At 51.2% G+C, this 69,807-nt stretch overlaps 3 protein-coding genes across 7 annotated transcripts in view; all 3 read left to right on the top strand.

Annotated features, from left to right (window-relative positions):
• The first annotated feature begins 20,689 nt into the window (after nt 1-20,689).
• On the top strand, nt 20,690-41,038 carry Ace (angiotensin I converting enzyme). 2 transcript variants are annotated; one of them, XM_046461039.2, is made up of 25 exons: nt 20,690-20,984; nt 21,656-21,823; nt 22,463-22,556; nt 23,157-23,300; nt 23,769-23,960; nt 24,573-24,670; nt 24,974-25,146; nt 25,503-25,726; nt 26,019-26,163; nt 26,422-26,520; nt 26,809-26,931; nt 27,231-27,442; nt 28,087-28,223; nt 28,993-29,151; nt 29,382-29,469; nt 31,334-31,477; nt 31,610-31,801; nt 33,908-34,005; nt 34,197-34,369; nt 36,359-36,582; nt 36,878-37,022; nt 37,291-37,389; nt 38,965-39,087; nt 39,429-39,616; nt 39,802-41,038. In XM_046461039.2, exons 1-25 carry the CDS (start codon nt 20,730-20,732, stop codon nt 40,029-40,031), a joined length of 3,927 nt encoding a protein of 1,308 aa, XP_046316995.1. In that variant the 5' UTR covers nt 20,690-20,729; the 3' UTR covers nt 40,032-41,038. The 2 variants fall into 2 exon arrangements, with proteins under 2 accessions (XP_046316995.1, XP_046317003.1); XM_046461047.2 differs by lacking the exons at nt 20,690-20,984; nt 21,656-21,823; nt 22,463-22,556; ... (7 more) ...; nt 26,809-26,931; nt 27,231-27,442 and adding an exon at nt 27,664-27,949.
• Nucleotides 41,039-47,122: 6,084 nt separating this feature from the next.
• Nucleotides 47,123-58,233, top strand: LOC124104257 (angiotensin-converting enzyme-like protein Ace3). The gene is given in 14 exon segments (XM_046461072.2): nt 47,123-47,210; nt 47,307-47,443; nt 47,839-47,997; nt 48,229-48,316; nt 48,452-48,595; nt 49,303-49,494; nt 49,583-49,680; nt 49,764-49,936; nt 50,280-50,503; nt 50,629-50,773; nt 51,851-51,949; nt 52,380-52,502; nt 57,189-57,373; nt 57,869-58,233. Coding segments are annotated over 14 exon segments (2,220 nt in total).
• A 2,909-nt stretch (nt 58,234-61,142) lies between these two features.
• Nucleotides 61,143-69,807, top strand: part of Kcnh6 (potassium voltage-gated channel subfamily H member 6) — a 21,300-nt gene continuing 12,635 nt past the window's right edge. For all 4 annotated transcript variants that reach the window (XM_058584944.1, XM_046461060.2, XM_058584943.1 and 1 more), the window contains exons 1-4: nt 61,143-61,287; nt 62,004-62,234; nt 67,644-67,805; nt 67,908-68,113. In XM_058584944.1, coding sequence (XP_058440927.1) covers nt 61,212-61,287; nt 62,004-62,234; nt 67,644-67,805; nt 67,908-68,113 — 675 coding nt within the window. In that variant the 5' untranslated portion in view covers nt 61,143-61,211. The remainder of the gene's footprint in view (nt 61,288-62,003; nt 62,235-67,643; nt 67,806-67,907; nt 68,114-69,807) is intronic.

Below are 69,807 nucleotides of genomic sequence, written 5' to 3' on the forward strand. Positions count from 1 at the left end.
GATGACCAGGTATTAACTTGGCAACAAGACAGGCAGAAGAAACATAGAAGACCAGGTGAAGTCCTGACCTGTCACCCTGGGACTCCCGGGCTTATTTGCATGAAGATCCCCTGGAACCCAGACTGTACAGGGGGCATGGGCCACCGGCTGCAGGAATTCACCTGCATAGGCCAAAGACTGCATCAGCTCTGAGAGGCGGGCCCTTCCCTCAGATGTCCCTGATGAGTAAGCAGCCTTCAACCCAGGTGGCATCATCCTCAGGCCGGCTCCCAAGGCACTTGGCTACTTTGTAAATTAGGACTATGAATCACCCAGGGAGAAAAACCTATCTTCCAACTTTGGGAACAGTGGAGGTGACCAGAAAAGCAGCTGACTCTGGCAGGAGCAGCCCAAGCATCCACTGGAAAAGCAACCATGGTGGCAGGAGTGGAGCAAGGAAGGGCACCAGCTCAAAAGCTCCCAGATCCATCAGGGAAGGCAGTGAGCCATCTAGGACCTTGGTATGTGAGGGGATTGGAGCTAAGGAATGTCAAACCCACCCCTGTTTGATCCCAAGGCTGGTCCAGCCTGAGAAAACAAGACTTAGATAAAAGACAATAACAAAGCTGACTCTACAGAACCAAGACCCAGGAGAAGCCACAGGGTCAGGACATTCAGGCCAACCTCCTCTCTACTGGGCCCTGAGTTGTGAATGGATAAGCAGGGCTGGGGACCAGCCTAGTGCGGGAGGTGGTGAGGCCGCGCCAGGTAGGCCCCTGAGACAGAAGGCAGCGGAGTAGGGGACTTTCCCAGCCTCAGTTTGTTTCTGTGTCACTTCTGGGGAGGGAGGAACCAGGAGGGCATCCTTACTCTTCTCCGTCACCCTCCCTCCCCTCTCTTCATTCCTCACTTCCTTCCTTCCTTTCTTTCAAGGAGGGTTTATTGGGCACCTGCTGTGTGCCATGCATTGTTCTAGGCTCTGGAGAGACAGTAATAGAGAAAACAGACACGGACCCTGCTTCCCTTGCCTGCATGAAGAGAAGACTGGGAATTAAAACAGCAAACTAACAAACAATTTTATTCAGTGATATGTACATCTGCCACCCCCCAACACACACACACATACACACACACACACACACACACAGCCCTAACTGCATGAGGCTCAATTGTCAGGTTTCAACACAATAAGTGCTATGAGAAAATAATAAAACAGGAGCAGGTTATAGAAGAGGGGAGGTGGGAAAATGTTGAGGGGTTCTGAGGAAGCCTGTGTGAGGGAGAGGACCTAGGGAAGGTAATTCCAGTAGAGGGCAGTGGAGGGCAAAGGCCTGGAAGCAGGAATGTGCACATCTGTCTCCTTGCTGCCCTGCCTGTGGCCACTCCTCTCCACCCAGCAGAGAAGCCAGTTGAGTGAACAGAGAGGAGGCAGAAATGTAAACATGACATTAAAGGGTAGAGGGGCAGGTGCCAGGTGTGTGGCAGGGACCCCACCTGTGATTCTTGGGATGTTCAAGACGTCCCCACAGACCCATAGTTGTAGTTGCGTCTGACCACAGCCACTATCTGCTAGAGAAGCCACACATTGGGCCACCATCAGTAGGGCGCAGCTAGGCTCCCTTTATCCAGCCCAGATATGCCCTGTGGCTGGGGACGGCTGAGCAGGATGCCCTGGAGCCCTGGCACCACACTCAGCCTGCTGTCTAGGAAGGGAACCATGAGAGCTGTGTGTGCCAGTGGAGTCCTCAGTCCCCACCTCCCCACCTCTCCCTGAGTTGTGGTCAGTGGGTCGATTAATGTTGAAGACCTGTTGTGAGCGCTGGGGACATTATGAAGAGCAGACAAGCCTCTAAGCCAACACAGCAAGGGTGTGAGGATGCAGCTCTGCTCAGGATGACCATAGCCTTCGGTGGTGTCAGCAGATGCATGGAGGGAGGGGAGGGAAGGAGCAACTGATAATGACCACTATTTGATCAACTCCACCAACCAGCCTTAAACAGCAGGGCTGGACTCCTGCGCTTTGTCCAAAGCCTGGGACAGCTTGAGCATTCATCTTGGCTGCAGGAGCCATCCCAGCCCTGGCTGCACACCCCTGGTTCTCCGCCAAGCTCCCCATTCCAGGATGGAGTGAGGAAGATGTGGTGGCCTCTCTGAGCCCAAAGTTCAGAGTGACCGAACAACCTGGAGGATGCCCTGACCACACTGTGGGCGAAAACACAGGTGGCATTTCCTACTAGCTCTGTAGCCCCCTCTTCCCAGTCAGAACCACAGCTGTACCCGGAAGAGCAAAAAGATGGGACTGCGACATGAGGCCCTGCCTCCAGTGTGCTCACCTGGCCTGCTGACTTCCAAGGCCACACAAGTCAGCAGCAGATTGTCCCGAGTCAGAGGACCTTTCCCTGCTCTGCTCCCTCCCCCACCTCCATCCTTTATGCTTTTCTTGACCTTGACCCTGGCCATTGCCTCCAGTAAGCCTAGCTGGTCAGGTGGTCCTTGTTGAGAGGTTAGATTCAAGGGCACCTTGACCTTATCCCACAGTCTTCCTCACCCAGGAAGCCACACTCAATCCCTCTAGCCCGTGGGAGAACCTAAGGTGGGCTTGAGCCAGGGGCCATCACAGCCCTCAGCCTCAGTCCCACCCAGTCGAGGTATCTCCTCTGGCTTCATCACCCTTGTGAAGTTGTCCTTGCATCAGGCTGTAAGGACACAGCAGCTGTTCCTGGAGCAGGATCTCGGGAAGACTGGGTGGGTGTGGTTCAAGGCCTCGCCTCAAAGCCTCACGGCCATGTAAATTTCTCTAGGTCTGGTTCTTAGGTTGGGGCCCAAGGCTGTTGGAAGGCCAGGGTACTACTGAAGACTCTTCAAATCAGGATCCATTCCAACTCTGTGAGTTCTGTTTCACAGCTTGGGGGGATAGAGCACGTTCAAAAGCACATGACTGAGTGCTCTCCTCCACCCTAGGGAGTTCTTCTTCCATGATCCCCCTTCCCCTGATCAATCCTGGCTACTTCAGGTCATCATGGAGTAAACCCAGATGGACTTCTCCCCTGCACACCACCAGTGCAGCAGCCCCTTGCCCTTCCTCTGCTATTTGGAGCCCAGGTGGCTATATCAGCATTGGCCACATGCAGTGGCCTCCCCTAGCCCAAGCCCATCTAGTTACTCCCTGGGAGGTTCCTCTGAGAAGCTCTCAGCCCTTTCTGCCAGCAGACCATCCAAAAGGTCTAAGAAAGGAGGGGTCTCATCTTAGACACCTTTCTTCTCCTGGTGCATGTGTCAGTCACTCCACCTCACTCTAGGGAGTGACATGCCTGACCTCTGCCAGGCCACAGAAGTCGGCTGACATCCCCTTGGCATGAACTTTTTGCCTGGCATCTATCTATGCAAAAGGCCCTCTCAAGATGTGCTTCTCGGACAACGCAAACGACTCCAAGTGAACCAAAACCATGATGTCACCTTCTCCCACCAGCATCTCCTTTCACCCACCATGGACGCCTGCTGGTAAATGTGGTTATTGAGAGTGTGAGGAACAGGGTTGGGCAGGCCAGGCTGGGGGCAGAGCTGGCAGTAGGGATGGAGGCCCTGTGAGAGCTGAGGTGTGGGCCCCAGAGATGGATTTGCATCCTCTGCTCTGGGTCTCCTGATGAAGTCAACAGGAGGTATCCTCCCCAGCCCAGCAGGAAGGGGAGCCAGCCTGACCCTCAACTCTGATGGTGGCTGTCCCTCTCTCCTCTCCCTTCTCTGTGGGTCCCCTGTTTCTGTCTGGCTTGCCACACCTCTATTCTGTCTCTTTCAGTGTCTCTCTTTCAGTCTCCTCTACCTCTCTTCCTTGCTGAGCTGAAATTCCCCGGGGGATTCTGGGAAGCAGATTATAATCTCTGCCCTTCAGCCTGTGAGCACTTACTTCATCACCCTTGTGAAGTTGTCACAAGTTTCTGGTCCCTGTCTGGGAACAATGAGTAAGATGCACACGACCAGAGTGAGATGGCTGTGCTAGGCTGGAGCCACTGGGCATTCCAGAAGGAGAAGGATGGGGGGGATCACGGGCCCCTTTACACAGGCCTTCAGTGGGCAGCCTCCTGTGTGAAGACCACTGAACTGTTGGTATGAAAATGGAAACTGGCTAGAGCTCAAACGTGTTTTAGCAAGTAAGGACATTTTAAAATTGTATTTATTCTCACTACCATGTGTAAAAATCACACACACACACACACACACACACCAGGGATCTAACCTAGGGGTGTTTTACCACTGAATCACATTCCCAGCCCTTTTTATTTTGAGACAGGGTCTTGCTAAGGTACTTAGGGCCTCAATAAGTTGCTGAGGCTGATCTCGAACTTGGGATCCTCCTGCCTCAGCCTCCCAGTTCACTGGGATTATAGGCATATGCTACCATGCCCAGCTAAAAATAATATTTTAACTACAAAAGAATAACTATTGCAATAAGAAAGATCAGTTGGCAACTCTGCTGATCTCTGCTTATTTGTTTCACATATACCCAGTATTCTTGTTTTCCTCCCTTTATTGCTGACTGTGGAAACTATTATCAGCCACCTGTGGAAAGCAATGATAGAGGTCCCTGGGCAATAGGGCAAGCCCTGGGCTATGGGGAGGGCAGGGCCACACCAGGAAGGACTTTCTACCTCATGCTCTGGAGAGTGGATTTTATCCTGGAGGTGATGAGGAGCTGGGGAGAGGATTTTGGTGAATGGTTTCTGTGATCAGATTGTTACTTAGAACAAGTGTTCTCACAGCCAAGTGGAAATGGCCAGAGAAGGGATCCCAGGAGGGGGACCTGGAGGAGCTAGGTATTGGGTAAAAGGTGGGGAGGAGGAGCCACGCAGAGCAGGGCAGAGCATAGCATGTCACATAAGAGGGGACTTGGACTTCACTAGAGCTAAAGCCAGGAGGGGGGGCTGAAATGTGAGACCCTCAGAAAGTGACAGGCAGTGCTGACTGCTGGGCATGACCAGCCCCCTCAGTCTGTGGGAAGGAGAGAGTAGATGGTGCCACGGCCAGACTGTGTGTGGCCTTGGTCAACTTACTACCTCTCTGAGCTGTAGTTTCCTCATCTGTAAAATGGGAGCCAAAAGGCATCTAGCACAGAGTGCTTCTAGGAGGTTTAAATTAGTGAAACTTCATAAAGCACTTACAGGCTCAGCTCAACAGACGCGGCCTCCTAACATTACATGCTGCTGCGTCCCTGCACCACGCAGCACCCCTCCAAGGAGGGGCGGCTCATGTTGGTGGAATGGAGGAGGCAAATACCAGTCCATGGCCAATCTCGGGCCTGGCTTCAAAGAAGGACCTGGTAGCTGCCTTCTGGACTTTCTTGGGCCATATTTTGAATCCTCTTGGGTCCTCAGCCAGGAATGTCACTCCTCCTGGAGAGTTTTATGGGATGGACGCCTGGTCCAGCAGCATCTCAGGAGGCAAGGACAGGCAGAGAAAAGGGGCAAAGGATCTTTGTGGCTATAGGAAGGAGACCAGAGCAAATCAGAAGGGCCCTCCCATGGCTTCAGGGTGAAAAGCGAGCTGGCAGGCACAGTGGCCCCCACCTCACAGCACCCAGAGGTCCAACACTTGCACCCCCAGAAACAAATCTTCATCACCTGCCTTCCATCCTCAGCCCACCACCCACGCCTCCTCTAGTGTGCTGCCCCTCTCCCCACCGTGAGAGGCACCACTGGGTCCTCTTCTTCCTCTACCTGTATCAGGTCAGTTGGTTGCCTCCCACACAGCCCTGTACCACTGCTTCCCTCTCCCACTGGCCTCTGAGCCTCTGCACTTGCTGGCCCTTTCTCTTCGATGCCACAGGAAGATGGCTGTGAAGCCTCAGGAGGAGGTCACCGGCCCTCTCCAGCCTGCAGCTCTGCCTGCCTTTCCTGCCGTCCTTGTCACTACAGGTCACCTCGGCTTTACACTCAGCACTTCCTTCTCTTCCTTCTTGAAATGCAAGTCCCCCAACAGCTGGCCTGAACTCCCAGACACCTCCCAGGGCTCAGCCCCAGACCCCTCTAGGGGTATTTAAAGATGGGGGCGGGGTGGGGGCCATCTGTGGAGGTGGGTCCAGGAGGCTTCTGCTCACTGCTGTCACTGCTGACCGTGGCACAAGCACAGAACCTGTCTTCCTGGGTCTCAGTGGAAGTGTGTGGAGGAACCAGGGAATGAGAGAAAGGGAGACAGACATTTCCAGTGAAGACCAGGCCAGATGAGGCAATAGGGGAAAGGAGAGATATGAGTCAAAGATTACTCAGATGTTTCTGGCCTGGGAAGCAGAGATGGACTGTCACTGCCCACAGCCATGGCGGAGCTGGGCTGCATCCTGAGTCTGGAAAAGAAACCCACCTCCCCTTCCCCTGCTTCCTGGGAATGGGGGACCCCCGACATCCCTCAGATCGACTGAGGGGTGGAAGAATGCTTGGTTGCCCAGGGCCTTGTCTTTGGCATGTCAATATGTTTTTTTTTTATTTTTTTTATATTTTTAAAATTAATTTTAATATTTATTTTTTTAGTTTAGGGTGATACAATATGTATTTTATCTTTATGTGGTGCTGAGGATGGAACCCAGTGCCTCATACCTGCTAGGCGAGCACTCTACCAAGTACTTGAGCCACAACCCCAGCCCCTCAATATTTTTTAAAAAACTATTTTGTTTTAATTGTGGCAAAATACATATAAGATAAAATTTACCATCTTAGCCATCTCTAAGTGTACTGTGCAGTGGTTTTAAATATTCATAATGTGCAACCATCACCAGCAACCGTCCATAGAACTCTTTTGGTATAAAACAGAAACTCTGCACTCATTAAACAGTACCTCCCCTCCCCTTTCCCAAGTATGTCAACGATTTTTTAAAAAAATGTTTTACTTATTAAGTTTGTGCTTGACCTAAAAGCTGGAGGGAAGAACTCAAATGAAATATGAGAGAAAGTGTCTCAAAGATAGGATTGCTAGGGCTGGAGGTGTAGCTCAATGGTGCAGCACGTGCCTAGCATGCTTGAGGCCCTATGTTCTACCCTCAGCACTGCACAAATTAAAAGTAAATTGAGACTGTAATCCCAGAAGCTAGGGAGACTGAGGCAGGAGGATCACAAGTTCAAAGCCAGCCTCAGCAACTTAGTGAGGCCTTAAGCAACTTACGGAGACCCTATCTCAAATTAAAAAATAAAAAAGGATGGGGCCGTGGCTCAGTGGTTAAGGGTTCAATCCCCAGTACTAAAATAAATTAATTAATTAATAAAAAGACAGGATTGCAGATCAAATCTACTTTATAAAATCTTATTTATAAAATCTTATTACTTTATAAGATTTTTCTCACTAGATATTCTGCTTATAGAGGGGGAAATCAGATGGATATGAACACACTATTTACTTTCTGTGGTACTGTGCATCAAACCGCCCAGCACTCTATCACCGAGCTCCACCCCCGGCCCAAACTGGTAATTTTTCACAAAGAAACAAGTTGAGGGTTTTCATCAACTCTCAGGAGCCACAGGGCAACAAGGCTGCCAAAATCACCACTCCCCTTCTTGGCTACACCCACGTCATCACCTCTCTCACCTCTCTCCAAATTCTGTAGACCAGCCCTGGGGCTTTCCTCAAATACCAGAGGGGGTTAGGATTCAGAGACTCCCTGGGAAGCACCAGAAGCAAGGAACGTGCTTTCCCTGGAGAAAAGACTACATGCACAGGCTTGGCTGACATCTCTCAGTGGAGGGTGGTGGTCACATCAGAGAAAAGACCCACCCGCAGTTTCTCTGGAGAGCAGAAACAATGACTAGCAAGGACGCTGAGGCCTAGGCACATGGGGCATAGGAAAGCAGTTTAACCACCCAGAACTTCTGTTCTTGGGTGCATTCAGATGGGGACAGGATGATGTCGAGGACATCCTGGACATCACTGGCAAGAGTACAATGGTTTCCAACTTTTTTTAAGCATCCTGTTATTAAGGAATCCTATGTTTTAAATAAATTCTACTTATTCAAAGTAATTATTAACCCATCTTGCTGAAGTTTAGTCAGATGGGTCCCTCAGGGCATGTGTTTGGGTATATTTTTTGTTCTTGTTGAGCAAAGTCAGCGCCTCTCCCTCCCCCTCCCCCTTTCTCTTTCTCTCTTCCTCGCCCCCCCCCCCCATCTCCTTCCTGGTGCCAAGTCCTGCCTGACCCCGGGCCCTGGGGAACGCAGTCAGCCAGCCATCTATGGACTGAGACCTCTGAAACCATGAGCCCCCAAATAAACTTTTCCTCCTTTAATTGTTTTTGTCAAGTCTTTTGGTCACAGCAGCAAAAGGCTGACTAAAGCATATCCAGAATATATAAATAACTCTCATTAATGATCAATAAGAAAAAAATTTAAAAATGGGCAATAGAAACAAACAAGAACTACAGTGGGGCCCACTGCAAGGAAGAATGACTCAGCCTTGAGGATCCAGAAGAGCTTCTGCAGAGTGGAGACTGGTCTGAGGCCACACAGTCCTGCGTGCCTACACGCAGACGCCCATCTCCTCTGGGAAGCAGAGTCTGTGCCAGGCCTGGGGTACAAGGAATGACTTGCACTCTGCAAGCAGACAAAGGGAGTCTTTGCAGCAGAGAAAGACTCAGAGGTGAAAATTTCAGGTCTGAAATATATATACTGAGTATAAAGTGGGACTGAGATGAAGCTGGAGGCAAGAGGGAACAGATTGGGAAGGGAACTCTCATTAATGATCAATAAGAAAAAGAAAAAATGGGTAATAGAAACAAACAGGAATCATGGGAAGGGAAGCACAAATGCCCCATAAACATGTGAAAAGATGCTTAGCCTCATGTAGCAGCCAGGTAATCAATACCCCCAAAATTGACTAAAGTTTTAAAATAGGATAATAGTAAATGTTGGTGAAGATGTAGCCCCAGGAGTACAAATCAATACAACTATTTTTTTAAATTTACTTATTTATTTATGTTTTGGTGCTAGGAATGGAACCCAGAGCCTTGCATATGCTAAGCACACATTCTACCCCTGCACTGTATCCCTAGTCTCCAAATCAGTACAAATATTTTAGAAAGCAAAATGACATTTGGATACCCTTCAGTTTTTACATACCTTTGACTATCAGCATACCCGAGACCCAGCAATGTTATTTCCAGTATATTCCCTAGAGCAGTATTTCTCAAATTGTGGTGAAGGACCAGTTTTTTGTCTTTGCTTTAATTTCAAATCTGATGGGAGAATAATTCTCTTGTAAGATATAATAAAAATGATTATATCAATTTTTAAAATATATTTTTTAGTTGTAGATGGACACAATACCTGTATATTATTTATTCATTTGTATGTGTTGCTGAGTTTCAAACCCAGTGCCTCACATGTGCTAGGCAAGTGCCCTACCACTGAATCACAACCCCAGACCCTGATTATATCAATTTTTAATAAAAAAGTGAACCCATAGTGAACCCAGAAATTAATTCACTAAATGATTTTCAACACAAAACAAGAACGCAAATTGGAGAAGGGACCATCTTTTAGTAAATGGTAGTGAGGGACATGGATATACATATGCATAAGAATGAAACTCGACCCCCATCTCTCATTCACAAAAATGAACCCAAATGGATCGAAGACCTAAATGTAAGATCAAAACTATGAAAGTGGGGCTGGGGATATAGCTCCTTTTGTAGAGCACTTGCCTCGCATGCACAAGGCCCTCGGTTCAATCCCCAGCACCACACCCATACACACACACACAAAAATAAATAAATAAATAAATAAGGAAGAAGGGAAAAACAACTATGAAAGTGGGAATAGAAAACATAGCAGAAGTACTTTAAGACATTAGTGTGAGGGGTTTTGTTTTTGTTGTTGTTATTGTTTTTGGTAGAACCCAAAGCATAGGTAAAGAAGTAAAAAATAGACAAATGGGATTATATCAAACTAAGACGTTTTTGCACCACAGAAGAAACAATCAGCAGAGTGAAGAGACCTGAAGAATGGGAGAAAATATTTGCAAACTACTCATCTGATAGGGGATTAATACCCAAAATACATAAGGCATTCAACCTCAACACCATACAAACAAGTAATCTGACTAAAATTGGCAAGGGGCCAAGGGTATAGCCCAGCAGTAGAGTACTTGCTTAGCACGCTCCAGGACCTGGGTTCAATCCCCAGTACTGCAAAAAGAAGGGATGGAGGGCATAAGTGATCTGAATAGACATTTCTCAAAAGAAGACATATTAATGGCAAAAATGTATATGAAAAAAAAGGTTCGATATTACTAGGAACTACAAATCATCAGGGAACTACAAATCAAAATCATAATGAGAAATCATCTCACCCCAGTTAGGATAGCTATTACCAAAAGTAAATAAATAAATAATAACAGACTGGTGGAGATTCCGAGAAAAGGGAACACTTATTCACTCTTGATGGAAACATAAATTGGTACACTCACTATGAAAAACAATACGGAGAGTCCTCAAAAAACTAAAAGTAGAACTACCATATGATGCAACCATCCACTACCAGGTACATATCCAAAAGAAATGAAACCACTATATCAAAGAGATACCTGCATTCCCATGTTTATTGTAGCACTATTAACAATGTCAAAATAAGGAATCAACCAGGTGCCCATCAACAGATGAATAGATAAAGGAAATGTGGTGTATATGCACAATGGACTATTAACCATAAAAAGAATGAAATCCTGTCGCTTATGATGAAGTGGATAGAACTCCAGACCGTGATGTTAAGTAAATAAACCAGACACAGGAAGACAATGCTTCATGGTCTTAATCATTTGTAGAAGTTAAAAACAACAACAAAATACCTCATAGAAGAAAAAGGTGGAATGGCAGTCTCTACAGGCTAAGAAAGGGGGGAACAGGGCCAGATGAACTAAATGAAATAAAAAAGACAAACCATACAGAACCATGATATTTTATTACTATAGTCAACAGACAGAAAATTATATTCTGTATACCAAGGAGATGTGTACAAAATATTCTCAGCAAATTGTTCTGTAATAGTGAAAAACAAGAAGTAACTCAAATGTCCCATGACTAGGAGATGGGAGAAATAATTCATGGCATTATCACATGATAATCTCAGAGTTGTGAAAGTAAGTGAAGTACAACTCTGTGTAACACAAAACAGACAGTCTCAGAAACAATTGTGTGTGAGAGAGGAAAGCCTCAGAAAACTCTAATATACCTTTTTTTAAAAAAAAAAAAAGCTTTAAATAAAGGATAATTTACATAAAATTCACCCATTTTAAGTGTACAATCCCATTGTTAGATTGCTTAAAGAGTTGAGCAACTGGGCTGGGGTTGTGGCTCAAAGGCAGAGCACCCACCTAGCATGTGTGAGATACTGGGTTTGATCCTCAGCACCACATAAAAATAAAGGCATTGTGTTGTGTCCATCTCCACCTTAAAAAATAAATATTAAAAAAAATAAAATAAAATGAATATAATGTGTCCACTTATAACTAAAAAATAAATATTTTTAAAGAGTTGAGCAACTACTATTACCACTACCTAATTTTAGTAATTTCTGTCATCCACACCCCTCTATTTTAGTCACTTCCGATTCCCACACCACACCAACCCCAGGCAACCACTAAACTTTTCTGTATCTTTAGATTTTACTTTTCTGGACATTTCATATAAGTAGAAGCAAACAATACATAGTCTTTTGTGTCTGACTTCATTACTCAGCAACATGTTTTTGAGGTTCACTGACGTGTAGGGGCGAAAGAAAAGTTGGAACAGAATTGACAACAGCTTAAATTCACAGAGGAAATCACATAGTGTTAATTACCACTAGCCCAACATAGCCTTTTTAGACAACCTCTCTGCCTTGGCCATGAATTCAGAAACTGGTGAGGGGCAATGGGGGATTGAGAAAAAGCAAACACACACACACATAGAGAGAGAGAAAGCTGGTACCAGGTAGGACACTGTCCTCTGATGAAGGACCAGTGACCCAGAGCTAACTCAGCACATTTATCAATAGGTTTATCATCAAAGGGTTATTTGTGAGAAAGTTTCTGCAAAACAGACAGACTGAAAAAAAGTAGCACTGGTGAGACATTAGGGTTATCTTGTTATGCTTAGAATTCTCTATCCCCAGGGGCAGAAGCCTAAGCTCAAGGTCCAGACTGATATAATTCTGTGCCTTTGCACAGTTTCCTCAGGACGGGTGTCATCATAGCAACTGGGCAATCTTGACCTATACCTTTGCACAGGAAGTTCCCAGTGCAAACAACCACAAGGCAATCAGGGATCATGATCCAAGTCACTGCTCTCCACAGCCTTTTTCCAAAGGGAAGGGAGAGATTGAGGAATGTAGATCACTTTGAGGGGTAATAAGTTTTATAGGGAAAATAAATGGACCTGAGAGGCAGACATTATCTTGGCTTTTGTGGGGTGGGGTGGTGCTAGGGATCAAACCCAGAGCCTTGCACATGCTAGGCAGGTGCTCTGCCACTAGGGCACATCCCCAGCTACAAACATTAGCTTGTAAATAAGTCCATAAGACAGTGACAAAGTCTGTCCAGGGGTGCTTACCTTGCTTAGTCTTCTTTTCTGAGATAATAAGAATTCAGAATGAGAAAGCAAGGCAATTATACTCCCATTTCCAGCCCTTCCTGCTTCTTTGGAGCCAGCGGACAAGACAAAGTTAGAGGGCCCTCCATTCTGGGGCAGCTTCTAAGGCTCTCAGCATGTAAAAAGTCTTTGGGGGTATGGTTTGTCTGAGCCCTAACATATGCTCTAGAATGTATCATAATTTTATCCTTTTTAGTACCAAATAATATTCCATTGTGTGCATATACCACATTTTGTTTATCCATCCAACAATTGATGGATGTTTGGGTTGTTTCCACTATCCAGCTACTTTGATGCTGCTTTGTGTGCAAGTCTTTGCACTGACACATGTTTTCATTTCTCTTTGGTTCATGCCTTGGCAATATCATTGTTATAAAGCCTCAAATAAGCAAACTAGTGCAGGTGGTGTTAAGATATACCAAGTGCTAAAAACTATCTTTAAAAGAGAAGAGAATAATAATATAGCACTCGGTGTAGTCGATGTGATGCATGTGGGGTGGGGGATGGGAAAGGGAAGTCCGCAGCTGGACACAGGGTAATGCTGGGCTGGTGCGTTTATAGGTATTCACTTTCTATTACACTTTATAACTTACATATTAAGATACAGATATATAGAGATAGATGTGGATAGGCATACATACACACATGCTACATAATAAAAAGACATTTTTAAAAATGAAAGCCTGTCTCCAGTGCCCTAACAGTCCCACTACGTTCCCACATCAAGCTGCCTGGTGCTGCCGGCTACCTCCCTACGCAGGCCAGGCGCACTGACCCCGGGGGCTGGGGCGCCTCAGCAGGCGCAGGAACCCCACCCCCACCCCAGGTGCCTGTGAGCTCCTCCCCAAGTCCTGCGACACGCCCCTGCCCTCCCCTCACACACCGGCCACCGTCCTCGGGGACAATCCAGCTGCGCACCCGCCTCCCTTCCTTCCCTAATCCCTCGGCCTCCCGCACGGTCGACAGAGCATCCTCACCCTGCGTGGGCATCAGTTTTGCCTGTCGCCCCCACAGACGCGCGCAGAACGTCGGCCTCAGGCAGCCGGGCTGGGTTAGCTCACTGCCGAATGCCCAGGGCGAGGGGCCTGGCCCAGAACCCAGCCCACACATATTTATTGAATCAATTAAAGCAGCCAAACTCGCGATCCGACGGAGCTGGTGCTATCAGCCGAGCTGCTCTCATGTCCTCTGCAACCACAGACCTGAGGCTGTAGCTAAGCGGTCAGATGCGCCTCGGTAGACACATGATCTCGGGTAGATATTTTAAGATACCTAAAATAGTTATCAGACCCTCTTAACCACCTCCAAGGACACCTAGTCCCAGAGGGACTAGGAGGGACTAGGCTAGATGAGGTTTAAAGTACAAAAGGGCCTTCATCATGGTCATCACTATCGTAATCCAGACCCACAGAGTCCCGAGGGCCCTTGGACTGGAGGTGCAGTCGGGAAGCCGTCTCGGTTTCAGGCTGACTGTCCAGCTAGTGCATGTGCTATTAATCGTGGGACACAAGGAGGCCACTGCTACTAAAGAACTGGATTTTAATTTTACTTAATTTTAACTTACATAAGTTTTTTAAAAATTGCTTTTATATCTTAAATACATGATAGCGGAATGCATCACAATTCTTATTACACATACAGAACACAAGTTTTCATATTTCTGTTTGTATATAAAGTATGTTCACACCAATTCATGTCTTCATACATGTACTTTGGATAATGATGTCCATCATATTCTTCCATCATTGCTTAACTTACATAAGTTTTAAAACGGAAGTGGTGTAAATTTTTTTCCCATTAAACCTAATTTATCTCCTTGGTGGAACTACATTAAAATTAAGCATCTGCGGCTGGGTGCAGTGTCGCCCGTCTGTAATCCCAGTCTTAAGAGGCTGAGGTAGGAGGATCACAAGTTCAAGATAGCCTGGGCAACTTAGCAAGACCCTGTCTCAAAATAAAAAGTAAAAAGGGGTGGGGGCATAGCTCAACGGTGGTAGAGTGCCCCTGGATTCAATCCTCAGAACAGTGGGAAGAAGAGGAAGAGGAAGAAGAAGAAAGGAAATTTAGCACCTGAATTGAGACATATAAAAAATGCACCAGGGGCTGGGGGTGTGACTCAACGGTAGAGCGCTCGCCTAGCATGTGCGACACCTTGGGTTTGATCCTCAGCAACACATAAAAATAAATAAATAAAATAAAGGTATTGTGTCCAACTACAACTAAAAAATAAATATTAATTTTTTAGTTAAAGGGGCTGGGGTTGTCGCTCAGTGGTAGAGCGCTTGCCTAGCACGTGTGAGGCACTGGGTTTGATTCTCAGCACCATATATAAGTGAATAAATAAAATAATGTTTCATTAACAGCTAAAAAAACTATTTTTTAAAAATGCATCAGATTTTTAAGATATAACACACCAAAAAGATGAAGCCTTTCATTAATACTTTTGATATTGAAAGCTGGGGATTCAGCTCAGTAGTAAAGCAAGCACTTCCTTAGCATGCCTGAGGCCTTAGGTTTGATCCTCAGCATGATAAAAAAAAAAAAGAAAAAATTGAGGGGCTGGGATTGTGGCTCAGCGGTAGAGCGCTCATCTAGCACATAAAGGCCCTGGGTTCGATCCTCAGCACCACATAAAAATAAATAAATAAAATAAAGGTATTGTTTCCAATTACTTCCAAAAAATTTTTTAAAAAAATGTTTTTAAAAAAATTGACATTGGGGCTGGGGATGTGGCTCAAGCGGTGGCACGCTCGCCTGGCATGCCTGCGGACCGGGTTCGATCCTCAGCACCACATACAAAGATGTTGTGTCCACCGAAAACTAAAAAAAATAAATAAATATTTTAAAAAAATTTGACATTGATTGCATATTGAAATGGTATTATTTTTTATTTGGTTTATTGGGATAAACATTGAAATGAATGTCACCTGTTTCTCTTAACTTTTTTCTACTGTGGATATTAGAAAATATTAAATTATATACGTGGCCCTTGATGTGTGTATATCTTTTTTTTTCCAGGAATGAAACTCAGGGCCTCATGCCAGTCTAGGTTATTTTTTAAATAATAGCTTTATCAAGATATAATTCACATACAATAAAATGCTCCTTCTTAAAGTATATATAACTGAGTGGGGTTTTAGTGTATTCATAGAGTTGCGCAACCATCACGACTAATTTCACAACAGTTTCATCACCCCTAAAAGTACCCTAGGCCCATTGGTAGTCACTCCCTATCCCTACCCACCTACCAGCCCCTGGAAACCACTAACCAACTTTCTCTCTCTATGGATTTGTTTATTTTGGGCATTTCATATAAATGGTTTGTACAATATGTAGCTTTTTGTGACTTAGCTTTTTTCATTTAGCATGATTTTGTTTGTTTGTTTTGGTTTTTATTTTTGGTACTGGGGACTGAGCTCAGGGGCACTTAACCAAGGAGCCACTTCCCTAGCCCTTTTTATTTTTTTTATTATGAGACAAGGTCTTGGTAGGTTGATGAGGCCGGCTTTGAACTTGTAATTCTCCTGCCTCAGCCTCCAGAGTTGCTGGGATTCCAGGCATGCAACATCATGCCTGGCTTATGCTAAGCCAGCATAAGCCACCCGTGTTGTGTTGTAGATGTATGAGTACTTCATTCCTTTTCATGGATGAATACATTATTCCACTGTATGAATATACCACATTTTGTTTATCTATTCGTCAGTTGATGGATGTTGGGATTGTATCCAATTTGGGGCTAGTATGAATAATGTTATGCTACAATGAACATTCCTGTTCAGGTTTTTGTATAGACATGTTCTCATTTCTCCTGGGTATATACACACACCTGGGAGTGGAACTGTAGGGTCACAGGTCCACATTCTATGTTGAACTGTCAGGGTGTTTTCCAAAGTGTACCATTTATAATCTCTTCAGTAATACGTAAGGATTCTAATTTCCCTGTATCCTTGCCAAAATTTTATTATTTCTGCTGTCTTAGTGGGCATGAGGTGGTATCTCATTGTGGTTCAATTTGCCTTTCTCTAGTGGCTAATGAAGTTAGGCATCTTTTTATGTACTCATTGACCTTTTTTTTTTTTTTTTTTTTTTTTAGTAGTAGTCTTCTTGTTGAGTTGTGTCTTTTAGACATCCTGGAAAGAAATTTCTTTCTATGTACATGTTTTGTAAATATTTTCCCCCATTCCATGGATTGTCTTTTCATTTTCTTAATGATGTCCTTTAAAGCATAAAAGTTATAAATTTTTATGAAGTCCTATTAATTTTTTTCTTTTATTTCTTGTGCTTTTGGTGTGATATCTAATAAATCATTGATTAATTCAAGATCACAAAGATTTATATTTGTTTGTTTGCAGTACTGGGGATTGAACCCAGGGGCATTCTTTGGATCTTTACCACTGAGCTACATCCCCACCACACCTGACTTATGTTTTTTTCTAAGAGTTTTATGGTTTTAGCTTTGATGCCAAGTATGATCCATTTTGAACTGGGTAAAGAGGCACATGCCTATAATCCCAGCTACTCATGAGGCTGAGGCAGGAGGATCAAAGTTGGAGACTAACTTGGTCAATTTAGCAAGACCTTGTCTCAAAATTTAAAAAATGGTCTGAGGGGGCTGGGGCTGGGGCCCAGTGGTAGGGCACTTGCCTGGTATGTGTGAGGCACTGGGTTCGATCCTCAGCACCACATATAAATAAATTAAAAAAAAAAGATCTATCAACAACTAAAAAAATATTTTTAAAAAGTGGTCTGGGGATATAGCTCAGTAGTAGAGCACTTGCTTAGTATGTTCAAGGCTCTGGATTCAATTCCCAAGTACCACCAAAAATATTTTTTGAGGCAAGTTTTGTATATGGAGTCTAAATTTATTCTTTTGAATGTGGAAATTCAGTTGTCCCAGGACCATTTTTTTTTTTTTTAGTACCAGGGATTGAACTCAAGAGCACTTAACCACTGAGCCGCATCCCCAGCCCTATTTTGTATTTTATTTAGAGACAGGGTCTTACTGAGTTGCTTAGCACCCCACCCTGGCTGAGGCTGGCTTTGAACCCACAGTCCTCCTTATCTCAGTCTCTCCAGCCAGTGGGGATTACAGGCGTGCACCATCACACCCAGCTCAGGATCATTTTTTAAAAATACATTTTCCCCATTTTATTGTCCTGGCACCCTTGACAGAAATAAGTTGAGCACAAATGTAAGGGTTTAATTCTGAGTTCTCAATTCCGTTCTATTGTTGGCCATATTTTTAAGGACTGTTTTTCTCAAACTGTGGTACCTGGAAGGGAGATGAAAACATGGAGATCTCCCAAGCGGACTGCATTTCCTCAGGTGGGTCAGATCTCTATGGCTTTTTACACTGGCTCCATCACGATGATGTCTTCCTGCAAAATCTGGAGCCCCCTCCATGATTGTGCCAACAGCTGGGAAGGTAGCTAACAGAGCAGAGGACCTTCTCTCTTTCCTACCTCTTAAGGTTATTATATTTTTAAAAAACATTTTTTTAGGAGTAGTTGGACACAATACTTTTATTTTATTTATTTATTTTTATGTGGTGCTGAAGATCGAACTCAGGGCCTCACACGTGTTAGACCAGCGCTCTACCGCTGAGCCACAATCCAAGCCCTTAAGATTATTATAAATGTCAAATTAGATAATTTATACACAAGCATTTAGAAATGTCTAAAGTGTTATACAAATGTAAAGTACATATTTTTTCTTATTTTCCCTCTCCCTCATGAGTAAGAAAGATCCTAAAAATAGAAGTAATTTTTACTAATCTGGATCAAGGTTACACTATCTATATTACTGAAAATTCCAAATTAGTGAGGTTTGGATTTTCATATATTATTCTTGCAGGAGGCTGTGAGTTTACCCCTGGGAGTGTGAATATGAAAACACCCATTCCTTCCTTCCACATTCCTGCTTCCTTGAATGAGGGTCTACTTTGGGTCCGGCACTATGCTAAAGTCAGGGAAAAGCAGAGAATAAGACAGACCCACATCTCTGCCCTCCCATAATGGGTGGTATAGTGGAGAAGCTGTAGGATTCAACAAGTTATTATAATAAAATGTGACCTTGAGAGAGGTACAGGGTGAGTCCTCCAATTAGCCCCAGTATCAGTTTGCTCCATGTAAATGAGCAGGATTGGATTATCTTGCAAAGCCCTTAGCTTTTGGTTTTATGCTTTTTCAGTAAGGCAGAGATTGTTCATTGCTGAACTCAGGAGACAATAAACATTGTCACAATGCCACACAGCTAGACCTGAGAATGCAATATCTGCTCCTGGACCTGATGCTCAGGAACTCTTCAAAGGCAAGGTTGGTCTCTACCTTGCCTCTCCCAGGCTCCTCCTCCTTGCTTTCTGTGCCGTTTCTTTGCTGACAGTAGAGAAGGGGTGCCCTGTTGCAGCTAAGCCTCAGGCTCTACCCTCTTTGGGACGACTCCTTCTGGATCTGACATGGCACCACTCTTCAAATTTCCCCACCCAGGCCTCCACCAGTGAGGATGCCTCTTCCCAGAAGACAGCAGCTCACTCTTGTTGAGAACCCACCACCCACAGCTGGCTAAGCATGGAAACCCACATAGCTAGGAGCCCAAGAAAGCCAGGTAGTCCTGAGAACCCAGGCCACCAATCACCTGGCCCCTTGGCCCCAAGAGGCTGTTCTGATAAGGAGCATCCACCCACTTCTTAGCCAGCCCTGAAGCGCTCCCATGGCCTCCTGTCCACTGGCTCCCAGAGCCAAGCAGGGTGGGAGTGCTGCGGGGGAGCACTGTGAGAGAAAACCACAGGGCAGGGGAGGCTGGGAAAGGCAGCCAGGCCAAGGCCCTATCCCAGCTGTCTCCTCACATCTCCCTGTTTAATGACAGCCACCTTCCTCTTCTCCCCACCTCTACTCCTGTCCTCCCGCGCCCTCTCCCTGGCACCATGTCACTTGACAACTCAGCACCATCTTACCAGAGTACTTGGGGTCACACAGCCTCCTGCACACACTCCATGCTGCATGGTGAGTCCATCTGCTGGGTGCAAGGGTCCCCCTGCCTGTGGAGGGCACAGGGCCTGGTGCTGAGTCATCAGCCTCCACAGCACATTGTGCACCAAGAGAACACCACTACCTTCCCTCCCCGGTGCTTGTCACTTTAAAGGACACGTGGTGGAAGACACAGGAGAAGACCAACAGGGAGTGTGGAGACCTGAAGTGACTTGGAGCAAGCCACTCAATCTGTCTAAGTCTAATTTCTTCATCTATAAAATGAGGGGGTTGTTCTAATCTCAAAGGCATTTTGTAACTCTCAAAGCCTGCAACTGTGAGGTTCTAAGACTCTGTTGGGATGATGCGTGATTGTTTCTGCTGATCGACTGACAGCTTGGGTCCCCAGCGGGTAGGGTGGGAGCAGGTATGCCAGCGCCCCTGCGCCTCTGTAGCTGCCCCTCCCTGTACAGAACAGCCTCTCCATTCTTTCTCCCTTTCCTGGCAGCCCCCATCCCAAGCCCCAAGTGAGTCGCTGCTGACATCTGCAGCACCTACTCAAGGTGACTGCCAGGACACTCAAGCGCCCTGCACCCTCGCAGCCAACGCTCCCCCACCCCCGCAAAAAAAAAAAAAAAATCAAACACACACACACACACACACACACACAAAAAAAAAAAACGGCCGGATGAAGAAGGGAAAGGACAACGTTAACCCCATCCCTGCTGTACCAACAGCGCGCAACACTCTCTTGTCCCCTTGTCACTCAGGAGCCCAGAAAGGCCTGAGGAGGTTAGGCAGGGAAGACAGAATCAGCGACCAGGGGCAGAGGCTGCGTGACTGCAGCCAGAGGGCACCGCGGGCAGGCTCGGGAGTTTCAGCCAACTGAGGCGTGGAGGTCGTCGTCCAGCTTCCTAGAGAGCCCGCCCCAGCCCCCACTCCACCCCGTCCCGCCACCCGGGGCTGAGCCTCAGCCCCTCCCTGGCCCGCGCCCCTGCCCGGGGCGGGTCAGGAACCTCGCCTCCGCCCCGCTCCGCTAGGCCAGGGCCACCCGGGACTTTGGAGCCGAGGAGGAAGCGCGGCGGGGCGGGGGGTGGGGGTGTGTCGGGAGGCAGCGGTGGCTAGGTTTTATAATCCGCAGGGCGGCCGCGGCGCGGGAGAAGGGGCAGCGCCGCACCGCGCATCTCGCCATGGGTGCCGCGTCGGGCCGAGTCGGGCCGCGGCCGCAGCTGCTGCTGTCACTGCTGTGGTTGCTGCTGCTGTCGCCGCCGCCCACCCTGGCGCTCGACCCCGAGCTGATGCCCGGCAACTTTTCCGCGGACGAGGCCGGTGCGCAGCTTTTCGCGAACAGCTACAACTCGAGCGCTGAGCAGGTGCTGTTCTGGAGCACCGCGGCCAGCTGGGCATACGACACCAACATCACCGAAGAGAATGCGCGGCGCCAGGTGGGCGCCCGGGCCCGGGCGGGGGCGGGGCGGGGTTGCGGTGGCCAATCACAGGCCCGCGGCCGGGCAACGGGGGCGGGCAGCAGGCGCCAAGGGGGCCCGAGTCCTCAGTCGTGGGGCGCCGAGCCGAACCTCGGCCAGTTGGCAGTACTCTCTCACGGTCTCCGCCCATCGGGCCCTGGAGCCTTAGCACCCGCTGGGCGTATGATCCCTGCCCAACACAATTGAATGGATGAGGTTGGCTCCTCCGAGGCCGAGTCCCCCCAGGTGGCAGCGCCCAGGTATTGGGGCTGGGGCAGCGGCAGTCATCACAGAAAATGTTCCGATCTGCTGTGGAGCCCCAGTTCTCTGATAGCTGCCTACCACCTCCAGACATTGTTCCTGTCACGGTCCTTCGTTATCTCTAGTCCCTCGCCCCGCCTTTCTTCTGGCCCCAATTTCTGCTCCATCGCTCCCCTGAAGTAGATTCCCCAGTTCCGGACCGGAGGTCCTGGGAGCGTGGCGGGCGGGGAAGACACTGGTTTCGCAAGCTTCAGTCTCCAAGAAGGGGTCTGTGCAGGGCAAGGCGTCTGGAAACCCCTGGTTTTCCCTTGCTTCTCTAGCATCACAGCCTCCCCTATATGGTCTCCATCTGAGCTGGGTCACCCTCCCTGCCTTCCTGGTGCCCACAGGAGGAAGCAGCCCTGCTCAGCCAGGAGTTTACAGAGGTCTGGGGCCAGAAGGCCAAGGAGCTATATGATCCCATCTGGAAGAACTTCAGTGACCTAATGCTGCACAGGATCATCGGAGCTGTGCGCATTCTGGGCCCTGCCAACCTGCCACTGACCAAGAAGCAGCAGGTGGGCTTGAGGGTGGAGGCCGAGCTTGAGTAGGTGTCTCAAGTACCCCACTGTGATGGTTATGGGGGCAGCCTGGCAGAAGAGAGGGACTCTGGGACCTGGCTATAGAGAAGCCCAGAAGAACAGAGGGGCTGCCCAAATTTAGAGATGGGGTGGAAAGTTAATCTATATTAAAGGATGTATTATGGAGTAGAAAGCCAAATTGAAGGGTTGTAGCTCTGGTAGAGCACTTGCTACAGGTTCCATCCCTGACACTACACACACACACACACACATACACACACACACCACAGCCAAATCCACATAAACAGTAAATTTCTCCCCAAGCCAGTTTGGTTGCAGAAACCCTAGAAAGGTTGAGGAGCACCAAGGCCAGAGGATGAGAAGGATTTGCTCTCACCACACGGTGGTGCTCAGCTGGCTCTCAGGACACTTGTTCCCCTTGTGCATGCTGCCTCCACTGGTAGAGGCATGAATGAACTAGTGATCAAAAATGCCCTGTTATGCCACCTGAGTGACCTTGTTTGAGCACATCCCCTCTCCAGGTCACCGTTTCCTCCCAGCAAAGAGAGGAAGGAGTGTCTGTATTAACTCCAGGAACTGTTCATCACTAACATTTCCTCAACTCCAACTCCCCAGTACAACTCTCTGCTAAGCAACATGAGCAGGATCTACTCCACTGGCAAGGTCTGCTTCCCCAACAAGACTGCCACCTGCTGGTCCCTAGACCCAGGTACGACCCGACCCTGTCAATTCTGTTGGAGTTTCCTAGCCCTGCGACACACAGGACAGCATGTTTATCAGTTAAACCCAAGGCACTGACCTCTGGTTGGGGCTGAATTGTGAAGATGCCCCCCCACCTCGCCCTATAACCCTGCTTCTCCTGGCAAACACTTCCAGAACCCCCAGCGCTATCCCCTCTTCCATGGGTTCCTTGTCCGCTCGTAACACCACTGGGTCTTCCTCCAGTCTGCCAGTTTTTCCTTTTCATGGGCCCTCTCACTTGCCAAGAGCCTTCCTCAGGCCTTCGTTCCCTCGTGGCTTCTCCTTGAGGTCAGCTACTCCATCCAATGAGACAAGAAGATTCTCTCAGAGTTTTGGCCTCTGAATGTCCTTTTGTGTCAACCACCTTAGATATCATTTCTCTGGCCACAGAGGTCCTGCCTGGATGCTTGGGTTTACATAACTCCTATCCTGGTCCCACCAAGCCCTTGCCTGCCCTTGGTTCGGGGAATATGGTAATGTTGAGGAAGCTGATGGGCAGGTCTCTTGCAGGCTGTTGCAGATTTGGACACAGAAGTCTCCTAACTGACCCTTCTCATCTGTGTCTCAGAGATCACCAACATCATGGCTTCCTCACGAAGCTATGCCAAGCTGCTGTTTGCCTGGGAGGGCTGGCATGACGCCGTGGGCATCCCACTGAAACCCCTGTACCAGGACTTCACTGCCCTCAGCAACGAGGCCTACAGGCAGGATAGTGAGTCTGCCTCTCCCTGTCCAGGGACAGCAGTCCTTCTCAGCTTGCAAGGCACTCTCTTCTGCTGTCCCCATTGAGCCCCAGTTCCTGAGGAAGATTGAGAAGCTGGTATGATGATTCCAGAGCCGGCCCAAGGTGTCACAGCTGGCAGAGGTGGCATGGCCACTGTGGTCAGCATTCCCTCCTTTGCTGCCGGCTTCCTTTCCTGCTGCCGCTCCTGGCTCTGCTCCTAGCCCTGAGATGGCTCTGCTCCTAGCCCCAGCCCGGGCACTCCTCTTTGCCTCTTCACTGTCTGAGATCTATTTTTCTGGAGCATGGTGTAACCACTAGTTAGAAACTGTAGAGCAGCAACCCCAAGCCACCCTTTCCAGCTAGCTGTCAGGTGCAGGCCTGGGGGCGGGAGGCTGGCAAAGCTGAAGCAGGGAGGTGGGGGCCTGGGCCTGAGCTGCACCCTTCCCACCCTGCTAGACTTCTCAGACACGGGGGCCTACTGGCGCTCCTGGTACGACTCTCCCACCTTTGAGCAGAACCTGGAGCAACTCTACCACCAATTAGAGCCCCTGTACCTGAACCTCCATGCCTATGTCCGCCGTGCGCTGCACCGCATCTATGGAGACAGATACATTAACCTCAGAGGGCCCATCCCTGCTCACCTGCTGGGTAAGGACCTGGCCTTGCACACAAGTCCCAGGGAAGGAAACCTGAGTGGGAGGGATGCTCAGAAGAAAAATGGGTCATCCGAATGGTATCTCGTGTGGAGTGCCATATGTTCGTTTCCCCCATGCAGAATCCCATGTGGCTGGCTCAGCACCCCCACTGGGCAGGGATCCTCATTGACATTAGCATTTCTACTTTACAAATAGGGACACCAAGGCTTAGAGTCTGCAAGGGACTTGGTATTGTTACTAATAAAGGGAAGAACTAGGAGTCAAACCAAAGGCTCCAGGTCAGAGGAGGAGGTGTCCTAGTTCTAGTTCATGCCCAAGAAAGCAAACCAGGTGGCGTGGCCCCAGGAGTGGGAGGCAAGGACCACAGCACATTCAGAAAGGACACCAGGAGCTCCTACTTGGCAGCAACCAGACCCAGGGAGCATGGAGCACACAGAGGAATGTGGGTGAGGCTGACATGTGAGATGCCTAGCCCTGAGCCAGAAAGCTGCCCTGGAGCCCCAGGATACAGGTGCCAGAACCCAGGGTTCCACTTGGGGACAGGCATGGGCAAGTAGGTGCAGCTGAATAGGGGCCAAGTTGATCACTCTTTTCCTCCATCTAGGAGACATGTGGGCCCAGAGCTGGGAGAATATCTACGACGTGGTGGTACCTTTCCCAGACAAGCCCAGCCTTGATGTCACCAATACTATGGTGCAAAAGGTAAGCTCTGGAGTCAGGCCCTGGGAGGGAGCAATGACAGGGAGTCACAGACGGGGAGGGGGCAGAAGGGTCATGTGAGGGGACAGTGTCGGGTAGAGCCATCTCTTTCTTATACCAGCCAATAGCAAGCTGGGGCCTGTAGTCCATGGTGGCAGATATGAGCAGGAGTCTATTTTCAGTGATATGCTGTGCTCCGTAAGGCAATGCTTGTGGGAAGGGAGGTCACTGAATTTAGGTTCCTGTTGTGGGCAGGGTGGATTCCTGGCAGCCAGCCCCTGACCTGTCTCTGGCACCCGCCACCAGGGTTGGAATGCTACGCACATGTTCCGGGTGGCCGAGCAGTTCTTCACCTCCCTGGGGCTTTTGCCCATGCCTCCCGAGTTCTGGGCAGAGTCTATGCTAGAGAAGCCATCTGACGGGCGTGAGGTGGTGTGCCACGCCTCGGCCTGGGACTTCTACAACAGGAAGGACTTCAGGTCCAGACATGAGAGAAAGAGCATGCTGGGACTCTGGGAAGGGGGCAGCTGGGGTGCAGGCCCACCTCCACCCTCCCCTGCACTGGCTGGGACTGGTCGGTTCCAGAGCTGTCAGGCATGTGAGCCTGTTAGGCCACTTTCCCAGGCAACTTTGACAAGCAGTCAACTCTGGACCTGGGAATGGAGGAGGAAGGTCTGATTGGTGGTGGGCCCGGGCAGGATTTCCTTGTTTCCAGTCACTTTTTCTTGCCCCAGGGCACTGCCCTCCTTGGCCCTGTCCCTCAGGTGCCAGCCTCCACAGTGCTCTGACCTCTGCCCTGTTCTTCACCTTCATCCTTCCCCTCTCCAAACCCCAGGATCAAGCAGTGCACACGGGTCACGATGGACCAGCTGTCCACGGTGCACCATGAAATGGGCCACGTGCAGTACTACCTACAGTACAAGGACCTGCCCGTCACCCTCCGTAGAGGTGCCAACCCTGGCTTCCACGAAGCCATTGGAGATGTGCTGGCGCTTTCAGTCTCCACTCCTGCACATCTGCACAAAATTGGCCTGCTGGACCATGTCACCAATGACACAGGTATAGGGGGTTGGAGAGACCAGCCTGGCCCCTAATAAAACCCCATAGCAGAGCCTCACCGGCAACAACCGAGTGCCCTTCTTATTTCTGCCTCATGGACCCAGGTCAGAGCCTCGAAGCCCACTCCCAGCTCAACACTCACCAAGAGTCCTCTTGCTAGCAGGGCCCCAGGTTTCTGGATTTACCTTCTCTGTACCTGCTCAGTCTTGCCTCCCTCTAGCTTCCCCCAGGCCCACCTTGCCTTAGCTGGGCTCCCTTCTCCCCCGACCTCTCCTGTGTCATGTCCCAACAGAAACTGACATCAATTACTTGCTAAAGATGGCACTGGAAAAAATTGCCTTCCTGCCCTTTGGCTACTTGGTGGACCAATGGCGCTGGGGGGTCTTCAGTGGGCGTACCCCCCCTTCTCGCTACAACTTTGACTGGTGGTACCTTCGGTGAGAAGAAGGATAGGAAGAGCCTGACCCCAGTCCCCTTCCCACCCTCCCGCCTCCCTAAGTCTTCTCTCCTCCTGTCTAATGGTGTCTCAGTCCTCCCACCTCCTGTCTTCTCCCTTCCTGTCTAAAACTCCCTCCTCTGGGAAGTCTTCCCCACTCCTCAGAATGGGAAAGGGATGAGGGGAGCCTTTTCTGCAAACCCTCAGGCAGCCTGTGTGCAACCCCTGGTCCTAAGACCACTTCACCATCTCCTTCTAGAACCAAGTATCAGGGGATCTGTCCTCCAGTTGTCCGCAATGAAACCCACTTTGATGCTGGAGCTAAGTTTCATGTCCCAAATGTGACACCATACATCAGGTAAGCGTGACCCTGTCCCTCCTCAACTCTGTCACTCCTTCACTCCCTGCTCCTTCTCCTATGATCCTAGCTGCCCTGTCCCCAGGGCATGTCCTCTCATTCTTCTAGACGCCCAAGGTCCCAGGATTAGAATGGCCCTCACCCTCGCCCTGGGTTTTGTTCTCCCTTCCCTCCCCCCAGAACAGCCCCCAATCCAGCCTCTGCCCTGAAGGACTCTGGATGGTGCCTGGGCCAGGGGTCCCTACTCTGACCCCCCACATTTCCTCTAATGCCACCCCATGTCTATAGGTACTTTGTGAGCTTCATCCTGCAGTTTCAGTTCCATCAAGCCCTGTGCAAGGAGGCAGGCCACCAGGGCCCACTGCACCAATGTGACATCTACCAGTCCACCAAGGCGGGGGCAAAGCTCCGGTGTGTGGTGGGAAGGGTCAGGGCAAGTGGGAGGCTGAGGGGAGAAGCTGCAGAGGGTGTGTCTGCAAGCAACTGGCTGTCCAGGTCTTTCTCTTTCTCTCTCATCAAATATTTATTAAGTAGACCTTCAGTTGCCATGCGGAAAGGCAGATGTCCCCTGCTCCCCTCACAGAGACCCTAGGTACTGGAATCTTATTGCCATTCTCTTGCAGCCAGTAGGAGGCAGGTGGGCATTTGGGGGGCTGTCGTGGACCCTGGCCTGCATTCCCTGTGCCCACGGTGCTCAATCTGCCTGACAGGTCGCTGCTGCAGGCAGGCTCCTCCAGGCCCTGGCAGACTGTCCTGGAGGACCTGGTGGGCTCAGCGGCCCTGGATGCTCAACCACTGCTCAACTACTTCCAGCCAGTCATCCAGTGGCTGCAAGAGCAGAACCAGCGGATGGGCGAGGTCCTGGGCTGGCCAGAATATCAGTGGCGCCCGCCATTGCCCGACAACTACCCAGAGGGCATCGGTAAAGCCCCGAGTGAGGGTGGGCTGGGGCTAAGGCGAGTCCTGGACTCTGGCTGTGGTCCAGGCCCCAGGCTCCTGGTCAGCTTCTTCTGGCTAAGTTCTGGTCCTGTTCTGGGGTGTTCTGTGTTATCAGCTCATCAGCAGGGCCCTGCAGTGGGGATGGGCATATCTTTTCTCTAGCATCCGAGAGAGGGTGTGCCCAGGCCTGAGGGCTCCAGGAGGCAAGCTGGCCAGGCACACTGCTCTATGAGGTCACACTGCAGACTCCACTCTTATTGGCCAGGGGTGGTGGCTGCAAAGCTCTGCTCTCCTGCTGCCATGGGCCAAGGTTGGGCTGCTCCAGGACTGCCCAACCTCCTCTTCTTGCTGATCTGCTGTGGGCACTTCCTGCTGGCCCCCAGCCAGGCAGCCACCCACCAAACGACAATCAACTGGGGGGCAACCAGCCAGGCAACAATCAGAAGCACAGACAAGCTGAGGACCACCAGCCAAACAACTCAGAGCCCAAGTGGGACCCCCAGGAGAGGGGCAGGGCTGGTGGGGGGCGATGAGGAGGCAGGGGCAGCAGGGCAGGGGCTCAGGTAAAACTGCACCCTGGACAGGGGAAGGGAAGGCTTGTCTGTTTCCTTCCGCTGTGTCCCACAGACCTGGTGTCAGATGAAGCTGAGGCTAACAGGTTCGTGGAGGAGTATGACCAGGCATCTCAGGTCGTGTGGAACGAGTATGCTGAGGCCAATTGGAACTACAACACCAACATCACCACAGAGAACAGCAAAGTGCTGGTAGGAGCCACATGCCCCCACTTGTGCACGAGCCCAGACACACAGACACATTCACACATCACACAGCTACACTCAAGGCACGCACAGCACAGGGCTGCCAGAATCTGTTTAAAATCCTTCAAAATGATACGCAGTTTCAGATTTGACAGGCATGTCCTCAACACCTGAACAAAACTTCTTCACTAACAGCAGGGTCGGGTAACAGAGACTGTCATCAGTCATACATAAATAAGCAATGCCAGAGTCCCTTTTTAAGAGAGTGAATGCCCATTTGCCGCCACCCCAAGGGCTCACTCTCCACCACCGTTGTTCCTGCCTTCGAGCCACCAGCCTTGGTCTCTGACCACAGAGAACTAGCATTGCTTGGGGTGCCAGCCAGGTTCTTGGCACATGGCATCTGTCGTCTCATCCATTACTCATCAGCCTTGCAATATTGGTGACCTTCTTCCTATTTCATAGGTGGGACCCTGAGGCTCAGGGAGGTCACAGAGCTAATAGCAAGCTGCCTTCATCCTAATGGCCTTTAAGACTCCTGCTGGGCCTCCCTTCTCCGCCCCTGCCAGGACTCCTCTTGCTCAACTGTAGATGTCGTTTGAGGGGCACATACTGCATCCAGGATGTTGTCAGACAGCCCAGATTGAGGAGGGTCTTTACAGGCCAAGGAAGCAGCTTGGTCCATCCTCTTGCCCCACTCCCCATAGTGCCTCTTGCCCAGAGTTTGTTTACTCCAAGGCTCCAGAGCCTTCTGACATCTCCCCTCTGCCCTTAGCTGCAAAAGAACCTGCTGGTGGCCAACCACACCCTGAAGTACGGCACCTGGGCCAAGCGTTTTGATGTGAACAACTTCCAGAATGCCAGCACCAAGCGGATCATAAAGAAGGTTCAGGACCTGGACCAGGCAGCGCTGCCCATGAAGGAGCTGGAGGAGGTGTGTGACTGTGGGCATGGGGTGGAGGCTCCCAGGGGAGTGAGCCCAGCCCAGGGTCTAGCCTTCCCACTGATTTTTCCTCCTTAATTTGTCAAGCTGTGACACTGTGTGTCCAGAGGCACCAAGTCCAGAGGCCTTTGGGGAACACTCTCCTCAGCACCCCGTGACCCATGGTGCCTGGCACCAGAGCAAAGGAGTCCCCCTCACTGTCCCTCTTCTTGCCTCTGCAGTACAACAAGATCCTGCTGGACATGGAGACCATTTACAGTGTGGCTACCGTGTGCCACACCAATGGCACTTGCCTGCAGCTGGAGCCTGGTGAGAGCACCACTGGGAGGATGAGAGAGAGACAAGGGCCTGGATTGGCATGGGGTTGGGTGCTGCCAGGTGAAGGGGAAGTCAGGATTGAACTCACTTCCTGCTGTCCACCAGGGGGGGTTTCTCGGCCCTGCTTAGAACCAGCACCTGCTTCAACCTTTGCCCTAATTCCCTGCCCCTCTGCCCCCTGCCTAAGACTCTCCTGAATCCTTTCCTCTCTCCCTCCACCCCTCAGAGCAGCAGGGTCTCCAATTTGTGTTTGGGGGCTTGGACTCCCAATAGGGAGGAGAGTCATGGCACTCCATGATACTGTCCCTGGGTGATCCTACCTGTGTCGTGTCCCTATCTTGTCTGACATTCTTGGGCCCCTCCCCCCAGCACTTGTCTGATAAGGAAACTGAGGCTGGAGCAAATGAGTCACAGTCATACAATCGCTAGAAGCCCCAGACTAGGACCTGGCCTCCAGGTCCTGGCCTTCCTGTCACCCCTTCTCCACCACTTCACGCGGCACAGGCGGAGACTGGCTCAGCAGCCCCTTCTTCCTCTCTCCTACCACCTGGTCCCTTGAAATGGCTCACTGTGGACCCACAGGTGCCTGTGCAGATTCCCCGTGGGCTCCCTCCCCACCCTCCCTTTCTAGGGTTGGGGAGCTAGAAACATAAACATTCCTCATGAGGAATCTCCACCCAGAAATGGTTTCTTCCTGGCCCCAGCCCAGCTCCCATGTTAAAACAATGACGAATACAAAGGGAAATGGAAAATAAACAGGAGAGAGAAACAGTTTTCCCAGGACAGGGTTTGACCTACAGGTGGTAGATGTGGGTACACACGCAAAGCAGGGGGCGGGTATGCGCCTGTGCGTGCGCACTTATGGAGAAGAGTGTTCAAAGGAGTGTGGCACCCCCCCACAAGGCAGCTCCTTGATCCAGACCTGGGCTATCAGGTCACTGACACAGTAAAAATAAGAAGCCCATGAAGGCCACATCTCCAGTTCACATCTCCAGTGAGCAGAAGTGAAATTTTCAAAATATGCCTTTTTTCAAACAAAGCTAATGGAATTTATTTTCCCTGTGACAAGTGGATATCATATAGCATGTTCCAAATTAGGGAGCGAGAGCACAAGTCCAGCAGTGTAGGTTCAGGGAGCAGCAAATGCCTTCAGCCTCCGATCTCAGACCAGGGCCAGAAGGAAGGTGTCCATCTGGAGCTTCAGGACTGATGCCCCAATCTGATGTCACACCCTCACCCATACTCCATGTTATACAATCAGGAAGGCTGCTTGCTTAGTGACACAAACCCAAGGCGTCCACTTTGGGGACACTTGGACAGTTCTTTGCACTTTGAATATCTTCATGGTTACTCTTATAAAGTCCAATCCAGTATTAATTTGTGAAGGGTGCCCTGGACCCTCTGGGGGACAGAGATGAGGAGGCACAGTACCTCCTCAGAGGCCACATGCTCCTGTCCTATTTCCACTCCCCTGGAGGGCCACTTCTGCATGAGGAGCTGTGGCCCTGGAGTCTGGTGCCTTTGGTTTGTGCCTCAGTCAAGCCACTTCCCGGCAGGGGGACCTGGGCCCATCACCAAACTGCTTGTGTGGAAGGAGGGACAGACAAAGCCATCCCTCGCAGGGTTGTTGAAACGCATAGGTGCCCGAGCACACAGCCCAGGTGGGCACCGTGTGAACTCCTGGTGATCAGCGCTCATTCTCTCCCTGCTTTCAATAGACTTGCTGTCTGAACAGTCACTTCCACAAGATCTCACTGGTTTTATTCTAAAATTCTATGACCAAGTTTATCTTATAAGCAGACGAGAGGTGAGCCAAGGACAGAGGGCTTAAGTCACTCAAACCCTTCTACCCTAGAATTGACAAATGTGATGGCCACGTCCCGGAACTATGAAGAACTGCTGTGGGCATGGAAGAGCTGGCGGGACAAGGTGGGGAGAACCCTCCTCCCTCTCTTCCCAAAGTACGTGCAACTCACCAACAAGGCCGCGCAGCTCAACGGTGAGTTCCTCTGGCCAGAGCAGCAGGCCCTCTGGTCCCCAAGAGAAGAGACTGTAAGCCCGGGGAAAGGTGGGCCCTGGAGGTGGCAGGGAGGTGCTGGTGTGGGAAAGCCTGGCCTTGTCCCCTGTGCAGGTTACCTGGATGCAGGGGACTCATGGAGATCTATGTATGAGACGCCATCACTGGAGCAAGACCTGGAGCGGCTCTACCAGGAGCTGCAGCCGCTGTACCTGAACCTGCACGCCTACGTGCGCCGCGCCCTGCACCGCCACTACGGGGCCGAGCACATCAACCTGGAGGGCCCCATTCCTGCCCACCTGCTGGGTAAGGCCACAGGTCCAGCCTCAAGAGGGGGGAGATGGGCAACATAGGAGGGTTTGAGGGCATGGCTGGTCCAAGGGCAGAGAGCAGACCAGGGGAGTGACAAGACTTGCACCTTGGGGAGGGAAGCTGGTCAAGGCTGGAGTGAAGTGGGGAACTCCCTGGTTGCAACTGGGTGCTAAATTGGTGGGTGTGTGGGGAAGGGAATGGAACCCCAGCCTGGTGCTTGTCAGGCAAGCGCCTCTACCATGGAGCTTCTCCTCCAGCCCTTTTGATGCCACAGTTGCTACACACCCTTGTTGTGCAAGTCTCTGTGGATGGGACAAGTTCATGATCTTGTTAGGGGCAGACCACATCTCCTATCATGCCTCATGGCAGCAAGATCCAGGGAGCGGGCTGGGGCTGTAGCTCAGTGGCAGAACCCTTACCTAGCATGTCTGAGGCACTGGGTTCCATCCTTAACACCACATAAAAAATATACATATATATAAAAAAAATAAAAGCATGCTGTCCATCTACAACTATATATTTAAAAAATTTTTTTAAAAAAAGATCCAGGGAGAGAGGAAGGGCTGGAAGCAGGATTGGAGAGGCCCCACACACATGAGCAGAGCCTTAAAGATGAGAGGTTTGGGCAGATGGAAAATAGGGTGGGAGGTCAGATATGGGATCTGAACCAAGAGAATTAGAGCCGAGAAGAATCCTGAGAATGTAGAACCACCTCAACTTTCAGACCTTCAGTTTTCAAGGTTTACAAACTCAATGTGCCCCAAACATAGGAAGGAAGCCGTGGGAGACAAAAAGGGAGGGCCTGGAGAGAGGTAGAGGCTGCCAGTTTTCTGTTCCCTTTGGGTCACTGGGGACAAGCCTATGTTGTTACGAGTGGAAATGCCAGAAAAGGCCATAGACCACTTAGAAGTCATAAGGGAGACCCCCGAAGGTGGTCCAGCGCTCTAGTTCCCATTCAGCCCAGAGACTCATGTAGCTCAAGGGACAGCACTCCTTGTTAACCTCTCTGGTGAGTGGATATAAGCTCAATGACTCAGAAACACAGACCCTAGGAGGGAAATCAGTATGCCCAAGGTGGCCAGGGGCCTGGCAGACCTGGGGCTTGGAGCTCAGCTCCCCTGCACCCCCCAATCAGCAAAGTCACCAGGTGCCAGTGCACTCACATTCTCTCCCCTCCACCACTCACTCACTCTCTCCCTTGGCTGGGAAGACTCCTGCCTCCGCATTTATTTTTGCAACTTCCGCTCATTCTGAATTGCTTCTTTTTCTCCAATCCTGGAGCACGGAGCACTTTTCTTACCCTAAGCTCAGAGGTGTTAGCCTCTCCCAAACGAGACAGCTGGGTTTTGCCAGAGTTACTGACAGGCGCCCTGCATAAACTGACCTCAGGAGATTAAAAAGGGACCCAGCAGGGTAGCTGGTCCACAGTGTGGCCTGTCAGCCTTTAAATCAAGCCCCAACACTTAGAAGCTGTGGAGCCCGCCCCCCCAAGCTGGTTACTTAACTCTCCAGCCCCAGTTTCCTCTGCAGTGCAATAAAAATCATAACAGTACCTGGGTGCAGGCAGGATTACAAATCAGTCCACACAATGTGCTTGGTACAATGGTCAGAAAGTGGTGGCCGTGTGGGCATAGATGTCCAGGGACCCATAGCTCTCTGATTTGTAGGTTCACTGTTCCTGAATGGTCAAGACACCTTGAGGGGCTGGGGGTGTAGCTCAGTGGTAGAGCACTTGCCTTGCATGCATTAGGCACTGGGTTCAATCCTCAGCACCACATAAAAATAAATAAATAAACATTATCTTAATAGTCTGTGTCAATCTACAACTAAAAAAAAAAAAAAAAAAGACACCTTGATACCCTGATGACCATCAAGGTCCTCACCTGTAACCAGTAAAGACCTTGTGGACTGGAGATGAGATTGGAGATGATGTATGCCAAATGCCCAGCACAATTGCAAACAGTGGGTGCTCAAGAATGGCTTCTATAATTGGATAATTGGCAGTACTGGGATCTGGTTCTTTCTTCCTGCAGGATGGTGTGGAGCCTAAAATCTCACATCTGTTTCCTCTCTCTATCATCTTTTCCTGCCTGCCTCCAGGGAACATGTGGGCTCAGACCTGGTCCAACATCTATGAGTTGGTAGCTCCCTTCCCATCAGCCCCCAAGATGGACGCCACAGAGGCCATGATAGAGCAGGTATGCACAGCCAGGGCTCTCCTGCTCCATGGGCTGCCCTGGGGCAGAGGGGAGGGAGGCCCCTGGCCAGGAAGGGAGAAAGCCTCGGATTCAGGAGTCTCCTCCAGCTTGGTGCTCCCCCAGCACTACCTGCCCTGGCACACCCTCTTCCCAGAGCCCCCATTTTGGACAGAAGTCCCTCTGCTTTGCAGGGCTGGACACCTAGAAGGATGTTTAAGGAGGCCGACAATTTCTTCACCTCCCTGGGACTGCTGCCTGTGCCCCCCGAGTTCTGGAACAAGTCAATGCTGGAGAAACCAGCCGACGGACGGGAGGTCGTCTGCCATGCCTCGGCCTGGGACTTCCACAATGGCAAAGACTTCAGGTCTGTCCAGCTGGATCTGGGGCAGGGGGGTTACCCTGAATCCAGGAATAAGGAGATGAACCAAATCAAGGCTGCACGGCCATTCCCTTATCTGAAGTGAAAAAGAGGGACAGGGACAGTTTGGGAATGAATTTAGGACCAAGGGTCAAGACAGGGTGGGCCTGGCTCCAGCTCAGCCTGGCAGGTAAACTCCATCCCCCAGATGAGGATCTTCTCAAGTACTGGCCAACTCTGTCAGCACGGCCATTTGGGAGTACTTAAGGTCCCAGTTCTGAGGGTTAGCCCTGTGTGAGCCACCCCACTTCCCTTGCTCCAGGGTGGCCCCGACGACACACAGCTGGCCCTCCCACTGGGAGCAGAGGTGGCATGCAGGGAGAAAGACACATGAGGACACACAGACCCTCTCTTACCACTGACAGACCAGACGCTGCCTTTACCAGGATGGGGTCTTAGTTACCCGCTGCTGCAAAACAAACCGCCCCAAAACCTAGTGGTATAAAACAACTGGTTGATTCTGCTTAATATTTTATGGGCCATAAATTCAGGAAATTCACAGCAGAAATGGCTTGTCCCTACTCCACAGTGATGGAAACCTCCATTGGGTACTTTTTTTTTTTTTCTTTTTGTGCTGTGGATGGAACCCAGGGCCTTGCACATGCTAGGCAAGCGCTCTACCACTGAGATACAGCCCAAACCCAGGTGGGGTAATTTTAATGGCTGGGATAGCTCATCTGAGGCCTTCTGCCCAGACCTAGGTTCTGGCTGTAGTCTGAGATCCTCAGAACTTCCCCATGTGGCATGTGTAGGGCAGAAGGTTCAGCGCACGCGCACATGTCAGGTGCCTGGTTGGGATGGCTAAACGGCAGGGGCTGGTCAGGCATCTCTGTCCTGGCTGGTTTGAGTTCCCTCCAAGTGTGGCAGTCTCGGGTAGGCAAACCTGGAGGCTGGCATCCCCCTGCACAAAAGTAGAAGCAACCAGGACCCATAAAGGCTAAGTCCAAACTGGCAGAGAGTCGCCTCTGGCATGTTTTATTGGCTAAAGCAAGTCCCAAGCACAGCCCCAACTCAAGAGAAGGGAACAAAGACCCTACTCCTTGGTAGAAGTGGCAAAGATCATCTTCTCCAGCTGATGAAGTGTCCCTTGTGAGAGGAGTAGACATAGAGTCTAGAAGCAAACCATCCAGGGCTCACTGGGCTGCTGGCCATGGGCCCTTTAGAGGCTTAAGAACTGCGGTAGACAGGGTGGAGGAGGCGAGAGCTCTTGTGGGAAATCCTTTAAGAGAGGCAGTCAGAGGAGAAGTAGACAGCCCCAACCTCACTGTAACCCGAGTTCTGGGGAACTCCTGCCCCCTCCTCTGATGAGCAAGATGGAAAAGTAAGATGAGCCTGAAATGAAAGACTCTTGTTAGAGCTAAGAAAGAAGTTTCTGCAGCTGAAATTGGCTCATCAAAGAGAACAAGGGAGTGTCTACAGAAGGAGCTGGAACCTTCTAGCTTGGACAGCTCTATAACCGTCCTTCAGTGCTGGCCATAAGAATTCTTTAAGTGAACTGGGTGCTGGCGTTGGGTTGTAGGAGACGAAGAATAACCCAGGCACTGGTGTGTCCTTCAGGAAGCCCCAGTCTTGGGAGATGAACATGAGTACATGGGAAGCCATAGGACACACATTCTAGAAAGTATACAACGGAGAGTCTCACTGCCTCTAGAGCAAAGACTTTGTACCATCAGAAAGCAGCAGACAGCGTGGGCTGGAGTTATTCAGGAAGGTTGGAGGCAGAGGAATGGCTGGAATGACTTTACTTAGGGACTTCCTGCCCTCAGATTGCCCTCCTCTCAGGCTTTCTTGACTTCCGACACATCGTGCTGTGCTCCCTGCACACAGCAGTGACAGCTCTGCTCTGTGTGCAGCCCGCACTGCAGTCCCTTTGCCTCAGGGCTTCTCACCGTCCCTGTTCCGACACCCTCCCTCTCCACCCCTGTGTGTTCCCAGGATCAAGCAGTGCACCACTGTGAACATGGAGGACCTGGTGGTGGCCCACCACGAAATGGGCCACATCCAATATTTCATGCAGTACAAGGACTTGCCTCTGGCTTTCCGGGAGGGCGCCAACCCTGGCTTTCATGAGGCCATTGGGGACGTGCTGGCCCTCTCAGTGTCTACCCCCAAGCACCTGCACACCATCAACCTGCTGAACAGTGAGGACAACAGCTACGGTAAGAGAGAAACCGACGATCCCAGTGGGCTCAGGGCCAAGAAGGGGCAGTGAAGGCCGGAGGTGGGAAGGAGCACTTGGCGGCCTGAGGGTAGAAGGACCAGGATAAAGCAATGGGGAAGAGGGGAGCACCAGGAGGGGACGAGCGAGAGGATGGAACACACTGACCACCCCAAGGACAGGACTCAGGGCCCAAAGAGGTACGGTGCCCCTGCTCCCCTCCGCCCACCATGCCCATCAGGGCCAAGTTGCTAGGCCCTGACAGGCCCTGAGGCTGGACTCCCTTCCCTTGGCAGAGACCGACATCAACTTTCTGATGAAGATGGCACTGGACAAGGTAGCCTTTATCCCCTTCAGCTACCTCATTGACCAGTGGCGCTGGAGGGTATTTGATGGAAGCATCACCAAGGAAAACTACAACCAGGAGTGGTGGAGCCTCAGGTCTCGGATACTCCAGCGGGCTGTGGGCCGGAGGGGTCTCTGTGGCATCTGTGTCTGCCTGTGTATGTGCAGATGTGCCAATGGGATGTGTGTGCACGAGCACAATGGGGGTCACAGAGGGTGGTTGTGCACAGAGGCACAGAATGCAGGAGCACAGGAAAGAGGTAGCCCCAGGTACAGAGACCGTCTTTCAAGTCAAAAATGCCAGCCTCTCCCCCACCTTGGTTCTGCCCACTCTTTCTTTCCAACGTATCTTCCCCTTTCACAGGCTGAAGTACCAGGGGCTCTGCCCCCCAGTGCCCAGATCTCAAGGTGACTTTGACCCAGGGGCCAAGTTCCATGTTCCTGCCAGTGTACCTTATATCAGGTAACAGGGGAGGGGAAGAGGACACACCACAGGAGCTGAACATATTGCCACTGGTACATTCTGAGTTGACCTGAAAGATCCTTCTATACGTTAAAACTCAGGGTCAGAGACCCAGGTCACTTGGGAGGCAGGGCTGTTAGGGCTGTGATACAGTCGAGGTCTTGGGGTCAAAGCTTATATCCATGACTTGTTTCCTTGAGTGACTTCCTCAGTCTCCAAGCCTCCACGTGTTCACCGTGAATCCCATTTCACAGGACAGCCGCAAGGGCTCACTTCTGAGTGTACTTTCCATTACACAGCTGGTGGCCATGGTCCACCATTGTTAGATGCTCTTAAGTGGACTGCGTCAGTCTGTGAGTCATCCAGAGCATGAAGGTGCCCAGTGGAGCCCCTTTCCGTCCACGTGCTACAGGAGGGCACTCACTGAAAGTGAGGAAGGATGGGTGTGGACTTTGGAGCCTTCCTGGGAGGTTGAGGACTGGGGAGACCTCAGGGTGTAGTTCCAGGTCTCCTTGGGCCAAGTGGCCCAGGTCACCAGAAAGTCAAGACCCCAAGGGCATAGAGGGCATCCTGGAAGGTCTGTGACCACCTCTCATCCTTGCCTCCTGTGGTCTCTGGAAGCCCAGTGAGGGCAGGCCCTGCCCACCTTTCCACCCTGGCACCATACCCAGGTATGTCTGTGTCCCAGAGCCCAGGAAGGGAGAGAGCACCTCACCTGCTCAGACGCACCAGAGGGCAGCAGAGGACAGGAGCAAGGAGACACATCACTGGGACACATCAGACAGGCCTGACCTGACAGTGCCCCAGGGATGACCGTTAGGGAGGGGCCTCCCCCTGCCTACTAGAGTCATTTCTGGTGTTCCACATTGGTGCTCACCCTCACCCCAAGGTCAGCCATGTCATGGTCAGTTTCCCAGATTAACATGGACAATTAACCCGGCAGGAGTGGGCAAAGGAGACTTGGCTGCTCTCAAGAAACACATTTCACATTCTGGCCAGCAGCCTGAGCAAAACACTCTGAGGAAATGCAAGGAAGGCGAGTGGCACATGGTTTGTGCCCAGCATTCAAAGGGCAAGGACTCGCTGCTGGTCATGACGTTTAAAACCTCTCTAGACTCGGCAAGTTTGCTCTGGCCTTGACCGGCAAACTTCTACCAGGGAATCCCGCTGCTTGGATCAGACCAATCAGGCTGGCTTACGGGACTCACCTGTCCTAGGGGAACCCTGTGACCCATTCAGCCTCTGCTTGCGTACACCCCAGGAAGGGAGACCTAACTGCCTCGAAAGCAGCCTCCCAAGTCTCGAAAGGGCTCTTCCCGGAGCCTTCTCCCCTGAGGCTGTCCCGGGAGCCCCTTGGAGTAGGCATAGGGGAGGGGGAAGGTGCCCTAGACGCATGTTGGGAAGGGGCTCAGACAATTCAGAAGGTGAGTATAGGCTCCTCCTGACATCCCGACTGCATCCTGTTCTGCTGGGTCCCATGTCACAACTGTCACAGGGAGAGAGAGCGGGGGCCTCAGTGGCGCAGGCACCCTGGCTCACGCTGTGCCTCCCCGGCTCTGCTTCCCTCCACTCCAGGTACTTCGTCAGCTTCATCATCCAGTTCCAGTTCCACGAGGCACTGTGTCAGGCGGCGGGCCACCAGGGGCCCCTGCACAAGTGTGACATCTACAAGTCCAAGGAGGCGGGGAAGCGATTGGCGTGAGTGTCCTCTGGCTCTCCTTGGATGGTTTCCATGCTCTGGGCTGCTCTCCTCTGCCTTGAGGAGTCCACTGGGTCTATTGTGGGGCACCTGCCATTTTGTTCTTGAGCTGGACACTCCCAGCTGGAGCCATCACACCCTTGACTTGCCACCTGCAGTGGGGAACTGGAGCCCTAGGCCTGCCCAGGCCCACCCTCCCTCCCCTGCCCGAGACCTGCCTAGGCTCTCCCCCCACCGCCAGCCTAGGAGGGTGGGAGAGGGATGTGGAGAAGGATATCAGACTGGGGCAAGAGGGGCTGGATCCTTCTGACTCAGGTTCCCTCTCTGGTATCTCTCCCAGGGAGACCATGAAGCTGGGTTTCAGTAAGCCATGGCCAGAAGCCATGAAGTTGCTCACAGGCCAGTCCAACATGTCGGCCGCCGCCATGATGAGCTACTTCAAGCCACTGATGGACTGGCTCCTCACAGAGAACGGGCGGCATGGGGAGAAGCTGGGCTGGCCGCAGTACAACTGGACACCGAACTCTGGTACCACCACCCACCCCACTTGCAGCCCCAGGCCCCACCCCCAGAGGCTCCCACAGGGCTGAGCCCCTCCCCAGTCCAGGCAAGCTCGAACCTGACCTCAGAGTAAGGACAGGGAAGCCAGAGCACGTGGCCCCCGCCTGCCCGGTGCCCTGCCCACCGCCTTGTCTCCTTGCTTCCTCGCCCAGCTCGCTCAGAAGGCATCCTCTCAGACACCGGCCGCGTCAACTTCCTGGGCATGAACCTGGAGCCACAGCAGGCTCGTGTGGGCCAGTGGGTGCTGCTCTTCTTGGGTGTCGCCCTGTTGGTGGCCACCGTGGGTCTCACCCAGCGGCTCTTCAGCATCCGCCACCACAGCCTCCACCGGCCCCACCGCGGGCCCCAGTTCGGCTCTGAGGTAGAGCTCAGGCACTCCTGAGATCACCAGGCAGGGCTGAGCCAGCCGGGGAGTGTCTCAGGAGAGACTTGGGGACATGGTGGGTGGGCTGAGGACACACCCCAGCCTGCCTTCCACCTCCTCCCCCCTCTATCTGCCTCCTCTCTGTCCTCCAGAACACCAGCCACCCCAGCACACCCCCGTTCTCCAGGCACCCAGGCATCTAAGGTGGACCTGCTCCCCAGTCTTTCTGTGAATTCAATTAAAAGTCCTGCCCTCCCCATCTGAGTCTGTGTCCCTCATGGGGAAGACAGGGATAGAGACAGACCACTCTCGTGTCTTTTGATTGTCTAGTAGGTCCCTTTCCTGGGTTGCTTCTTCCGTTGTCCACCAAGACCCCCTGAGAATCCCCAGAGCTCTGGTCCCAGCACTCCCCAGCCACCCCCCTCCCTCCCCACCAGCCATGGCAGCCAGCCAATGTCCTGACAGACAGGGGACACTCACCTTGGAAGACTCTGGGAAGCACAGGGGGAACAGACCCTCTGGGCTTCCAGCCTCATGTCCATACAGGGGGCCTTTCCCTGCTCAGTGCTGCTCCCTGCCCTAGTGGTTCTCATGGATGACCAGGTTCTCTAGAAGGAAGGCTCCTGGCTCCTGGGGGGCCAGTACCCGAGATGGGCCTGATTCACTGAGGATGCAGAACAGCCCAGTGGTCACCATGGGCTCCTGCCTATTCCAGCTCTGTGTCCACTTTTGAGAGTGGACAGCCTTGGTTCCCAGACAGCTGCTCAGGCATTGCCAAGATGGGAAGGGTCCTATAAACGCCTGGAGGGCAGTGGTGGTGGCCATGCAGGGGCTCACTTGCCCACGGCCCGATGCTCACCCTCCCAGCCCACAGGCCCTCACCCTGAGCAGTCCCGTTGGAGGCCTCTGTGAATTTGGGAGTGTCGATTTGAGGGACACTTTTATAACTTTTATCTACATGTTTGTGTAGAAAATTTGGAAGACTAAAGAAAATAAAAGCCCTTTATAGCAACATCAAGAAATGAGCAGTCTTGACGATCTGGTGTCTGTCTTTCCAGTCCCTTTCTTCTCCACAAATATTTGAAATCGGGGTCACACTGTATTGACACTTTGTATACTTTTTTTTTTTTAAATTGATATAACTAGATCAGCTTTTCAGATATCAAAACACCAAACTAGAGCTTGGCCAAATGGAAGTTGGTCAGGTTTTTTGAGCCAAGAGTTTCCATGGCCAGTCTGATTTCTGTTGATATCTTGACCCAAGCAGGGTTTGCCTCCAATTCCTGTGTCTCAATGACCTTGGTCTACAGCTTTTGCTCCCCAGTCCCCAGGGTCGTGTGTGTGTGTGTGTGTGTGTGTATGTGTGTGTGACAGGCTTGGTTGTGCAGGCCTCTTCCGTGGGGCAGGATGTGGAGTTGAGGCATTCTGAATCTGCAGGAGGGTGGAAGTTTACAATTCAGGAGGACAATGGAATTTATAAACATGCCCTCTAAATAGTTCCAAGTCTTCTACCATCAAAATCTGCTTTAGTTACTCCCCCCACCCTACACCCTCCCTTCTCAGCCTAGATTTTTAAAGCTCTTTGTCTGCCAGGCAAAACTCATTGTCACATAACCCCCTGTCCTATTTTTATGAGCTACAAAGTTTTTTGGTTTTTTTTTTTTTTTCCTTTTTGCTGCCTGTCAGAGCTTGTGGGTGGTGCAAAATCACCAGCGTTTAACACCCAAGGTCCAAGTTGCAGACAGAGGGCAAAGAGCCTTAAACCATGGAGGGTTGGCCTGACCAGCCCTAGCCACTGGAGGTTTTGAAACATTACAATTGTTCAAACTCCTGGTTTGTGGCTCCTGTTTGGGGTGGTAAATGGGGAGAGGCCGGGTCCATCTGGAAGGTGGCAGAGGAAGAAGAGATGGTAATAGCAGAAAGAGGGCCAGTCAAGGCCATTCTTCAGTGACCTTATCTCTGTGCAGGCCAAACTTCCTCCAGCTGCCCACCCCACCCTACCCTGGCTTTCATATGGCAAATCAAGGGGCTTTACACTAGGCCTGAGAGCAGTCCCACCTAGGCACCCCCTACCCAGGGGACCTTGAGCAGTTTATAGTTTCTGCGTCTGCATTTCCACACTGCTGAAGTGGTCCTTCTGAATCCTTCCTGGTTGCTGGGAAGAGTAAATGGCATGATGTAGGAGGTCCTGGGGGCAGGGTTTCCTCTCTAAACCGAGGGCTTGGGGCCCTGGTCCGGAGAGTTCACCCCTGCCTCATGCTCCCAACAACCCCAAGCCCCAGGCTGAGAAAGAGCTGCCAGCCTGGCCGAGATCAGAGGCTCCTGAGAGACACCGAAAGAGGAGCAGAGCTGAAGGGGGAAAACTCGTCATCGTTGCCTCCCCGCCTCCTTCACCGTCGCCAGTTCTGGAACAATCCACTGTCATCTCTAAATGCTCCTCCTGCTCTGGTTCTCCAGCCTCTGGGGAGGTGGGGGCTTCCGTCTGATCTGCGGTGGCTGTCTTCTGCGTCTTCTGCTGTTTTTCTTACCTGCGAGCCCCAGGGGTTACCCAGGCTCTCTCTCCAGACCCCGATTCTCCTCCTCAGCCTCCTGCTTGACCTCTGTGCTCAGTTCAGAATCCTCCTCACAGGAGGTTTTGTGCTTTCACAAAAGCTTAGTTTGGCTTCAAAGATCCTGCTTAACTCCTTTAAAGACCTGTGTCTTAACTTATGATGAAATACAAATAGCATAAAAATTAACCATTTTAGTCATTTTTTGTGGGGAGCTGGGGATTTAGCTCAGTGGTAAAGGAGTTGCCTAGCATGTCCAAGGCCTGGGTTTGATCCCTAGTGTCTCTCTCTCTCTCTCTCTCTCTCTCTCTCTCTCTCTCTCTCTCTGAACTACACCTCAGTTTCATTTGAACCTTTTTTGGGGGGGACAGGGGAACTAAGGATTGAACCCAGAAGCACCTAACCACTGAGTCACATCCCTGGCCCTTTTTATATTTTATTAGAGACAGGGTCTCACTAAGTTGCTTAGGGCCTCTCTAGATTGTTGAGCCTGGCTTTGAACTTGCGATCCTCCTACCTCAGTCTCCTGAGCCTCTGGAATTACAGGCATGTGCCAACATGCCCAGCTATTTAAAAAATGTTTAAAGTATAAAATTCAATGGTATCAAGTACATTCACATTATTACATAGCCACCGTCCATTTCCAGAATCTTGTGTGTGTGTGTGAGTGTGAGTGTGTGTGTGAGTGTGTCAGTGGTACTGAGGATTGAACCCAGGGGTGCCTTACCACTAAGTCACATCTCCAGACCTTTTTATTTTTTATTTTGAGACAGCGTCTTGCTGAGGCTGGCCTCAAACTTGAAATCCTCCTGCCTCAGCCTCTGGAATCACTGGGATTATAGGAATGCACCACTGTGCCTGGCTCCAGAATTTTTTAAACTTCCCAAACTGAAACTCTGTCCCATTCAACAGTAACTCTCCATTGTCCTCTGCTCCAGCCCCTAGTAACCACGGTTCTAATTTCCGTCTCTATGAATTTGACTCTTTTAGATACCTCATGTAAGTGGAATCACACAAACTTTATCCTTTGAGGTCTGGCTTATTTCACTCAGCATGTTTTTTTTTTTTAATGTTTTAATTTGTTCTAATTAGTTATACAGGGCAGTAGAATGCATTTTGACACATTGTGCACAAATGGAGCACAATTTCTCATTCCTCTGGCTGTACATGCAGCAGAGTGACTCCAGCAGTGTAATCATACATGTATATAGGGTAATAATGTCTGTCTCATTCCACGATCCTTCCCATCCCCACACCCCCACCCTCCCCTCACTCCCCTCTGCACAATGCAAAGTTCCTTCATTCTTCCCTACCCCCCCACATGTTTTTTTTATTTGTTCTTTTTAGTTATACATGACAGTAGAATGTATTTTGACACATCATACATACACGGAGTATAACTTCCCATTCTTGTGGTTGTACGTGCTGTGGAGTCACATTGGTTGTGTATTCATATATGAACATAGAGGTTTTGTCCACTCATTCTACTTTCTCATTCCCTTCCCCCAAGACCCTCCCATCCAGTCCCATGAATCTCCCTCCCACCCTCTGCTCCCCTGCCCCCCACCTATTGTAAGAAAGCATCGGCTTATCAGAGAGAACATTCAGCCTTTGGAATTTGGGGATTGGATTATTTTACTTAGCACAATAGTCTCCAGTTCCATCCATTTACCTACAAATACCATAATTTCATTCTTCTTTCTTCTTTATGGCTGATAATATTCCATTGTGTATATACCACAATTTCTTTATCCATTCATTTGTTGAAGGGCACATAGGTTGGTTCCATAGCTTAGCTATTGTGAATTAAGCTGTATAAACATTGATGTGGCTGTGTCACTGTAGTATGCTAATTTTAAGTCCTTTGTGTATAAACTGAGAAGTGGGATAACTGGATCAAATGGTGGTTCCATTCCAAGTTTTTACTCAGCATATTTTCAAGGCTCATCCATGTTGGAGCGTGTATCAGATAATATTCTGAATAATATTCCACTGTATGTATACACCCCATTTTATTTATCTATTTATCTGTCGATGAACATTTGGGCTTCCAAAGGCTAATGTGAATAATCCTGTTATGAACACTGAAGCCCCTACCTCCATTTCTTTTGTGTAGATACCTCGAAGTGGAATTTCTGGAACAGAAGGTAATTTTATGCTTGATTTTTTTATATGTATTTTCTTTATTTTGTTCATTTTTTTAATGTGGTGCTGAGAATCGAACCCAGTGCCTCACGCATGCTAGGTGAGCGTGCTACCACTTGAGCCACATCCCCAGCCCCTTATGCTTGATTTTTAAAGGAACTTCCACACTATTTTCCACAGTCACTACACCTGTCTTCATTCCCACAGAGCTCCCATTTCTCTACATCCTTGCAAACACTTCTCTGGGTTTTTTGATAATAGCCATCCTAATGGGTGTGAAGGGGCTTTGGTTTGCATTTCCCTAATGATTAATGTTGCTGATTATTTTTTGCTGTGCTTATGATCTCTTTGCATATCCTCTTGAGAGAGATGTCTACTCAAATCCTTCTCCCTTCTTTGGATGTTGAGTTAGAGGATTGCTGAGTGCATGTCCTGAATATTAATCCCTTATCAGATTTGGATTTGCAAATATTTTCTCCAATTGTGTGGGCTGCCTGTTGATGAGGTCCTTGGATGCACAAAGGTTTTTTAATTTTAATGAAGTTGAATTTGTCTGTGTTTGTTGTTGTTACCGGGCTTTTGGTGTCGTAACCAAGAAATCATTGCCAAATCCAATGTCATTAAACATTTCTCCAATGTTTTCTTCTAAAAAAAAATTTTATAGCGTTTGCTTTTTTGTTTTGGCCTTAGAGGCTTCTTTAGTTATTGTATTTGGCATAGAGACCTGTATTTTAAGTCCCTTTCAGATTGCTGAGTCCTGTCCTTCCTCCGTGTGGCCTGCTCCATTCACCGTGTCTGAAGTTTAACCCAGGCTCTGGAGCCGGACAATTTGGATTTGAGCTTCCCCTCCACACTTTGCTAATTTGTGTGACTGTGAGCATGTTTCTCAGCCTCTCTATGCGTGTGAAACAGGACGTTGACCATGTACCCACTTCATGGGTTTGTTGAGGATTTTGATACTGAAAGCCCCTAATGGTGCCCAGCACTTGGACAGTACTTGTGCACGTTGTTACAGTCCCTCCTGGCACCAGATTTTCTCCTCTAGTCAACAATAAACTTGACCTATGAGCCACCCTCACTGAGTTAGAAAAGGCTTCCGGCAAGATTTCATGCGCACACCTGCTTCTTGCCGGTCCCCTTAGAAAGAGAGTCAGAACTTACCTCCCAGCTCCATGGAAGTGAGGCTTCCACCCCCCAGGAGGTGACCAGCAGGTGCAGACAGCAAGGCTGCGGACCCTCCCCCTGGTTGCAGGGCTTCACCCCCACTCACTGCCACCTCCAGCATCCGAGTCTTCTTTCTTAGTTTCCAGCTAAGCTCTACTTTCTTCATTTTCAAAATACTGTGCTTTATCAGGCATAGCTATGTGCTTGAATCAGGAGGAGGGACTTTCCTGTGACCTCAGTTGATCAGTTTAGCTAGAAGTGTCACTGATTTTTTTTTCTTTCTGTGTCTGTGTGTGCGCATGTGTGTTGTGCTTTTTTTTTTTTTAACTCTCTGGTCAGTTTTTGTGGCCATGGTGTTGACCTATGTGAAGGGGTGGGTGGTCCTGAGCTGAGGTGACTAAAGGGGACACAGAATCGAGGGTTCTGTGAGTAAAGGGGAGTGAGTCTGAGGAAGGAATTCTGAGGTGGGGCAGGTGAGGTGGGTCTCCCCACACTATATGTGTCAGTGTACTGGGGAGTCACCAAGGGCCATCAAATTGCTGAGTGCTGTGGTTGGTGCTGAAATCAGGCTCAGGTACTCACAGACACACACCTTGAATGAAGTCGCTGGTCACCCCTCTGCACACCTCACACGGTCCTCCACCTCCTATGCCTATGCTGGCTGCACACTCAGCGTCAGACTCTCCCTATAGACGCAGGTAGGAAGGGTCCTACACAGCCTAGGGATGGTCCCATGTCCCATGAGAGACATAAAGGCTCCAAATGTGAACATAAGAGGTGCAGTCTCTTATGTCACTTCCATCCATCTATCCATCATCCCTCCCTCCCTCCCTCCCTCCATCCATCATCCCTCCCTCCCTCCCTCCCTCCATCCATCATCCCTCCCTCCCTCCCTCCCTCCATCCATCATCCCACTCACCTACTCAGGAGGGATCTCATCAATTCCTGGTCAATGCCCAGGGATGAAGTGACTAAGTAGAGTAACAAGTTCAAACTCCAGAGTCCCGTGTTCTCCTCTTGGCTCTGCCATCAGCTGGCCAGGTGAACCAGGTCATATGGTTCGACTGTTCTAGACCTCAGTTTCTCCTCATCTATAAAATGGGGACAGTTGCACCAGAAGGCAGGCGGGGAATTTCCAGTTCTAACATTCCATGGCTGACCCTGTGGCCCCTGATGTCACAATATGGAGCTGGCTCGTGACTGGCCCATAGCCTCCTCCAGCTCTGCTGTTCTCTTGGTCATGGGAACAAGATGGACTCGCCCTGGACCTTACCTACTGTGCTCCTCTGTTACGGACAGCTCTTGCCATGGCTCATGACTGTGGGTGATCAAAGCTTAGGTGCGGCTGGGACCTGAAGGAGCGTGGGACCAGAGAAGGGGACTGGGCAGGGGCAGGCCTCCCCAGACCACATGATGCCCATCCCCTTCCCTGCAGATGAGTTCTACAACGAGACTGAGGCAAAGCTGTTCCTGCAGTTTTATGAGCAAACAGCCCAGGTTGTGTTGAACCAGTTCATGGAGGCTGCTTGGAACTATGTCACCAACATCACCAAGAAAAATCGGGAGGATATGGTGTGGTACCACCTCCCCCCAGTCCTTCTGAATCCTCTTGCTCTTCTCAGGGGTCTTGGGAGGTTGGGGACCCTACTTCCTGCCCCCTTTCCAGAGCTAGAGGAAAGAGGGAAACCCCAAAGCACATGTTAAAGCTAATTGCAAACTCCAGGCCCCTTGGTGGCCTAGACTTTCTCTGCATAAGAATCTGTGGCTTCTTTTCACTTGTAAATCTTACCTTCTTGCTTCTAGGGATCCAGGCTTTCTCCCTCTTCCTCTTAGCAAATCTTCACTATTTCTAGACCATTAAAGTGGGCTTTGGGAGGGGGTTGGGGTGCTGTGGCCCTGGGGCTCGACATGGGATACTTACACCTTCCCCTGACCTGACACGACAAACACAGTGACGCTCTTTCCAGCTGCACAAGGAGTTGGAGAGGTCCCAGGTCATGGTGTACTTCGGCAGCCGGGCCCGCCTGTTTAAGATCGCCCAGTTCCAGGACCGGGCTGTGAAGCGCATGCTGAGTAAGCTGCTGGACATAGGCAAGGCAGCCTTGCCCAAGGCCGAGCTCTGGGAGGTGATGGATAGAGCCCCAGGCCTCCAGGCACATGCTCCCCCACCCCAGGGGTGGGTGGGTCAGGCCTGGTGGGGGAACCAGCGTGTCTGGGGCAGGAGGGGGTTGGCGGGGACCAGAACTTCCTCTGGAGGTGGGAGCTTCAGGCAGGCCCACTTCTCCTGGCTGGTGGGGGTAGTGCTGGGAGTGGGCCCAAGGGCACAGGCCTGCCCTGGGTGACACCTGCCCCCCCAGTACAACAAGCTTCTCGCCTACATGGAGACGGCATACAACATGGCCCAGGTGTGCCTGGATGAGGGGCCCTGCCTACCCCTGGAGCCTGGTAAGCACCCAACCCTGCCCCTTCAATGGGCCTCCCACCCCAAACTGTGTTCTTTTGGTCAGAGACTGGCACCCAGGGAGGCTGAGGGCAGAGGAAGGTACACGGGGTCCCACACAGCTCCTTTTCTGGGCCCAGACCTCCAAGAAATCATGGCCAACTCCAGGGACCAGAAGGAGCTGCTGTGGGCCTGGCAAGGCTGGCGGGATGCTGTGGGTCGCCAGCTTCGTCCCATCTTCGAGCACTACGTAATCCTCAGCAACAAGGCCGCGCGGCTCAACGGTGAGCAGGTTGGACCAGTCCCAGGGCAACACTCAGGAAGGGACAAAGCTGAGTCTGCAGAGGCCCAGAGAGGGTCACCACTGGCTCTGGAGCTGGGCTTCCCAAATATTGGTAAAGCACCTAATGTGTGCTGGGTACTGCAGAAGTTCTCAAACCACGTGGGTAAAGATAAACAGATGGCCCTGGTGGGGAGGTGATTGTGTTCAATTGAACACTCATGTCTGGTACCACTTGGGATGGTGTCGCAGAGGAAGGAACTGCCCAGGGAGGGAATGAGGAGATGCTAGCTCCAGATATGTGGTCAGAGAAGGTCTCTCTGATGTTCACACAGAAAGATGGGCAAGAGCCACACAAGCCAGGGCAAAAGAGCATCCCAGGCAGAAGTTCCCATGGGGAGGGAGCTGGCATTTTGGAGGATCTGAAATAAACCCACGTGGTCACTGGGCTACGGTTAAGGGGGCTTCAGGCAGGGTGAGAGAAGACAGGATCTAGCAGGCATGACTTGGAGCTCACGTTGTGGGCTTCACTCGATACTTTTCGTCTTTGGTCTGACAACGTGCACAGTGGCCTTGGGAGGTAGTGTTTTCATTTTGCAGATGAAGACTCCAAGGTTGAGTGGCTTCCCTGGAAGGCAGTGGGGTGTCCGGCCTCTCCAGGCCAGGGTGGAAGGGTAGTGAGCACCTGGTGGGTCCCCTCTCCTGTTCCAGGCTACAAAGACATGGGGGCTTTGTGGCGCTCCAAGTATGAGGATGAGACCCTGGAGCAAGACCTGGAGCGGCTCTTCCAGGAGCTGCAGCCGCTCTATCTGAACCTGCACGCCTACGTGCGCCGCTCCCTGCACCGCCACTACGGGCCCGATATCATCGACGTGAGGGGGCCCATCCCTGCTCACCTGCTAGGTAAAGGCCCAGCCGGTGGCAGAGGCAGGCGCTCAATAAGCAGGGAGACCACTGTCCCCTTCTCTTAGCACCTCCACTCCCCTTCCAGGGAACATGTGGGCTCAGTCATGGGTCAACATCCTAGACCTGGTCTTGCCCTTCCCCAAGAAACCCCCGGAGGACATCACGAAGATCATGAAAGGCCAGGTCAGTTCTTGGCCTGTGGGTGTGCCCACCCTCCAGCACCCCTGAGCAAATAGGGCAGTGCCCACGTACCCTCTTCCCCACAGCGCTGGAAGCCTGGGAAAATGTTTGAAGAGGCTGAAAAATTTTTTACCTCCTTGGGGATGCTGGCCACCCCACCTGATTTCTGGAAAAAGTCCATGTTGGAGAGACCACCCGATGGGCGGGAAGTGGAGTGCCAAACCTCTGCCTGGGACTTCTACAATGGCAAAGACTTCAGGTGCCCGCCACCAGCACGGCCTGCAGTCAGCACCACAGCCCAACCTGTACTGTCCCACTGCCCACATCGGCCTGTCGCAGGCAGCCTGGGCGAGGAGTGGGCAATGGAAGAGATGGGACAGGGAGGGGGAATGAGATGTGGGAGCACAGAAGGGGAGATGGATATGAAAGCAACCACCTTGGTCACTGGTTGGATATGGGACCTGGAGAGGAAAAGACAGAAGTCAAGGTCCTTCTGATCTCCTGCCCATCCACCCCATTCCTTTAATAAGAGCCTGAATGGAGAAGCCTCCTGTTCTGTCCAGAGCATCCCACGCCCCTTGACCTCTGCCCTTTCATCCTAGGGTAAAGAAGTGCACCGAAGTGAACATAAAAGATCTGCTGTCCATCTTCCACCAGATGGGCCATATGCAGTACTTCTTACAGTACAAGAACCTCTCCATCCTCTTCCGAGAAGGCGCCAATCCTGCCTTTGGAGAGGCGGTGGGGTCAATGGTCACCCTCTCAGCCTCTTCCTATCAGCATCTGCTTAATAGAGGCCTGCTCAGCCAGCAACATCAGGACTCAGGTGCTGGGGACCAAGGAGAAAGAAGGAGGGCAGCCTGAATCTGGGGGACAGAGGTGTCCAGATAAGGCTAAAGGAAGAGAGAGAGTCCAGGAGCCACTGTCTGATCACCTTTTCCCTGTCCCCAGAGGAGGAGGTCAACTTCCTAATGGGCATTGCTCTGGACAAGATCGCCTTCATCCCCTTCGGCTACATGATAGATAGGTTTCGTTGGAAGATCTTTGATGGCACCATCCAAAAGGACATCTACAACCAGGAGTGGTGGAACTTCAGGTAGGGAAGGCAGTGGTGCTGGGCTCTCCGCTCCATCCTCACCCCTGAATAGGGGTCCTCACCACTGCCAGAGGGTGCTGCTGGCCTCTCTTTTGGAAGCAGAATGAAGGGTGCAACTTTGGTGCCCTAAGGGCCCGGGAAGCCCCAGGGCAGGGTGGACTGTTTGCTGTCATCAGATAAATGTATCCATGATGTAGTGGGTGGAGCCAGCATGGGCGACCACAAGACCTCATTCTGTCACCTCAATCTGTCACCAGCACTGAGAAAGTGTAGGCTTTAATCTCATCTGTGAAAACGAGGACCCCAGCGGTGGTCCCACCTGCTTCCGGGGTGGCTGGGAAGCTGCGGTTCTCTGAGAACAGAGCACTGACCACCAGGCAGGCCCCTGAACCTCTCTCCCTTCCCCTTCCTACAGTGAGGCCAGAAGAGGGGATTATGGACCTGAGCATTTCCTTTCAGGAAATCGTTTCCACTGGGGAGAGGCCGGCCTACCACCCGGACAACACGCACACCTGCCAGGGGCTTAGCATCCTCAGGCTGCCAAAGGAGCCTGCCCCAGTCAGGCACATCATTTGATTCAATAATAAATGCCCATGACCAGGGCATCTCCACATCCTCCAGGCCCCGGATTGACTGGCTCAAGTCTGGTGAACACAGGTTGGTGTGAGCCTGCAGCTCTTCCCAGTGACTACTGAGGTCCTGCAGTCAATTCCTCATCTCTAAGCCTTGGTTTCCTCATTTGTAGAATGGGAACACTAGTAATACCACACCGCAGGGGTTTCTGTTTTCTTCTTGCACTACTTACCAGATGAAACGGCCTGTTTCCCGGTCTGTAATCCACCGCCTCCCATCACCAGGATGGAGACGGATACAAGCAGGAACTTGACCTTACTTGTTCTCTTGATAACACCTCCCCAGAGAGACCCGATTGATTCCCAATCTCACGTATTTTCACTCAATGAATGAAGACACATTGGCCAGCCTGGTCCAGTTTTGATGGACATACAAATGCTTTGAAGAAAAGGCTCTGAGAACCTTCCAGGTACCATGAGCAAGCCTCTGTCTTTCTCCTACCAGGTTGAAGTACCAGGGCCTATGCCCCCCTATTCCTCGGTCAGAGGATGACTTTGACCCGGGTGCCAAGTTCCACATTTCTGCCAGCATGCCTTACATAGGGTAAGGGCCTGGGTGCTATCAGCAGTACCAGCTCTGGGAGATGAGATTTGAGGGTCATGGTGACTCCACCCAGCATCTCCAGGTTCAAACATCTCCTGCAGCCCTGTCCACCTCTTCCCTTCAGATGGCACAGGCTTCTTAGGGCTGTGCCCTGGGATCCTTTGAACTTTCCCATCAGATCCTGTATGAAGGGCAGAGTTAATGGGAATATTCTACACCATCCCTGCTGTCCCCTAGAGGAGGGGAAGAAGAGGGAGGTGAGGGTTGGGGTGGTTGTCAGGAAGGTCGAGAAGGAGAGCCTCCAATCTTATAGGGCCTGTCCAAGGTGGTGACTGCTGACAAGGGCCACTGTGTGTCAGAGCTGCCAGGCCCCATGTGGTCCTGGACTCCCCCGCTTGACCCCACTTCCCAGCCTGCCCTCACATTCCAGGTACTTCATCAGCCTAGTGCTTCAGTTCCAGTTCCACGAAGCCTTGTGCAAGGCCGCAGGCCACATGGGACCACTGCACCAGTGTAGCATCTATAACTCCAAGATGGCTGGGAAGATCCTAGGGTGAGTGCCCGCCTCCCTCATTTGTCCTCTACTCTCCATCTTCCTCACAGGGAGTCCCGCTCCAGGCTCTCTCGTCTCCGCTGGCCACCCTGGGTTCCCTAGGCAGAGCTTCACTGGGTGGACATTCTAGTGAAAATTCTTCCTTGTATCAGACTGCAGTCTGTCCTACTTTAATTGAAGCCCATTTCCTCTTGTTTATCCTCCTGTGGCCAAACATGCTATTTAGCCCCTCTGGCTAACACTTGTGCATGCACATACACATGAGCACATGCATGACACCAGTGTCCCAGGAAGAGAGCCAGTGCTGGAGCCCTGTCTTGTCCTTTTATTTTCTACCTGAATCTCCTTACTCGTCCCTTTTGCAGTGCCCAATTGTCCCCTCAGCAGCATTTGAGGCAACAGTGGATGCACTCTGCTCTTCCCACCTTTCCATGAAGTACTCGTCCAGTTCCTAGACTAATCCAAGTTGCTTTCGCACCAGTCTCTTGGCTTGCTTCTGATCAGCCTGTGGTCCACTTGGATCCCCCGGTCTTTTCTCCCTACACTTGCTATTTAGCTCAGCCTTTTCATTCCTGCCTCTGTGGCATGAGTTTGTTGTTGTTGTTGTTGTTGTTGTTTGTTTGGTTGTTTGTTTGTTTTCGGTCCTGAAGCAAACTTGGAGGGGTTTCGGGGCCTAAATTGAAAATGCAGAACATTCTTGCAATGGTCCAGGCTCTTTGATGAGTGTTCTTACCATGCATCATGTTAGTTACTCTTATTTTTATAAAATGGACATTATTATCCATCCACCTTTTACAAACTATGAAACAGAAGGTCAGAGAGGTGACATGATTGTGTGCCATTCGATATAGCAAGAAGCAAAGTCATGCTTTGAAGCCAGAACTACTCCAAAACACAAGGTCTTTCACACCATTTCTTCTATCCAAAGACACAGGCCCTTCTGGAGAGATTTGGCCCAGGTCTAATGGTTCTAAGATCAACACCCCAACCACTGAGATGCAGAGTCCACCGGCTGCCCTGGTCTTTTTCCTCTTGATTTCTACTGATTTTAATGTGTTCATTCTGATAATTGGTAAAGGTCACCTGAAGTTTTATTCCTATCTCCCAGAGGATTAGCAACCCCACATAATTTGGTATCCTTTGCATATTTAATGAGCATATTTGTGATTCCACCATGAACTTTGTCTGTGATCATCAGGCCAGATGTGTTGCAGGACTGGTCCCCTGGACCTTGAGCTGTACTTTCCATGACTACCATCCCCCACCCTTTCATACCACAGGGGTTTGTTTTGGCTGATGGCCTAGCTTTTCGCATTTCTGAATGTGTTGAACATAAGGCACCTCTGTCATCTGCATTTACGTCTCTGGCTGCCCACCATGTATTCATTTAGCAAATGTTTACTTGTGCCAGTGCCAACCAGCAGCCTTGCACTCAGCAAAGGGCAATGGATGAAATTAATAAATTCCAAAATATTAGGAAGGGGCTACAGCAATAGGAAAGGCCTTGGTGGACATGCAAAGAGGCTTAGGAGGTCTTCCAGGGGACCAAGAAGGGATCTCTGTACCCAAATGTAGTGTGCAAGAAGTAACAGACCTGTTTTCTTTACTTTGACTTCCTATTTTTGGTACTGGGGCTTGAACCCAGGGGTGCTTTACTACTGAGCTACATCCCAGCCATTTTTACTTTTTTTTTTTTTTTTAATTTTGAGACAAGGTTTTGCTAAGTTGCTGAGACAGGGCTGGAACTTGACATCCACCTGCCTCAGCCTCCTGAGGTACTGGGATGACAGGCGTGCACCCCTGTGCCCAGTTTACATCAGCTCACTTTTAATCACCCCTCTTTATCCCACCTGCTTGGTGGGACGTTTGGCTTCAGGCATTCTCACCATTTCCCTCCTCTGCCCCACCCCGGTGCACAGGGCTCCCAGGGTGCACTAGGCTCCACTCCATGTGGCCAGTCTCTCACTGTTGATCGCCAGTCCTCCTGCATCACCGCCCAGATCCCTGTTCTGGGAAGACCTGAATCCAGGTGTAGGACTTGGAACACCATTTTCTGGACAGTGGGCTCTGCAGGGGACAGAGGAGGTGAGGGTTTTGCAGGGATGTGGGGCGTGGCAAGCAGGTGTTATTGGGTGAAGTACATTATGCCAATCACTGAAATGAGTAATTTGGCAAATTAGAAAGAGTTTATTCACAGTGCATCAAGTGTGAGAAAGGAGACCCATGTCTCAAATCTGCCTCCCTGAGGACACATGGGGAAAGGTGACTGAGGTTAGCAAAGAGGAGAAGTGGGTTAAGTCTAGAGGTTTTATTCGGGTTTTCCCTCAGTTTCACAGAGGGGTGGAGAGAAGAAGAGATTCTGGGCTACTCTTGCCAAACACCTTTTTTTCCTTTTTTCACTATGTTGCCCAGGTTGGTCTTGAACTGCTTGGCTCAGGCAATTCTCCCGCCTCAGCCTCTTGAGTAGCTGGAAATTAAGGTGCACGCCACCATACCAGCTTGCTTCAAGTAGCTTACAATTTGATTTTGCTACTTCCTATGTGTAAATCCCCTGAACCAGGCTCCAGTCTTGTTCTTTTGGGAATGGAGGATCCAAGTGGACCCCATCTAAGTTCCCAAAGTCTGCCTACCTCCTGCACCCTGCCACGGTAGGCCTGACCTTGTCCATGGATACGCTGCTGTTACTTTGTAGTTGGGCGTTCCAAGAAATGCCCATCTGCCAGCTTTATAGCCCTCTGTCCTCTGTGCAGCCCACATGGGCCACTGGTGGGTCACAGACTTTTTCCTCACAGGCTGAAGAGCTGTTTTTAAGTAAGCAGACTCTTGTTGGGCACGGTGACACATGCCTGTAATCCCAGTGGCTCAGGAGGCTGAGGCAGGAGGATCACGAGTTCAAAATCCGCCTCAGCAAAAGTGAGGTGCTAAGCAACTCAGTGAGACCCTGTCTCTAAATCAAATACAAAGTAGGACTGGGGAATGTGGCTCAGTGGTCGAGTGCCCCTGATTCAATTCCTGGTACCCCCAAAAAAGAAAAAAAAAGTAAGCAGATTCTCAGTGGATGAAGTTCTCCCATCAGCTTCTTCCTTTTACCCAGGATCTGGCGTCTAATATACTCCTCTCACCAAGTTTTTTTTGTTTTGTTTTGTTTTGTTTTTTGCTTTTTATTTCTTTTCTTTCAATCTTGGTAACTCTTTACCTTCATTTCTCTGTATTCCTAACTACACTCTTCTCCAGTGATTTCAGCCAAGAATATGCTGACTTTTACTTTCCCCCTCATTCCTTCCCAGTTGCTTATTAAGAGATGTGTGATATGTTTGCAGGCTACAAAGTCCTCCTTCATCACTATCTGGTGTACTCCTCACTGCGATGAAGGGCGGGTACTCATGGGGCTCATTTTACTGATGAGGAACTGAGGCTGAGAGAGGTTTTAAGTTGTGTTCCTGAGGTTCTGTGGCCCATAAGTAAGCACTTCTGGGTTTAGAACATGGTGACCTCTGGGCCCCCAGACCCCACTTCTTTCCTGGTCAGATCAGGGACCAACAGGTTAAAAAGGACCAACATCTACCCACTGCTGCTCTGCAGGGAGCCTGGGGTTGGGAGCCGGGAAACCTGGCTTCAGCACACCCTGTACCCCCCACCGTGAGGACAGTGTGCCAAGCTGAAGGCTCTACCACCTGCCACCACGTACTGGGTGTGCCTGAAGACAGAGCTGACATTTGTGCAGTACTGCAGGTGGCACACAGAGACCCTTCCTGCTCATGAGCTCTTGAATTCTCCCAGACCCTACCTGTGAGATCAGAAAGCTGAAAAGCTGCCTCTACCTACTATCCCTGGTCACCCCACAGGGAACAGTAGCTCAGACTTCATGACTATTTGAGTCCAGGAGAATAACAATGAGCATTAGTGCTGATAAACAGCAGCAGCAGCAATCATTGCTTCTATTTATTGCCTCTAGGCATTGCAGCAACACTGTGAGGTAGATACTGAAAGGAAAGTGACCACAACACTCGGAGCAACCAAAAGATCTTTATTGCAGCAGTGCAACAAAGAGAAAGGAAAGAAGGAAAGAAAGAGAGAGAAAAGAGAAGAGATGAACAGGGAGAGAGCAAGAGCAAAAGAGAGACAGAGAGCGTGTGTAAGAAAGATAAAGAGCAAGAGAGAAAGAGCAAGAGAGAGGGGGGCCTGGCAGGAGGGAGTTTTTATAGCCCAAATCTAATGGGGCCTCTGGGTCTGCAAGCTGCCTTGATGGCCCAAGGGGGGGTTAAGTGTTCAGCCTTAAGCAGGGTTGAATGTTCAGACTTGAGGCAAACAGGTGATAAAGGACCAGATAGAGGGGGATTTGAGTGTGTGGGCTATCTTGCAGCCAACATCTGTTCAGCCTGCCCAGCAGACAACACAGTTCAGCCTGCTCTGCACCCAACAGATACTATTATTATCTCCATTTTATGGATGTGAAAACTGAGGCTCAGACAGGTTAGGTTACCTACCCAAGAACCCACAGCTAATTAGTGACAGAATTGAGATTCAAACTCACCTGAGTTTTATTTCAAAGCTGGTGGTCATACCCACTATGCTGAGCTCTATGGGTAGACTCCGGCTGGCAAAGTCCTGGGGCCAGGGTTAAGTTTACTGAGGAACACCTGCTGACACCCTCACATGGCCTCACAGTTGTCCTCACGCCCCCAGGGATGTCCTGAAGGTGGGCTCAAGCAAGCCCTGGCCACAGGTCCTAAAGGAGCTGACTGGGAAGTCCAAGATGTCTTCGGAGGCCCTCCTGAGCTACTTCAAGCCACTGCTGAACTGGCTGGTGACCGAGAATGTGCAGCAGGGGGAAATCCTGGGCTGGCCAGACTTCAGCTGTTCCTTCCCAGGTTGGATAATCTGACCCTTCTCCCAACTCTGGTGCAGCCTGAGGCCCCACACTGCCCTGCCCTGGGACAGCCCCTACTCTAACCTTAACATCTACAGCCTGGCTTGAGCCAGCCCAGCAGTGCTGCTGGGAGGCCCTCTTTGTACCAGACCTGGTGCAGCCTCAGCCATGACCACAAAACTCAGTTTTCCCAGCCCCAAACTCAGTTGCTTCCTGGCACACAAGCCAGCTAGACTGTCAGGCTGGCATCTGAGTAGAGGGTTAACACCTTACCTCCTGACTGAGCTCCATGGGGTATGTTGCCCTACCCACATCCACCTTCTCCTTCTCTTCCTTCTATTCTTCTTTCTCATCCTCCTTCTGGGGCAATGCCCTTACTTGTGACCTGAGAAGAGAGAAGGTCAGTGGCTGTCAGATCTTCCCCGACAGCCACAGGGGGCCCCAAGTTCCCCTCCTCAGACTCATCTTCTCTGTGAGACCATCTTGTCTTCCACAGAAAGAAGAAAACCTAAAGCGGCATTCCTGAGCATGGAATTGGAGCCTAAGACAGCCAGGTCCGGGCAGTGGGTGCTGCTGATCCTATGCATTATCATGTTCCTGATGATCCTGGGGTTGGCCTCCAGGCTATTCATCATGGAAAAACAGTCAGCGAACAAAGACTCTTCAGACAACACTGAGACAGGCAACACCAACTTCCTGTGTGTACCCATGGAGCCCCACCAGGCTGCCCGAGGACAGTGGCTGCTGCTGGGCCTCTGTCTTATCCTGATGCTGTGCTCAATTATTTTGACTATTCGGATCTTCACATGGCAGAACTAGAAGCCTCCGTGGATGAAATCTGATGGTTGGGGCGCAGACTAGCCACCAGTCAGACTGGTAAAGTTGTGGGGCAGGAGGAGGGCAGTCAAGCCAGGGAGGGTGAGATAGCAGGGAGGGGAGAGTCTGCAAGCATAGTGCCCAATTGTGATTGGGTGCAACTGTGGCAGATCTGGGTACATGTGGCATTCTGATTGTGTGTTTGCAAACTGGTGTGTGACGCCATGTGCACAGGTGACCAACTGTGATTCCATGTGTGCTTTGGGTTCCAGGCCAACCCCCTTTCTCCAAGGGGCTCAGGAACCACGGTTTTAGTGACTCAGTGGCTGTCTCCCTCCAAACCGCCCCCGTCACAAGTCATACCCAGAAGTGATTCTTCACATAGCCTTGTTTAGTTCAGGAGCCCAGCTACCGGGCTTGGTTGGAGCTGCAGGCCTCAAGGAATCTCTGCTCTGGTTAGAAAAAGGACTCTGCTTCAGTACCCTTATAAAATGTCCTCAGGTATAACTGGACTTTCCTTTACGAATTGGTGGTGCCCAGGTTATGATCATTGTGTTTTACATGTGGGTCGGCACATCTCTCCACTGATCCTCTGGCCCACCCTGTGTTAGGCTACGTAATCCCATCCCCAAAAGCTCTTTTTTGGCCACTTAAGATGCAAGTAGCCTCACCAACTTCCCCGTGGCTCTCCCTACCCCAGCCCAGGCCCTCCCAAATGGAGACAGTGGGTAGCTGGGCACAGAGCCAGGCGTGATTAATGATTGACTTCTTTAATATTTAAACAAAGCTCATCTCCAGTCACTCTGCTCCGGAGATGGCCTTATTCAACACACACACCTGCCGCCTGGCCTGTTGCCCTAGGGAGCAAGCACAGGGCAAACAGTGCCCTTCCAGGCTCAGTTGGGGGTGGGGAGGGATGGGAGGATGAGGAGAGAGCTATAGGAGGATATTTTCAATATTAGTGCTCTAGGGACAGTCCTTTCCCTCCAGTCTGCTGGCCATAGGGGTGTCACACCCAATATTTTCAGACTCACCAAGTCTGGACTGAGTCTAGGGCCTCGAGGGGAACCTGAAAGTTAGTGCGTGTCAGAGAATAGAGGAGACTTGAGGGGAAGGAGCATTACAGCCAGAAGCCGCAAAGAAGAGGTACTAGGGCAGCAGTTAAGTTTGCAGGAGAATGGCCGAAAGACAAGATCAGCTCTCTTCAGATAAAGAATCTGAGCCCAGAAGCCAGTGGTTTAGGGGACAGAGGTACCAGGTTGAGGTCTCCATGGTTCCTATATCTGCTCAGATTTACAGACGTCTTCCTATGTTCTGGCTGAGGCTGAGCACTACCCACTCCACCCCAGACTCTACAGTTCCCTCATTTAGTGTCCCTGTTACTGCTTTTACTTTTCTGTGCTGTCATGTCCTTAGTTGTCCCCAATATTAGCTGTTAGCTCTGTAAGGGCTGGTCACACATCAGGAGTATGACTCTGTGTAACATCTCTAGACACCAGCCATGACACATAATGGGGGCTCGAAAAATGTTTGAATAAGAGAACGAATGAGTGTCCCTCTGCCTTAGTCCCTTCTCAGAGCACCCCACTCACTGAACAGGTGAGAAACAGCCCCACCTTTCCTTCACAGCCAGCCTGCCCCCAAATAGGGGCAACCAGGACACCTCTGCCCCCCCCCAGGAGGCCACATTTGCAGCCCTCTCATCCCCAGCCACAGTGACCAATGAGGTCCCTACCAGACACTGTGGCTCTGCATGGCAAAGTCACACCCAACTGAGGACTCCAAGCCTTTCACCTGGACTCCAGCAAAAGCTTCACTGAGCCTCCTTGGCCATCCTCCCTTCCCCACCCATCATTGTAAAGTTTATTTTGCCAGAATATTTCCTTCAAATTTCCTTCCAAATGTCTAACTGCTGAAGAACTTGGTTGTCCTTCAATTAAACCTAGATTTTCAAAATGGCATCAGAGGGTCTTTATACATTACCCTTTTTCTGCATCCTCACCTCTCCCACTTCCCAGCTCAGTCCCTCTGCACTGACATCACCCTTGGCCTTTGCCTCGCTCCATTTTGAACACTTTTCCTTCAAGGCCTGGCTCAAAATTGGTCTTGGATCCTCTGCAAATCTCCAAGCCCACCAAGATGCTCAGTAAACAATGGTCCCCTTCTCCTCTCCAAAAAGCCTCAATAAACTGCACCCTACCTCCATCTGCTTCTTCCAGTGTGCTCATTTGCAATTGGTATTCAAACACTTCTAACAGTGGTCACTTACTAATAGGTGGTTTTAAATCTGTTCTTTCAAGCTATGCCTGTATGCTATGAAGGCACCTTATTGCATATTTCTTGTACACCTTCATGTGTATCCTGCCCCATCCTCCCAGGGTCAAGGCTGGTGGGGCTTGACACTTCATGGGCACTGGGGCCAGACTGGAGGGCACTTGTGAACTGAGGACAAGAGGCCTAGGGTCAGGCTCAGTGGTCAGACCCTGGAGAGAGCCTTCAGAAAAAGATCACCCGGAGCCCCAAACAACTCCTTCTGTCTGCCCACTCGCCTGTCTGGGAGGCTCCCCTGTACTGGAAGGGGAAACTGCCCTTCAGTACTGGGAGAAGGTTCGGGAGATGCTGAGACCTCTGGCCATTGAACATGAACAGAACCTCCTCAGAGAAGCCCTGCCCCATCCCAGGCCCGGGACCCCCGCCCTGCTCCCCAGGATCCAGGGACGATTTTTGGCTTGTAGGTCCCGGAGAAGTTGCCTCTGGTCCCCGCCCTGCAAACCCAGTCAGACGGCGGGCCTTGGCTTTTTTCAGCACCGAGGCGCGGACAGCTCCCGGGCGGGCGCTGAGGGGAGGAGGCGCGGCGAGCGGCGGCCGGGGAGGGCAGACGCTGCGGGCGGGCGGGGCACGGAGCCTAGAGGCCCTCCCCCGGGGCGGCGCCCACCCGAGCCCGACGCCACTGAGCCCCAGGACAGGCAGAGACGCAGAGAGCCGAGACGCAGGTGGTTCCCATCAGGGTCCACTGCTGAAAGATGCCTGTCCGCAGGGGCCACGTCGCGCCCCAAAACACTTACCTGGACACCATCATCCGCAAGTTCGAGGGACAGAGTGAGTGTGTGTGTTGGGGTGGGGGCAGGAGGATCTGGACTCTTGGTTCTGTGGCAGGAGGGACCAGACCCCTTTACTAACTTTTGATGGGACAGGAGGGGGTTATGGGGCCGGATTCTGAATGCAAAATCCTTTGAAGTCCTCAACACCTTCTCCATGCTGTCCTCTCTTCTGGAAAAGGAGGGGTGGAACGCAGCTCCACTTCTCCCCGCAGAGCATTTTTCTTGGCGCCCCAGGGCCTTCTAGTCACTGACTGGCTTTCCCCTGGTGATCACCACCCCTCATTCCCAAGGTTTCCTTTTCCCCACAGTAGACCTGGCTACTCTGCTTTTCCCAGGTCTGACCCCCAACGAATCACATCATTGTTCCCTGGTCCCCTCTTCACTGTTTCCAGAAGGCCTTGGACTTTCCTCCAACCTCATTGACCTCTGCTGCTGTGGGCTTCCTGCAATCCCCAGGCCTCACCTCCTTTCCCCCATGTACCTGGTCACCTATCCCCCCACCTCCTTCACCCCCCTCATTATTCTCAGAAGAATCACCCAGATTCTTTTTTCTCCATTATCCCCCAACCTGATCTCCCCATCTCTCCTTCTGGTTCCTGCCCTACTCTGGCATCTAAATGCCCCTCCCCGCGGCCATCAGTCCCCGTAATCTTTTCCTCTCTACTGCCCAATCCTGGCTGCCAAGGTCTTCCTACCTCTCACTTCCTAACCCAGGTCGTAAGTTCCTGATTGCCAATGCTCAGATGGAGAACTGCGCCATCATTTACTGCAACGACGGCTTCTGTGAACTCTTCGGCTACTCCCGAGTGGAGGTGATGCAGAGACCATGCACCTGCGATTTCCTCACAGGCCCCAACACCCCAAGCAGCGCTGTGTCCCGCCTGGCTCAAGCCCTGCTGGGGGCTGAGGAGTGCAAGGTGGACATCCTCTACTACCGCAAAGATGGTGAGATGCAATCGGGCCAGGGACTCTGAAGGGCAGATTTGGCTCCTCTCTTGTCCAGACAGGGTGGCCTCCGGGAGGGCACTGACCTAGGGACCAAAGGGCCTGGATGAATCCTCTCTCCTCTCTGGTAGGGAGAAGCAATGGGCATTGAATGCTATGTCTTCGGAGATCCTTTTCACCAGCTAAGCCAAGAACTAGACCTGTCCTGGGGCAGAGCCTCCTGCTCCACAACCCTCCCCCTTGCTCCTGGTCTCCTGGCTATCCACTCTGTCACTGTCAGCCCCAGCTGTCAGGAAGCTGGGACAGAAATTAACCCTCCCTCATCTCCATCTGCTCTGGGGATTAATGAACCCTCAAGGCCTCTATGGCCAGGCAAGGCATGGGGGCTACTGGCTGGGAAAGAGGGGTGGGCCTGGCTTGTCCCTCTCCAGCTCTTTGGAAGGTAGGCTCTGGAGTTTGCCCCAACCAGACAACTCATCCAGATGGAGTTTGGGTAGTTACTATCACCCAAACTTACTACAAGCAAACCAGAAGCATAGGCCAGGGCTGAGGCATAGCTCAAAAGGCCAAAAGCTCAGCTGCTTTGAAATCCTCCTCCCAGGATCACAGATTCCCCAATGGATGTGGGGAACAAGTAGTGGATAGGAACTAGGATCAGAGTAGAAAGTCTTGGAAACCACCAAGATCAATGACCCTCAATCTGGTTCTTCATCAGGATTACCTGGGGCATGTTTTCCAAAACACATCTTCCCTAGAGAGGCTGACTCAGAAGGTATAAGATGAGTCCAGGCGGGTGTATTTGGAAAAATCTCCCCCGTGGTTCTGATATTCTGCCACACTTAGGAGCCACTGATTTAGATAAGTTATTTCTTTTTAAAGATATGCAAGGAACTTTCTCAAGATCCCACCTCAGGTTGAATCCCCAAACTCTGGATCCCTCCCTCTGAGATGTCTGTTCTGAGGAATCACAATAACGGGGGGAAGGACCCCAATTCCCTCTTTGCTTGGAGACAGGACTTTTGGGGAAGGGAGCCCCACATTAAATAGGATGAAGGTCACTTGAGTATAGAAAAAGGGCGAGTGCCTTTGAATTAGGACTGAGAGGTGCTGAGAGCCCAGGTTCCAGGAGCCTGGTTGTGTAGGGGACATGAATATGTCTGTGAGCATGCATGGGTGTGTGTGTGTGTGTGTTTGTGTGCACGTGTGTATGTTTGTGTGCGTGTGTGTGTGCACGTGTGTGTGTGTGTGTTTGGGCCTCTGGGGAGCATCTTGGGTAGGTCCTGGCTGTCCCTTGTGGCTGCCACCCAAATGAGTGGGAAGTGCCGCAGAGAAGCGCAACAATTAAGGGGCCAGGAGGAACCTGGCTTAGTCTGATAGTACTCACAGGGTTAATGAAGTCAGAATATTTTTAAAAGCTGTGACCTCACCTCTTCACATCATTTCATGGAGGAGGTGACAGACAGGGGAGTGAGAAGGGTCCCAGAGGAACAGGATGGGACCGCAGGCAATGGGGAGAGGGGTAACAGGTCTTCCTCTCCTTGACCTCAGAGCTCTACCTGTCTACCTGTACCCCAGGGCATGAGGGTTGATCTCAGACTTTTGGGGATGTTAGATGCCAATTCTTAGCACCCTGCAGGTACCTGGGCAGAGGGCAGAGGTCAAGGCCATGCCTGGCCCCTGAGATCAGGACTCAGGTCTTCAGAACCCAGCTGAGCCCTCCAGCTATAAGAAGGGATCCTGGAAACTTAGTCCTGGAGCTTGGCCCTGGGTAAAAATGGGCCATCACCCATATATCTGATGCTCAGTAAGTTCCCATCTATCCCTACTTGTCCCTCAGTCCTTCCTTGTTCTGTTGCCCAAGACTTTCATCACTTAGATCTTCTCGAAATTGGCCTGAAACCCCCCAAAATGGAGCTTACTGGCCTGTATTATCTTCAGTAAAGGATATAGTACTCAGATTAGTTATGTGTTCACCTTACGGTCCACTCTGACCACATGGTCATGGTTTCTTTGTTGTTGTCTTGCTTTGTGCGGTACAGGTGCTTGAACCTGGGGCACTCTACCACAGAGCTACATTTTTTATTTTGAGATAGGGTCTCAATAAGTTGCTGAGACTGTCCTTGAATTTCTAATCTTCCTGTCTCAGCCACCTGAGTAGCTAGGATTATAGGCATGTGCTACCATCCCTGGCTATCATATTATTCATTTTTAAAAATCATGTTTATATACATCCTACATTTCTGCTGAGGAGCATCCTAATAATGATTTTTTTCCCCTTCTCAGGTCAATACTTCCTCTCTACCTCACCCCCTGACACCAGGGAGGTGGGAAGGGGTCCTGGGTAGATCTCTAGCTGGTTTATTTATAATCCTCTTTTCCTCTAAAAGGGTAATCCACTTAAAATTGTCCAAGTCGAAATGGAGGGTCTGTGTTCATGTATCTCCACATGGTACAGCTGCCTAAAGTCAGCTCAGAAGCCAGGACACTAGGTAAAAATCACCCATATAGATCAAAGTGAGAGACTCCTGAGAGACCAAGGCCTTTGCTAGGGAAAGAAAAAACATAACAGACAGGAAGAGAGACGCTGCAGGACTAGAGTGGAAGAGCACCTGGAGTGAGGCAGGGGAGCACTCAGTCCCCCACCTCTGGGCACCAGCCACAGGGCCCAGCCCTGCCTGCCTTTGCCAAGTCCTCTACACTGATGAGCCCAAACCAGAGTCCACTAATTCCTGAGCCAAACTAGGGGAGTCCTGTGGCTTCTCCAGTCTTCATCTCCAGATATGGAGGACAGGACAAGGTGAGGTCAGGGGCTACTATCTGCCTCCACCCTCCCTGTGTTTTCTGCATGCTCACTCATGGTACCAGGAGGGCCAAGCTGGGGTGACATGGTGCAGCTCCCTCCTAGTGGCAGCTTCTTTTTCTTCCTTTTTTTTTTTTTTTTTTTTTTTTTGTACTGGGGATTGAGCCCAGGAGCATTTTACCGCTGAGCTATACTTCCAGTCCTATATTTTGAGACAGGGTCTTTCTAAGTTGCTTAGGGCCTCTATAAATTGCTGAGGCTGACCTTGAACCTGTGATCCTCCTGCCTCAGCCTCCTGAGTCACTGGGATTACAGGGGTGTGCCACTGCACCGGTGTAGTGGCAGCTTCTTGTAGCACCACTCCTGAGGGATCACCACAATGCTAGGTGGAGTGTGTGTAAAGAGATTGGGTGGGGCTGGGGGTGCTGCTCAGTGGTAAAGCCCTTGCCTAGCACATGTGAGGCCCTAGGTTCCATCCCAGCACGAGGAAGAAAAGGGGAGAGGGTTGGGTGAAAGATAACAAGGAGGCTGTGAAAAGGAGAGAGTGAGGGTCAGAGTGGGGAGAGGGATTGAGCAATGAGACACTAGGGAAGAAGCACATTCTGAGAGGAGAGAAGTACAAAGAGAAGTGGAGAGTCCCAGGGGCCAAACTTACTATCCTCAGAGGGGGGAGGGTGCTGAAAGGAGCCTCAGGAAGCCCCAAGCAAGGACACCCTCTCTCCCACTTCTGGTCACCCAGATAAGGTTACTCATGGGCTCTGAGCCACAAATAAGTAAGGGCAACCAGTCTGGGACACAGGGAGAGAGAATACTCTGTATTCTAATTCTCTTAGCCTCCTGTCTGCCTACTCCAAATACAGCCAGCATGGAGGCAGGGCAAGGGGCACCAACCCTCACCACTCCCCAACCTGTACTGCTGTGGTGGGCGGGTCGTTGGTCTGTTCCTAGAATGGGTTTCCAATGATAGCTCAGATGGGTGTGTACAGTCACTAGAAGACCGGCCTCCACAGCTCCCAGCAACATAGAAAGCCTGGAGGTCCCACCCTTCTGCCCAACAAGGCCCCTTCCCTCCCCACAACCAGCCCTGATCTCTCCTGTGTCTAAGAAACAGGGGACATAGTCTAGACTCAACGGGTTGGAGGCTCACTATGCCCCAGGCTAACAAGAGCGGCTATAGCACTGTGAGCCCAGGAGTGGGTCAAGCCGGAAAGGTTGCCTCTTCTCCGTATGGATGTCTCCCCTGGGCCCAGACAGCAGCTGGCAGATGGCTGCCTGATGCCTGGGAGCCCAGGAATCTGATCTGGGAGATTCCTGCTCCCCAGAGGAAAGTGGGAGGAGGATGGGCAGACTTAGCTGCACCCCAGTTCCGACGGCTGTGAGGAGGGCCTAGGGGAGTAAGCTCTAAATAGGGAGTCTGGGGAAGAGTGATTCCAGTGGTTCCTAAAGTAGCAGTACTCTTGCCAGCTGGCCTCAGTCCCCCTGTGTTGACAAGTATATCTTTCATTATGCAAGCAACAAACACCTTAGACAGACCCAGGCCTGCCTTCCAGGAGCACAGCTCTGCTTTCTGATTTGGTCACCCAAAGGCCCCTGTCCCTGAGGATCCTGCCTTTGGATCTGGCACCTGTCAAGAGTTTGAATTTAGGGACATAAGACCCCTGTGGCATACCTACCCACAGGCGGGGCTCTGGGGTATGTGGCATTTTAGCTGGTATTGTTTTGCCCACGTTGGGCAGTGGTGAGACCCTGGAGCAAAGAAAGGGGACAGAGACTTTGGCCAGAGGTGCAGGGGGATAACAGCTGAGTCTGGGCTGCCAAGAAGGGTTAGAGAGTGGCACTAGGGGACCTGTCCTGCCTACATGAGGCCTTCTCACTCCCTGACTCCCAAGCCACTCCCCTTTCTGCTCCCTGATCCCAGCCTCTGCCTTGGGGCCCTACCCTGACACCCTTCTATCAGATAAACCCCTTCCCTTTTCTCAACTGTTGTGTGCTGATAGCCCAGAGGTCCCAGGTTTATGACCCCTCCCAACCCTAGTAAATCAGTTTCTCAGAATCTCAGGCTCTCATCTGCAGAACGGGGGTCTATACCTGCCCCCTGAGGACCTCCTGAGGCCTAATGTGCCAACTGGCTCCATGCCCAGCACTTAGTGAGCTCCCAGCAATGAGTTCCTTCCGGCATCAGGGAAGAGGGCATCTTTGTGGGATGGTGATATGAGCAGAGCCCAGGGCCAGCCAGAGCTACATGGGGGTGGAACACTCCCACCTCACCTCCCCGTTTAATCCACCCCCATCTGCTCTGCTTTAATTACAGCAGAAGCAAACCTCGAGGCTAAGCCCTGAGCTGAGGGCTGTGTGCGGACTTGGACCTGATGCTACATTATCTCCTAATGAGCAGCTTAGCTGCTCTCCCCACCTCTGCCCTGTGGGTGGGGCACCTGCTGAGCAGCCTAACTCACCTTCTGCCCAGTAGTTCTGATCACTGTCCAGGCCTTTTCTCTCCAAGTGGGTGCCCTTAATTTGACCTTCACTCTGCTCCCTCCTTACCTGGGTCACTACAGAAGGGAACCCCTTTGGTGACCACCTCCTGTCCCTGCTAATGGTGTTTGCAGCCTCCAGCTTCCGCTGCCTGGTGGATGTGGTGCCAGTAAAGAACGAGGATGGAGCCGTCATCATGTTCATCCTCAACTTTGAGGACCTGGCCCAGGTCCTGGCCAAAAGCAGCAACCGCAGCCTGACCCAGCGCCTGCTGTCCCACAGCTTCCTGGGCTCTGGTGAGTGAGCAGGCTGCAGACGGCAGTAAGAGAGAGTTGGGTCACCTGTTGGAGTAGCTGGTGCCCTGGCCCTGGCTGCTCTGATCTTGACCCTGGTTTCAGGGGGATCCCATGGCAGATCGGGTGGACAGGGGCCTGGCTCCAGCAGGGGCAAGTACAGGACCGTCAGCCAGATCCCGCAGTTCACGCTCAACTTTGTGGAGTTCAACCTGGAGAAGCACCGCTCGGGCTCCACCACGGAGATTGAGATCATCGCTCCCCACAAGGTGGTGGAACGAACGCAGAACGTCACTGAGAAGGTCACCCAGGTGCGGGCCTGCTGGGTAGGGAGGGCAGGACTGTGCCAGGCCTCCAGGGTCCCCTCCCAGATCCTGGGCCTGCTCTTTTGGGCCCTTGGTTAGCAGAGAGATGTGGCTTGTCTTGCTCCCTCATGTCTGGTCTAAACCCCAGGCCTCCCAACTGCAGTTTGATTTTTTCAACCTGAAGGCCTTCCCTAAGGCCACAGCTCCTGGAGCCAGGGGAGGTTGGGGCCAGCAGGACCTATGAGAGTGTCACCCTCAAGGCCTGGAGACGCTGGGGATTGGGGAGACACAGGCTACTGGTGGGGCTGTCCAAGGCTCTGTCAATCACAGGAAAGGCAAGGTGGAGAGGGGATATATCAGGGAAATATAGAGAAGAGGAAGGAGAGATGGCAGGAGACCCCAGCCCTGTTTCTATCCCTTGCCTTTGAGATGAGAGTCACTTTCCCTCTCAACCTGCATACCACATAGAGGTGGGGTGGGACCCACACCTCCTGCTAACTTTGAGCGACTCCCAAGGGCCCATTCCTGAACATTCCCCTTCTATTGGATCCACTCCTTGCCCACCCAAGACAAATGTCCCCTGGTCCTCTGTTTCAGCTGGCCCCACTGCCCTTTCTCATATGCTTGATGACCTGACCTTTCTTGAGGGAAATGCAAATAATTTTGTTTGAGGCTTCAGTGACTAGGGTCCTGGCACTGACTCACTGTGTGACCTTGCCCATGGGACACACCTGCCTTCTGAGCCTTGGGGTTCTAAATGGTCTCTGAGGATCCATTTGGCATTAACTAGTGGCAGTCCAGGAAGCAGAAAAAGCTCTCAGCCATATAGAGGGGCCTAAGACAAGGCTGAACAGGGGGGTGCAGAGCTTCCCTGGGGCTGTTTCCATGAAGGAGAAGATTCCCCTTTTCATTTAATGTGCAGGCAGTAATGGAACTGAGTATGAAGGAGACCCCTCAGGCCCTCACAGAGCTCAGGGACCCTGAGGAAGGAGGGAGTCCAGACTGGAGGACTGGGACCTCTGAGATCAGATAGAGTGGCCCAATGACCTGACCCTGGGAAGCTCCCTAGCTGCTCATACCAGGGCCTCTTAGGTTGATGCTGCTGGTGGTGGCTGTCCTGATGGGGGACTGTCATATTGAAAAGTTGTCTGTGAAGATGGATAGACCCAGCTAAGGCCCATGGCATCTGCTCCTGTCTTGCTTCCTGCCCCTGCCCCTCTTGGCTTCACTAGCCCCCTAACCCCATGTGCACTTTAAGGCCATGAGAGGTGCTTGACAGACTTCAGAGGAGGGGGCTGACAAAGTCCAGAACAGGGAAGTCACATTGACCTCAACCAGAACCCAGACTACAGGGCCGCAATCTCATGCCAGCGTCCTTATATCCTGAGGGCCATGGAGATCCGAAGGATCCTGAGCTGGGCGGGCTTTGCCCTGGAAGGGCCCTCACACTGACTTCAGAGACAGTGGGAGATGAGAGGGGTCAGTGGCTCCCATGTCTGCAGCCCTAAGGAGCTGAGAGGCCTGACATTTTCCTCTCTGCAGACTTGGGTCCCACTCCCAGTTCCGGCTGCCTTCCTCTCATTCCCTACTGAGGCAGGACTGGGGAAGGGCCTACAGAGGGAAGCAGCTTTGATGCCCTGTGGCCTGCAGCTCCCAGTCAGAGTCTGAGCTGCCAGTGCTCATTTGTAGTTGAGATCCCA

The sequence above is a fragment of the Marmota monax genome, unplaced genomic scaffold (genome assembly GCF_021218885.2).
Source record: "Marmota monax isolate L192 unplaced genomic scaffold, Marmota_monax_Labrador192_F-V1.1 WCK01_AAM20220418_F8-fsc00319, whole genome shotgun sequence".
NCBI lineage: Eukaryota > Metazoa > Chordata > Mammalia > Rodentia > Sciuridae > Marmota > Marmota monax.

What these genes read in the sequence shown, in the direction of transcription:
- Ace (XM_046461039.2), top strand. Translation starts at nt 20,730, where the DNA reads ATGGGTGCCGCGTCGGGCCGAGTCGGGCCGCGGCCGCAGCTGCTGCTG. An exon ending in CAGAGAACAGCAAAGTGCTG is followed by an intron (nt 28,224 to 28,992) that starts GTAGGAGCCACA and finishes CTCTGCCCTTAG; the next exon opens with CTGCAAAAGAACCTGCTGGT. An exon ending in CAAGGCCGCGCAGCTCAACG is followed by an intron (nt 31,478 to 31,609) that starts GTGAGTTCCTCT and finishes TCCCCTGTGCAG; the next exon opens with GTTACCTGGATGCAGGGGAC.